The sequence below is a fragment of the Papaver somniferum genome, chromosome 1 (genome assembly GCF_003573695.1).
Source record: "Papaver somniferum cultivar HN1 chromosome 1, ASM357369v1, whole genome shotgun sequence".
NCBI lineage: Eukaryota > Viridiplantae > Streptophyta > Magnoliopsida > Ranunculales > Papaveraceae > Papaver > Papaver somniferum.
In genome coordinates, this window is record NC_039358.1 from 35,008,935 (window position 1) to 35,079,946 (window position 71,012).

The following is a 71,012-nucleotide window of genomic DNA, read 5'->3' on the forward strand; positions in this document are numbered from 1 at the left end:
CTTAATCCTACTATTTCCAATAATACCTAACGTACCCTCGATTTGATTAGTGATAATTATGATGAATAAGTAAACTAATTATGATTAGCCAATGCATAAGACTAACCTAATGATTAATTTCTTGAGAATCAAAACTTTTTTTTTCTTTTCTTTTTGATTTAGAAGAAGAAGAAGGATGATTTTGATGAACTTTTTTGGAAACTTTGAAGAAAAACTGTTGAAATCAATCCTGAATCTAGTCTAGAAAACCTTGTAATCAACCCCGATTAGAAATTTTGATTGATTCAAATCCGTTAGAAATTGGAAAAAATCTGAGTTTTTTATAGGTATACGACTAGGATAATATTGTCGTCCCATCCGTAATACATAATAACGGCATGTAAAAGATATTTTACACACCGTTAATAGGATTTACGGTTTGATATTTAAGAACTCCTGGCCGTAATCAATATTTACATGGGTTAAGATGAACTCCTGATCGAATACTTATCCATAGTCACCTCAATCATGGATGCAAACCCAACCGTAATTCGAATACACGGTTGGGATACCCAGACGTTATTAGGCCTGAACACTCCCAACCAATGCATTTATTGCATTTTATAACTTACAAAAATATGGTTGATGACCTAAACGACTAGTTTTAAAAGAAAAATTATTTGTTAGGTCATTAAACCCTATAAAAGGAGACCATTATATCATCTCTTCCTCACCCAAATTCTAGTTATAAGCTCTAATATTCATTCTCATATATTTCCCATCTAAAAAAAGAAGAAATTACGCTATGGTGACTCCTTATCCTTATTTTGAAGATTCTGCAATTGTTAGAGCATGGATGACTGTAAGACAATATGATGAAGATATAGACATTGATGTAGATCAAACATCTCTTTCTTTTTGGAGCCGTGTTTTCATAGTTTTTGTGACACTAAACAGATATCGCAATCGAAGAACTTTGGCAATCGTTAAGGAAAGATTCGAGAAAGTCCTTGAAGAATGCGAAGCTTTCAAAAAGGAAATGAAAACCCAAAAGGAAGACAAACCTACTATGCCGAGTGTTATAAGAGTAAGTTTTTTAATAAGTAGTTTCATTAGAAATCGTTTTGAATAACACTACGATGGCTCACCCCAATATGAGATAGTTCATGGGAAAGAGTTTGACCAAAATGATAGCTATCACATCTTGGAAAATACTACCTATGATTTTGACCGATATGAATAAGCGTTTATTTCAAATGTTATGATCTATCTGTAATGAAATATGTATGCGCTTCCAATTCAATGAATGAAAAACCATTTTGATATATTGAGTTTTATGTTTAGTCAATTTCATATAAGAAAAAACGAACAGTTTGATTTTTTTTATGTATTATCGGCTAGGTTATAAGCACAAATGACCTAGCCGTTTTGACCAGAAAAACTTAAAATTCAGATTTACGGTTTGGATATCGGCCGGGTCTATAGAGTTTCCAGGGCGTACCAAGTCTTCCAGAAGCATATACGGTTTGTAATTTCCTTTCTCGGTTGGGATTTAACAGGTTACGACAGGATATTCAAGCCGTGATTCCCAGAATTACGGATGGGTTACTTAGCCGTAATTATGGATGGCTTTGTAAATTTTGTTGTCGTATTCCATGAAAATTTTCACTTTCATTCATCAATTCATAATGTTACCTACATAATTAGGCCACATTACATTCAACGGTTATACATAAATGGAAAAAAGACATAGAGTATTACACCTAAATAGTTAAGCTTGGTTGAAAATATCAATAAACTCTTTGGTGATCCAATAGCACGTCTCGTGCTCAAATTCTTTGCAGCGAATAGCTTTTATCGGGAAAGAGCAAGGCTTCACGAAAAACAAATCAAGATTAAGTTAATATATTATTCAAAACTTATTTGATGAATTTTTTTTGAGCATACTCACTCTTTCGGAAAAGGACTTTTGGGGACACTTCGTCTTCACCCGTTCCAATTTCCCCCTTAAAACTTCCATTTCTAGGTAGATTTCCTCGAACCTTTCCTTTACTTGGTTCACTGATCTTCTATTTTCATTACCATCTACGGCAACAAAGACCATAAATACACGGTTCCATTGAGAATCAACACTTTCGCCCGCATTAATGCTTTGATCTTTGTCATGCTTTCTCTCCGTGAGTGACGCTCTTTCAATTGCAATATCTTCTTCGGTAGTGTATCAAGAAGCCATTTTTCTTTTCTCTTTTTGTTCCAATAATTTGATAGTTTGAGAGTTTTTGCACAAATTCTTTGTTGGAGAAGACTCTTTTTATAGCAAAGAATGACCCAACAGCTCATTCCTCAAAAAACTCAACACAATAACTCAAGGCAGTTAACTTTTTGCGACCAAGAAGTTTGGAAAAACCAAGTCGTAAACCTGAACTTTCCAGGTCAATTATATGAAATCTCGGATTTACGGCTAGAATCCATAGAACGACTTTTCGGCTGGGTTTTATTCCTTCACAAGCCGTAATTGTGAACATTCTCAGCCGACTTTAAAACGTCCGAGCCGCAAGTTTAACTGCGATATCTCTGTTTAGATTTACAGCTTGGTCAGGGTTAAAACCCACCCAGTAAACTCAATATGGCTTGGTCTTTCCATGCTTGTTGGCCGTAAATCTGGGACTGTATTGGGTTATTCCATTGATTTTTTTGAGGAACGACTAGTTTTTGAAAAAACTAACCGTTGGGTCATTCTTTGTTAGAAAAAAAACCCTTCTCTAACAAAATATTTGTGCAAACTCTCTCTCTCTCTCTCTCTCTCTCACACACACACTCATACACAGACACAAACACAAACTTTCAACCTCTAATTGGTCCAATAAAAAGAAAAATATGGTTACTCGCTACACCACCGAAGAAGATATTGCAATCGTCAGAGCGTGACTGATGGTATCAAAGCATTTCGAAGATGCACTCATTTTCATGGATGAAACCTACGATTATTTTTGAACCGTGTGCGTATCGTTTTTGTGACGTTAGATGGAAATCATAATGGAAGATCGACGAAACTCATTAAGAAAAGATTCGAGAAGCTCTTTACACAATTGGATGCTTTCAAAGAGGAAATTAAAGCCGTAATGGAAAACAATACCAATATGCCATGTGCTCAAAGATTAAGTTTGTCAATAATTCGTCCATCAAGTATTGTTTTTCATAGCATAAACTTTTAATTGATTTGTTTTTCCGTGGGAGATGGCCGAAGCCAATTATGAGGATGTCCATCGCAAGAAGTTTGACCTTCATGGTTGCTATATTGTCCTAGAAGAAAGTACTTATGCTGATTTCGATCACTATTATTAAGACCCATAATGTAATGATCTTTTCTTTAAAGTTTATGCGATAAATATGTATTCCCTTTCGGTTTCAATGAAATGCTATGAAATATGTATGCCTTTTCTCTTTCCTTGGTCCCTAAAGTTGCACAATTATATAGGAAGAGAGAAACAATTTACTTTCACTCAGACACTCACGTATAGGAAATAATAAAAACACAGCCGTCGTTAGCGTTAACAACTAAGAAGTGCTTTCCAACCCGACCGCAATAACATTAAATGGTTAAAAAAAATGCAAGACAAAGATGCGGATGTGAATTACGGCCCGAAAACTGTTGTCACGGCTGGGATCGTAGATGTATGGTTAGGAATTCCTAACCGAGGTCCGGAAAATTTTCTAGTTTTTTTGCAGATACAGAACAACTTACAGCTAGGAATGTCCCAACCATGTAAAGTAATTCACAGTTGAGAGTTATTTGAGTCCCAATCGTACCCACTAATTTTCGGCTTGGTCGACTAGAACTCCTAGCCATAATCAACCCAGAAGCAGATTTCATAAACCTTAGATTCATCAATCTTACCTATTAAGACAATCTATGTGTTATATAAATGGTTGGTTTTTCGATTCTTAACATTTTCTGTGTTTGGACACATTCTCGTGGTCAGTTTGGACAAATTCTTGTGGTCACAATCGTTAACCGAATCTTAAATTTGTGGTTCAACACCTTTATAAACATTAGAATTATAACAAGTCGACGACGGATTCAATCCAAATCGTCCCTACCTTATCATATTAAGAATCAACCTTAATAAATATTTTTGAAAATCGATGAAGATTTGATCAAAGAAAAACATTGTTGTTTGATTTTGAGAAGAAAAAGAGGAAAACCGGCTGGCGAATTAATTTTGTTTTGAAATTTGATTCACTTTTGATTTTAGATATAATAATGATAACCATAATGATTAAAGGGGAATTTGACTTTTCATATGAATTAGATCCCCATATCAAACTTAAGATGGTTCGATCAGGACCCTAACTTTATTGCGAGCCAAAAACCAAAGAGTAATCGGCCAAAGTAATCTATAAGCCCCTAAATCCCAAAGGGATTTAAGCACCATAATAGGATTCAAAATGATTCAAAATTTGTTGGTGCTACGACTAAGTTTGCATGTAACTTTTAATCACACAAAATAAATAAACGATCAGCACAGTAAGGAATACTTTTTGTTTAAACGATAAGATTCATAAGACTAGAAGAAAAAAAACTCAGAAGCCAAACGTACCCTTCTAAAAATAAGACACCAAAATCTCCAAATAGATTCATTCCACAAAGAAAACGATGAGTTCCAAGAGGACCAATTGGGGAGGATCCATGGATCCTGTGACCCGCATGCACTATGCAAATTATTGATCCTGTGATCGCTGACTTTGGAACCACATACATACGAGTATACGACCACTGTTTTATGATTTGTCTGGCATATGAATGGATAGACCCAAAATAACTTTTTTTTTCTTTTTTTTTTTTTTTATTTCCTCTTTTTTTTACAGTAGATTGTGGTGTGAGTGGCTCGGTTACCCTAGCTACATAAGAAGCCTGCTCTGATACATCAAAACCAGGTGACAATGAGGAGAATGAAAACCCGAGTTAGTAATTAGTGGAACTTGATGTCCATTCATTCGGTACTAATGCATTTCAAAAGCTTATACAAACAAATAAAAATCTCTGCAACATCCAACTTTAGCGGCCGGATGATGAGAAACTAATTATAGCGCAGCAAATCTATTACATAATATTTACTACATATAGTATGTCATGTCATGGCATCCTGAAGTACACATAAGATAATGCTTTTGAAGAATACTTAGATCAAGGGTGGGAAATTGAATTTAGCTGTACTGGATTAGTAGTTGTTGCAAGCATTCCAATTTGAGGGAACCCTTTGCGAGGAAAAACCAGGCATGTTTCGGACATTAATATCGAGAGGCAGCATTCGGTACTCCATGTCTAGTTCCCTGAGGACTTTAATCATTTCTTCTACAACAAGAGCCCTTCTTATCCACCTCTCCCCCATGTCTTGATGGTTGATTCGGTGACACAGCCACACTGAGATTTTTAGCCTGTTCAAATCGTCCACATCTCTCACTACAATCATTGGTGAAGGGTACCAATGTTCTCTTTTGCTTTCAATAAATCTGTGAGCACCAAAGACGTACATCTTCGATAAGCTTCAAGTTTGAAGGAGAAAATACATAAAAAAAAGATGAAACTGAGATTTTTAAACATACGCTGTCAGTCGGTGTTTCATGGTAGAGATCTTTTCCACTGGAGTTGAGACGTGGACACAGAAATCGATTGCATCTCCCATATCTGGACTTCGGTATAAATTGCTGATCGGCTTGGTGGATAGAACACTGTTTGGGTATATAATCTTTTGGTTGTCATATCTCAGAAAAACGGTAGTAAGGATGTTCATCTCTTCCACAACCATCTGAAACATGTATGCATATATAGAGAGAGAGAGATAAGAAAAGGACTCAATAGATTTACTATTATATATACACTAGATTTACTATTATATATACACTAGCTAAGGGACACTATATAACCAAAAACTCCATACACTCATTCAAAAATAGAACTTTTGTGTACCTGAACATCTTCAACTTCACACCTATCACCAACATCGAAAGGGTGCATCACGAATAAGAAGATAATAGCTTCAAATACCATCTTGCAGGTGTTTCCAAACATGAATGCCACCAAAAGAAGTTGAGAACTGATAAGGACAAGGAACTTAGTGGTTGCTATCTCAAGTATGAGAAGCCCGATGATCCCTATCAGGATGCCCACGACAACATTCACCATAGTTTGGAGTGTTTTTACAGCTGTTTTTGTGTCATCCAGAGTCAAGGCAAGGGCTCTTCTCTCTCTGAAAGCATTAACCTGAAAAATAATATTTTAATAAACATTCTTTTTTTCTTTCTTTTTTTGGTGAAACATGTCGATGTAAAACATTTTTTAGATAAAGGATTAAGAGAATCTAAAAATTTAATATCATATGAAGAGGTCTTTGTACGATAGTTTTCAGCCTATTATGTGTGGTTTTAAGGAGAAAAACGTAAGTTCAAAAGAAAATTTATTAGAAAGCTCGTGTACCAAATTTATGAATAAAATGCTTTGTATGATATATATTTTTGTTTTTGTTTTGAAATTTTTTTCCTTTTTTTTTCTTCTTGAGTAATTCTTGGTGAACCGTGATTTTTTAACCACTTAATAACCATTTCACTCACATGGAGTGAGGCCTACCCTTCAAAAGAAAGCATATAGAGGCCATTTCATAATGGATTGGGTCTCATCACATGTGATTGGTTGTGTAGTCCAAAACCACATTACACAGAGATTTTTTTTTCTTCTTCTTTACTTTTTTGGTGGGAGGTTTTTAATTTAAGTCTAATTTTGTTTTTATTTTTCTTTCTTGAAGATTCTATGATGAGTTTAATTAAGCTAAAATAAAAAAGGTGAAGTTTTTGTATACACCCACCAGTTAAGTAATAGTAAATGAGGAGCAAAGAGAGAAGGAATGTTACCACCCAGTTTTTCATCGATTTCTTGCTGATTTTATCTGTTTCAATTGCTCCTTCAAATTGACTCATAGTCTTTTCGGCTTCCTCGTCCCTCATGAAGCGCATTATATCTTCAAGGTGGATAAACCTATTATAAAGAAAAGAAAAAAATTCAAAAATAAAATAAAAACAACAAACGAATTAATAAAAGATCAAGACTTAACTTATAAAAGTCCTACACAATCACCTGAATTGGAAACTCATCTACGTTGAGATCTTTACCGATCACAAATAAATAAAAAGAAACGCCAAATCTTTTATCAATAAAATAAACAAAAAGAAATGCTCTTTTGCACACTAATCGAACCATTAGCCAAAACGTACAGTATATGAAAGCATGACATTTAATATGTGACTCGTGCATGTATACTAGCCTCATATTCTACACTTATCTTTATCTTTTTTTAAAGTGTAGTGATCCACTATGCTTAGCTAAAGACTGAACTCGTAAAAGATCACTCACTTGGAACAGGGCTTAGCCACATTGTTGAATATCTTAGTTGCTGCAGACTTGGCTTCCGATTCGCTTCTGATTGTCGTTGCTGACTCGTCTTCATTACACGAGTCCTCATCTATGTGCTCATCGACTGTAGTTATTACACCATGACGAATTATATTCATCAACCTCTTCATTTTCCAAGCTGATATATTTTTCTGATTCAGTTTGTGCAGTTCATCAATGGTAATACCCTCCTCTAATTTCTTACTTGTGCAACCACTTTTAGCTTTAGGACTACTATTTTGAATTATCCTCCCACTTCCAATCACTCTGCGGCTCCCACTCTTCTTCATAATTGGGGTCGGCGGCAAAGCTGTTGCCCTAAGATCAGCTGGCATAGTACACCCTGCTTTCTGAAGATTCTCAACTTCAACCTTGACTTGTTCATCTTCTTCCCTGTTCCGCTGAATCTCAATCACCGGCGGACCGGATAATGTCTCAATCACATACTGGGTAAACAACGAATCTTGAATTCGATCAAAGTAAGTGGTTACATGAAAAGATGAAGCCAAAACCTTAACGATAAGTGTCTTCACAAGCCATAACAGTGTACCCACTAACAAAAGGATCAAACACTTGGTTACGTAAAACGGTATTCGGGTTCTATCCTTAATCACATCCTTGGCAACTTTTTTATCTAACAAGTAACTCCAAGTTATTAAAACCATGCCTAACCATAGACAGTTCTGAACTGCTTTTCTTAACCCGTAAACAAAATACAAAACCCTTTTCCTCAAAATGAAATTTCTCTCAACAAAGAAAACAACGATTCTAATTCCCCAACCAGAAAGTAATCTCCCACAAATCAAAACAAGTAGTATTACCTCCCATTTCCATAAATGAAGTGCCCATGGTGTCATCTTACTAAGTGAATGAATAGTAAGTGAACAAACAAATGCACTCAGTATTAATATTAGAACAACCCACTGAAAAATAACTAAAGGAGTAAAAAACTTTGAGGATTTCTTGTACTTATCTGGTATGTCATCATATTTTTCAGCAAAAGAATCTTCATCACTATCATCATCATTTGCTGATGATTTACGTCCTGCTATAAACCCAGATCTTAGTTGCACTGATTTTGCTGTTACTCTCCCTGATTTCATTGTATCTGCTGGTGGATCCATTAATCTTGATTTCACCGTCTTAGACCTCAAAAAACTAGTTGGGTTCCTCTTAGATGAATAATTTGAGTTCCTCTTAAAAGAATCATTTGAAATCCTCTTAAAAGAATCATTTGAAGCACGTCTTGCAAATTCATCAGTACTTCCTCCTCCTCCTCCAAATTGAGGAGACTCACTATTCTGATTTCTAATTTGCTGTGGTGGCTGTAAATTTATTGATTGCTGTTGGTAATTTTCATGATCAATAGATATTCCTTTACTACTTCTTCTTCTAACAGGCTGCTGAGGAATAGGAGAATTTGTTGAAGTACTTTTTGGTGGTAGTGGTGGTAAACTTGAGTTGTTTTTATGCTCATTAACAAGTTCATCCATCTCTAAATCCATATCTAATGAAACTTCACCAGAAGCTCTCTGTAGATTTAAGAACTGATCAATCAGTTTTAATGATGGATCATCTCTCAATCTCTCTGAGTATTGCTGCTGTTCTTTTCTCTCCATTGCAATACCAATTCCCTGTTATCTTTCTCAAGTATATGGGTTGCTGTTTCTCTAGTGGAGAAGAATGCTTGTTTTTACCTGGAGATTTTTTAATGACTGTTTTAGTGAGTCCATCAAAACAAAGATATTATGGAAAAGCAAGTTGATAATGTTTGTTTGTCCAAATGATAGATTTTGTTTATATGGAGTCATACTAACTTTTTTCTTTTATGTCGATCGAAAAACTACTGGTATCCAAATTAACACCACATAAATATAAGCCTTTTTTTTTTTTGATCAGATAAATATAAATCTTCTTGGCCCCTCTATGAAGTTTGTCGCTATTATATCTTCCTAGAATGTCATCTTTCCTAGTACTGCAGTAGGGTTTTTATTTTCTGATGATCGAAGTTTCCTTTCCTGGTATATAAGACCATAGACAAAATTAATTAGGGCAGCAAAGTGAGCACTGAGCAGAAAAGCAAGCGTTATGGCTTCTGTTTGTTGAGTTCAGACTGCGATCCGTCAACAGCAAACCACCTTTAGAAAACCCAAACATATGTTGTCATCACCAGCAACGTACGTCCATGTCAATCTCACGTCACCTCTCAGGGCTTCTTGCCCTTTCCCTAAAACCCTGTTAATCACCGGCCAGAAACATAAACTCCAATTTCTTTCACCTAAAACCCTACACGGCCCTTTCACATCTTCAGCAACAACTACATCAAAGAATAGTACGATCTGTATGGCAACATCATCATGTGAGAATACTAGTAATTCAGAAAATACTCCAAATATTAATTCCAGCTACAGAGATATGTATTCTAGTATTTGTATACATCAACCCATTCTTAAGCCGACTAAATCTACTCTCCAAATTTCCATTTTTGAAGTATCAATCAATACCCACTCTTGGTTCAATCGCGTTTCTTGTTTTATTTATTGGTTATGTAAGATACAGGAGTTCTACTAAGTTTAAGTACTCTTTAGTTATGGATTGCGCGGTTGTTATTGCATCTTTAGTTCGCCCGTTTTTGGTGAATACGAATCCTTAGGCTGGAGGAGCATTAGGATTCAAGTTTCAATTGTTGAATGTGAGTATTATGATGTTATATTGCTATGTGACATGCATGTTTATTGTTATACTTGGTTTTCTTTATGCGTTTTGTTATTCTATTCGTGCTAATGATTGGCAAATATTTACTGCATGTATACTGACAATAACCATGCAAGGCTTATTGACTATGCTTTTTTTTTTTATTATTGCAAATTCTGCTACTTCTTCTTACATTTTGATTTGCAGGTTCTTGAAATACTCGGTTTCTAGGCATGCGTACACTCATGTTTAGAATACTTGGGCCAGCGGGTTGGAGAAGAGAAAGAGGAAAAGGTCAATGGACCGAGCAAAAAAGAAAAACAAAAGGTCAATGAAGACAAAGGGGAAAAGGTTAATGAAGCTTGGGTTGCCCCTCCATTGATAAAATTGCCCACATCATGGAAGTGGTTCTTAAGACCGGAAATGAAGGTCGAGGTGAGGGAAAATCCTTAGTGCTAAAACTTCTAAGAGCATACGACATGCTTCCTAGGGATGTGAATTCCGCTAAAACATGCGACAAATATATGTTATCCTGTTGTAAAAGATGTTTGAATTCTTTCCTGAAACTATTTGAGGAAGGTGTGGCATACAAGAATGTGGATAGAGAAATAGCTCCTGTAGCTGACAACCTTCTAGGGTTGCTTGACATTCTTGCAGATAGGAGTTTGCATTGATGTGGGCTAACCAACAAGAGCTGGCAAAACTGCACATGAAATAGTTAATATCAGCATTCAAAACTGCATTTGAATGAAGGAAATTAGTTCATTACAGATTACGCTGTCAGAGCACACCAAGATAATTAAACCATAAACACGTACATTTTAATCCGGATTACTACTAATCCGATTTAACTGTAAGAAAACAGTCATAATTAACTTAATGACAAAAGGTTCGATGCTAAACCATAAACAAAGTTAACGTATCAAACATTAGCTAGTGATCCAATATAAGCAGGTTGTAAAGGTTGAAGAATATAACGACTCATCTTATAATCGCAAATCTCTTCGAAACTCTCTCTTGAGATCATAAGATACAATCTTATAAGGTACAAGTATCAACACCTTCAACTCATCTTCATTGCCATCTCCTTCCACAACTACCTTTAATATGTGGTAACTAACCAAAACACCAGCTTCTCCATACTGATTTGCCAATCCGCCTAGGTACACTCGACATACTGGTTTCCACCCGCTATAATCAATCTCCATCTCATAGACACCGAAGAAATTGGCTTGTCACGTAAAATGATATACATATGACCCATGCACTCTCCAAAATACTCTGAGCCATAGCGTTTGTTGTAGTACTTGTTGAGCAATATTGAAGTAAAATAAAGTAGTGGCTTCCGTTGTATTGTCAATCCTATTCAAAGAAAACAGCACTACAGCTGAAGGGTTTAAACCAAACTCAACATGTCCACAGAGTCTCCATGAACCCGTTTCCGAAGAATAGACTGCCGTCTGATACTTATAATGAGTTAACTTATAATGGGTTGTATGAAGAGTTCTCCAAAGAAATACAATTTCTTAGTTGAGTGATTACCATGATCAAAATTGAATTTTCCTTGGAATGGTGGCAGGGCCGGCCCTGACATTTTGCTGCCCCAAAGCATACCTAAAAATTGTTGCCCCCTTTTATAAGCTAGGTTAGCATCATATTCTGTCATCTTTTACAATTATTAGTTGAATGAACTAGAACTAGTTCATTTTTGTTCAGTGGATTTTTTCATGGTTGTTCCGTTTGTTGGAACGCTTTATGGAATTTCTAAACAGAAGTTCTATTTAGATGCAAACTACACATGTTTTGACAGCATAAACACAGAAATGAGACCAACTGACATCAGAAATGAGAAAGACATTGTTATAAGACAAGATGGTGCTGCTGGGCTAATACATATCGACCCAATATTTGCAAATGATGCCAGCTTCCAATTATTTACCCCCCACCTCCACTGCTCTTTATAGAATGATTTTTTTAGGGACCATGGTTTTTGTGGGGACCATGATCTTATTAGGCCACCTTCCCTATAGTTATAAGGAGTGTCCTAAAACATTGAAATGACTAACCTACCCTTAACCTAATTTAATTTAAAACCAACACAATAACCACCTCTCTCTATATATATATATATATATAACCACCACCTCCTTTCACCACCGCCGATTACCACTACCACCAACAACAACCACCGATTACCACCACCACCACCACCCACCACCGCCGATTACCACCACCACTAATAACCACCGATTACCACCACCACCCACCACCGCCGATTACCACCACCACCAACCACCGATTACCACCACCGTCCACCACCGCCGATTACCACCACCACCACCTCCAATTATCACCACCAACAACCACTGATTACCACCACCACCTCTGATTACCACCACCACCACTATATATATAGTTTAATTTAAAACATTAACAAAGATATTCTCACAAACCCATTACTTGTCATTCGTTTTTGGTTGAATAAATGAGAACTAATCATCAAAATGAGTTGAAAATGGAAGTTGCAGAGAGGTTTAATGGAGTTTTTTTCAGTAAAAAGTTCGGTTATCACAAATTATTTTTTTCTTAACCGAATTCAAAGTTCGGTTGATCCGCAAAAAAAATACTTTTAACCGAACTCCTTGTATTAGAACAATACAAGTCCATAAGTTCGGTTCGTTCGCAAAAATATTAAGTTTTCTTTGTAACCGAACTCTACCTATAAGCCCGGTTCGGTTGATTCGCAAAATATGTCGAAGTTTGCGAACCAACCGAACTTCTAACACTAGGTTACTTTTAACCTGAAGTTCAGTTGGGAACTTGGTTGCGTTGAAGTTTGCGAACTAACCGAACACACAAGATATACTCAAATAAATTGTCAAGTTCAAAGTTCGGTTACCTACCATTTTATCCTAGGTAACCGAACATTGCACTGTGCGACCAAAACCTCCATTAACGAGCGAGTTCGGTAACATGCGTGTTTGGAAAACGTAACCAAACTACACTTTCAGGTGTGTTCGGGTACATGTTCTTGACATATGGTAACCGAACTACACTTTCAGATGTGTTCGGTTACATGTTGTTGACATATGGTTAACCGAACTGGCCCAAATTTACATAAAAAATTTCATTTTTTTGAAAGTTTGGAGCAATTCAACCAACATTATCTAAGTTTGAAGCATACCTGGGTACCCAAATACCCTTCCTCCGGTTGTGGTTGGTAAAATCCATCGTTTTTCATGTTTTCCTTCTTCATCTTCTCTAACTTTACTCTCTCAATAATTCTACTTCTTTAAAAAAAAAACTCATCTGATTTTTTAATCTCACTAATTATCTTTAACTTAATCATCTCACTAATCATTACACTAACTATTATTAACACTGGCTAATCATCACTCAAAATTAATCAGGAGGGTAATTTAGGTATTAATATAAATATCTAGATAAAGGATGACCTAAATTTACTTCTAATGTGTTTACCCAAAATAAAATCATGGTCCCAAAAAAAAAACCATGGTCCCCAAAAAATCGTTCTCTTCGTATTATAAAACAGAAGCACAGCTCTTTTTGCACAATTCTCTTTTTTTATATACAATGCTACCTATATTACATAACTCCTATGTCTTTAACAACTAACTATAGTAGTTAGCTTTGTGCTTGCCGCATGGCTGAGTGATACATTTGGCCTAGGGAAGTGCCAGTTATGTACACAGTAATTTCAGTAGAGACCGGAGAGTTGTGATTTCTAATCCATCTTGACTAATATCAGCTGCATATGCAAAAATGCATTGAAATTTTGTGCTCTATAGTTCTCGCCCGTGGCCAACAATTGCATAGAGGGCAAACTCTAAGAGCAAACATTAGTGTTATTGTTGACTAAGGCTACAAAAGAAAGGGGGAACAGAATGTCGAGAGAGAAAAAAAGAGGCGAGGGAGAAAATTGAGAAGTGAGTGAGAACGTTTCTCATTTTTTATGTAACTAGCTACATATTTACTATTGAACCATTATAATTAGATCCTAATACTTCTATTTAGTCACCATTTAGGCCTTCCCTTGTTTTCTTTGACCCAAGGCATCTCGTAGGAATCTTCTAAAGTCAAACTTTGATGACTTTGACTCAGGGCCGGCCGTGAATGGTGGAGGTGGTGGAGGGATGGTAGTCAAAGTTTGACCCATAAGGAAAGATGAGAGTCTCCATTTGATCTAATATCAATATAATATTATGAAAGGTGTGGAAAATGAAATACAGGTCAAACTAGTGCAACTTGATAGGTCGGCCTGAGATTCAGTCAGAAGTCTTCTTCTTCTACATCCAACTACATCCAAGGGAAAAGAAACAGAAATAGAGGATTTTCCAGAGACAAGACAAACAGATGGGTGTTCAAAAATGCATAAATGGGTTGCTGTTGATTTATTTTCTATTCATGGTGATTGTGACTCCACTGATTGATGTAGGTCATATACTCACATGGTATGCTACTAACAAAATTGGCGATGCCACTTCGAGTAATAAGATACCTCATTTTGCCGTTGTTTTCATCTTGTTTGAACACCTCCTGGTGTGGCCTCTCTGTATTGCCAATTTCTATGGAATCTTCAAAGCTAAATCATGGGTGAAAAAGACTTGCTTGATCTATGGTGTCGGTGCTACTACAGCCATGGTATGTTACTGAACTTACATGTCCTTTCTTCATTAGAACACAAAATTTAACATGTGATCTGCACTGCAGTTACTTATAATGTGTTTTCTTATCCTTTTCGCAGGCTGCAATTCTTTCAGAAATTATCAGGTCTTCAGGGGCTTCGTCTGCACTATCCAGCATTTATGTACCTTTCCTGGGTTTTGCTCTAATTTCAACCCTTAATGGTCTAGTTCCGCACCATTAATGTCTTGTAAACCTCTTGTTATGAAATAAAGGAACTACAAATCCACTCGCAGTACCAATTTTCCACCATTACGATTTTAGAGAGCAGAGAAATTAAACTGATTATAGTTATCCTCTACTATTGAAGTATAGTCAATCGAGCAAATCAAGATTTAACTTGAAACAAATATTTTATTCACAGAAAAACAAAAAGATGCAGCAAAAAAGCTTTAACATCCCAGATCTTTCCTTACTCTTAGACAATTTCCTAGAATCTGAACTGTCAAAAATTGTCATCATATTCCGGAGAAGTTAATGATGTTGTTATGTTTGATTTGAATTTCTTCTTCCAAATCAAAACATCAACCCTTGGAGAAACTATAAAATAATCCCATATAGCTAACTCCTTGCAATTCACTTCTATATAAATGGTTGTATTTCCAAGCACTATTAATGCTTTTATTTTTCCAAAAGCGATTTCAAAATTAGGGGTGCACATATCCTACCCATACCCGTCAATCCTACCCTACCCGCCAGCTTTTTAACCGTATCCTACCCTATTCACTATTTGGCGGGTAGGGTGACGGGTAAAGATTTTCTTAACCGCCAATAAACAGGTAGGGTGGCGGACATAGGCCATATCCTACCCACCCTACTCGTTGTGCAGCCCTATTCAAAACCTGTATATGTCAATAATTTTTTACATTGGTGTTTGGTAAAAAAAAATCAAAGTGCTTTTTACCCAAAACACTTCCCAAATTCCTCAATTTTCAAAAGCTGAGGAGGAGGACTTTTAAAAACTAGAAAAGCACAAGCTTTGGTTCCACCAAAATTTAATGCTTTATATCTTTTTTTCCCTATTTTATTTTATAAATGACAAAAATTACCCTTAAATATATATATAATCAATTTTTTATTCTTTAAATATTATTATATTTTATTTTCAAACTATTTTATGATACCATTTCATTAATAAAAATAAAAACAAATATTAAATCTACTTAATTTTATTTCGATTTTTGGTTTGAAAATTATATATATATATATATATATATATATTAAAAAGTGGTTAAGTAAAATAATTTTTTTTAACAATCATAATAATAGCACAATTAATAAATTTAATATTTAATATATTTATTTATTTTTTATTTTTTTTATTTTTAAATCCAATAAAATTGAATACAACTATTTTCAGAAATATGTCTGTTTTTGTCATTTGTCGCACAATAATGGTTGAATCTCATATTTTACCGAACACACTTTGATTACTTTTTTAATCAGCTTTAACTTTAATTAGTATTTTACAATGACGGACCTACAGCTGGGCTAAAGGGGGCTTTGGCCCGGGTAGGCTTCCCAGTCCACAAGCCAAATTTTTTTTTTTTGCTCCACCAAAGCTTCTAGCCCGGGTCTTAAAAGGAAATTTATCTTTCCTGGGTCCGTCCCTGGTATTTTACCAAATGTCTAACTGCTTTTTCCTCACAGCAACGCACAGCAGAAAAGTGCTTTTATAAAAGCCGCAGCAATACCAAACTAAGCCTTAAAACCGGAATGGATGGCAACAACTCCCCCAACAAGATTTTCGTATTCAACCTTTTGAAACCCAGCATCTGCGACCATTCTTGCAAACATTTCCTGCACTCAACAAAAATTCAAAGGGACACAGTTGGATACGTAAGAAAATTACATTTCCCGCTATCAGTGAACAAGTTCTATATAACTAACCCATAATTTGTGCAACAGGTGTGCATTTATTTGTAGTGTCACTAACATGTCCAACATTATGTCTTAATAACTGCATATCGTTGGGAACACATGAAAAATTGAGTAGATGTTTATGGCTGCTTATATTAAATAAAAATTGTGTATTCACCTGGCGAGGAAACTTGCGGATGCTCTCTATTAAGTACTGGTAAGATTCCCGGTCACCTGCAACTAACTCTCCTACGGCCGGAATGACTGAAAACGAGTAATAGTCGTACCTGCATTGGCAGAAAAAAGTAATGACAAACAAGAAACTTAAGGCAACTAATTCAGCAGTGGGGTCAGGTTATTATTAACAGGTGCGTCTTGCGCACCAATGATCGTGAATATCTAACTGGTGAGATTATATTATCAAGAGTTTGTGCCTTTGCGGCTATTTTTGGGTGCTGAGTAACTCGGTTCAAGGTACAACAATACGGGAAAGGGGAAAGAAGAAGATGTTATCACGAAGAAATCTGATCTGGAGCTGCTTTATTTTCGCCATTAGTTGATGCATATGGTCCAAAAGAACTGACAGAATCTTTTCAAACAAGACAAATAACACAAATTAAAATGTTTCGCCAATCAAATCGACCATCTAATACTGGTAACTGACTGCCAAATATGGATACCTCAAGTGTACTCTACAGAGTCAGTAATTTTAACTGGAAACTGGAAAGGGATTTTGGAATTGAGTGGGTAGTTTTGTCATGCTGCCTTCCCTTCTTTCTTTGAGGAAAGCGGAAAGCCTTATCCTTCATAATGCTGTAATTTATAAGCACTTTACCTGTGTTTTCTTTTGTTTACTAGAAGTCTAGAATCAGATCTTTCCCCTCCCACAAGTGAAAAAAAGGGAGACCAATCCAGTATGAAGAAACATAAACGGAAATATGCCCTAAAGTTATTAAGATAAACACTTACTAACACTATATTCAAGTAAAAGCTTAGTGTAAGTGGCTTTTCCGCTATTTTTTAGCTAACGAATAGCGTTGTCAGGGGTTTTACATAGCATTTTTATGGAACACTTTCTCTCGCTTGAGTACACTATCAAAAAGGTATAATACATCTAGTTCTCATATTTTATAGCGTGTTTAATTTACAGGGTAAGTCGGACACTTACAAGTTTTTAAAGATGGGGACGTCCACGTGACTCAACTCAAGACATAGAAATCTACCTCCTGGTTTCAGTACCCTGAAAAACAGTAAAGCAACATCCACCGGTATTAGTACAATAAAGAAGATGAGCAGTACTCTTCTTAAAAAACAAAAATTGGGTTTTCACAAGATAACCAAAAAGGAAATTCAAATATTCAATGGTGATATTCGATTTATCAAAACCCAGGACCAATTTTGTGGTGTTTAAACCACCAACGCTACTGATTAATGGATGAAACCTGGTAAGAGGGAGTTTTTGTCCCCTCCTCAACCTGTGTCAGTGGAGGATTAAGTGCAACACTGACTGCATGCCATGGGAACTACAAACTCAATAACTCAGATCAGGTTGCATATGAATTAGGTCTCGCGCCTACCTGTAAGCTTCCGAAAGGGCTTTCTCTATGTGTGTAACATTTCTAATTCCAAAGGCAATTGTATAACCATCCATCGTACCATCTCCAAATTTCAAGGCTTCTGCATCACCCTCTACCCACACAAGGGAACGATTGTCTCCAAGGCCTACAGATATCACAAGACAGCTACAATTGTAAGTAAGTGAAGAACATACTGCTAGATGATGAAAAATTAGGACAACTGCAAAAATGACAAAGCAATTCGTGTTCTTCACCTCTCTCGGCAGCACGCTTTTTACCAACACTTAGCATATTAGGGTTGATGTCGCATATATTAATCTGAGTTTCGTCATCTAGGTTACCCTCGAGGGCACCTTGTGTGGTTCTACGACTGACACTATTAATGGAGTCAAAAATCCTGAAAGCAACATCCCCTGAAAAATTACAAAAATGTATAGAATGTAAGATCACACAAAACAAAGAAATGACTAGTCTAGGATAATGATTATATATTTATATTAACGACTTTTTTTCTTTTCTTGAAACATTACACATTGAGGTAAAGCTTCGAAATGAATCAACTAATTCTCATTGTATTCATCAAAAGCAAATGTTTTCTTTTATTATTTTAATGGTGCAGGAGGTACGCAGAGTTTTGTTCTTACAAATCTCCCCACCTTATCCACCAATTTATCTAGTATTTTAATACCCTTGCTCGAAGCAAAAATTGTTATAATGGTGCTCAAAGTAAGCCAACCTGTCCCACCAGCGACATCAAGATACTTCATTCCAGGAATTGGATGAAGCTTGGAGACCAACCTGACAAAGGAGATTTGAGAAATAAAAATCAAGAGATAAAAGCGGACTGTTGGTAAGATTGATACCAAAACTGTTTAGTGTACAACTCTATTGGAAAACAAAAAAAAACAAACCTGTCTTTCCACAATTTATGTAATCCACCACTCATCAAATCGTTCATGAGATCGTAGCTTGAAGCAACACTACTGAATACATTACCGACCAATTTGCTTTTTTCGTCTTCTGGTACTTGCTTAAATCCTGCAAAGATGTAATCTTAGGTACCAACCAAATCTAAAGCTTAACTAAATGTCACAACATCAGCATAATCTTCCAGACATCTTATCTAGCATGTCCATGGAAAACTACAAATAGACTAGGCTCACCAGGCCCAACGGTCTGTTTTGGCTTACTTGAAAAGATTGCTCCCAATCATAATAATCTCGAGATAGCTGAACAACTGAACTTAATTCTCAGTGGATTCAAAGTTGAAGCATATTATTATCTAATACCAGCACTACTTATTTTCCCGGTTCCCAAGTACTTTAACAAAAACTATGACAGTAGCTGAAATATCTATGAGCTGTATAAAGACTAAATGCAGGGAACTTAAATTTCTAGAGTGAAACATTATTGGAAAGCAAATGTTAATCACGCCTCACGTTTTTGAGCAACGGGCTCTTCTTTTGTATTCAGAATCTTGTTTACTAGATAATAAGCTCTGTTAACAGAGACCCATTAATCTAAAAATTCTAACTGAAACTGAACATTCAACAATGGACGACATAGGTAAGAGTTTCCGCTAGCTTCAGCTGTTCAGCAGAAGCACATGCAGAAGTTCAAACTTTCAGCAGAACCAAATAATGTACTTATCTTGGAATTTTAAAGAGAAACTTAGACTCACCAAAGCTAGTAGCATGAGAATGGAGAAGCGAAGTTCGAGTTAGCATGCACGAGAGCTTACTTCCCAAGTTTTTAGAGCATGTTCTCAATGCCATTTCTGTCAAAAACAAACACGCCTTAGAATTGTAACTTGTAAGAAAACATTATACATTGTATTGACGAATCAAGAGAACACTAGCTGTAGGCCCATGACTGCACCAAAATCACAAAAAAACAAACGCACAATCGAAAGAAAATTTTGGGAGAAAATTGACAAATTAATGCCATCAAAGTAATCATTATCAATATAGATGAACTCAAACTAAGAGCTTCCACAACGAGTAATGCTAAAGAGGCAACGGAAATGGTATTCACAACCCGTTGAAGGTTCTCAAGTGGCTCATTTAACCATTTTTCTGTCAGGTATTTATACAAACACTTAGACTGTACTACTGAAGTATTGGAAACTAAACTTCAGAATTCATTGTAAATTCGTAACCATTGGAGAAGGTTAAAAGGTACAGGTGAAGAATTCAAAACACATATCCTACATACTCAGTAATTTCAATCACAAGACAGCCAAACAAAAAATATATGAAAAAATTGCTCATTAATTGAAGTTACCTGTTTAAAGTTTTGACGGAGAGTTTGATCTTTAGAATCCCCGTATTTGTGAATCCAAATCAGCTGAAGAACTATATCCAGATCAGGTGAACTGAATTTTGAAGAACGAAATTGGGGGCAGAATTTGATGTGGAACCACCAAAATCAGCCAAACTAGATTTGGCTTTCTCAAACCAGAACCGACACGAAGGTCTTGTCTTGGGGATCTCTTATTAGACAAGAAAATAAAAAAGGGTATTTAAAAAAATGGTCATTGACTTCAGATGCACGAGCAACAGTGGGAGGGGGCAGAGTCATTTTCACAAGTTTATGTCCTGACCCATTTCAGAACTTTTTACATTTTCTCTTTTTGAATAAAATCTCTGTTTCCAGATTTCTCAAGCAAAAACAATCTCCAATAACACATTGAGAGAATTATAGTACCAAACTAATGGACAAGAACAATCTAAGTTACGCGGTCATTCCAAAGATTGATTGAAGAGGAGGTGTTGCTAGAGTATCACAAGGAGTATTCACCATTACACTTGCAAAAGATTGTGATGAATTTCTGGGGTTATAGGGTTGAAGAAGCCTCTTAAGAAGAGGTTTTTCTTACAAGGGTTTAACATTCTCTTTCAGTTACATAAAGACAACGGACAAGGAATGATGATTTGAGCCTTTAAGAGGGAGTGAGTTTATTACATAAGCCTAGCACCTTGTTTGTTTGGATCTGACTCAGGTTTCAAGAACATTCAACGCCTCTTCCAGTTTCTTCTTTAGAGCTTCAGGTGCCTCCGCGAAATGTAGAATTTCAGTTTGCTGTCCATATCCAACAACTTCCCTGTCACTTTACAGGCTTGGTCATGCTCAATGCGTTCTACCACAATAAAATACTTCATTCAGCCTGTATATCTACAACTCTAGTATTCTTGGGTTTTCACTAAAACAGTAAAAAAGAGGGGGCTGAATATACCACATGCAGATGATCAGGGTCTGCACAAGCCAAAGCCGAGGCAAGTGTATGCACTGATCCAGGTCGTTGCGCATCAACTGCAGACATCAGCATGCTAACAGCAACAGAGGGAAATGACATCATCTGACCCATGAAACCCTGAGGTACGTAGATGGTTCATTCTGTCCATCTGAAATGTAACTATAACCATGATTATTGGCATTGCGCTGCTTCAACTGCAATAAGCAAAACCTCCAGAGTCAGAAGTAATTACTTTGGCAGATAAAAACTTCAGTACATCAGAAGGCCTACAGGCTACAGTACGTTCTCATTACAGATTGAAGAAGACAATTATACCTGATCCCAGCTCTCCTCGGACTGTTCTTTGGCTGCACTTGTCGCTGGAGTGGGTATGCATATAAAGTTTGAGGAAACACCTGGCCTCATCCCAGGCAATAGTTGGGGTTGGAAGCCATAAGCTGCAGGTTGCTGAACAAGGCCAGGACCACCTTGACTAAAATACATGTGTTGAGGGTGAGGAGGTTTAGGTCCTTCAAGATGATATGCAGCAATACCTGGTACTGACCAAGAACACTGGGATCACGGTGCGAGAACATAATCCTGATAGGTGTGCCACTGACAGGTGTTCAGTGCCTCCAATGCGGTATTAGCTGCAATAACAATTAAGCACTCAAATTAGAAGCTACATACAAAATATGGAAACTAATCAACATTCAAGAGGACTCAAATTCCATATTCCACCAAAGTAAATATGATACAATGGTTAAACACGTCAGAATCAATCTTATGAAGAACAACAGAGTGGACAGAGAAAATAACTTCAGATTACTAATACTCAAGATTGACCAGTCCAAATACCGCCAGGTCACATTTTGCAATGGAATTGTCACAAGATCACATGCACATTACTATATGTTAAACCAAGGTGTCATAATATTTTATGATTTTATCCCATCAGCAAAAAAAAAAAAAATCAAGCACAATATCAGCCGAACACACACAAACCCCCTAAAGTAAAACAAGCAACAACAACTTTTAAGCATTTCCCACTGAGCATTTGGAGTTTTGCTTGCACATTTGCATTAAAATCCACATTTCATACAAACCAACCCCAAAATCAAAATCATTCTACAAGAAAGTACCCAAATGAGATCAAAACAACCAACCAAAACCCTACATATAGCATAACCATAACCACAAACTCAATTAAAAGAACATGAATCCTAACTTAACAACAAGAAACAAACAAGCATGAAAAATGAATAGAGAAGAAGAAAGTTATATGGGTGGGTGGGGGAGAGAGAGAGAGGAGGAGGTAGTTTGTAACTACTATACTTAAGGTTGTTAAAGTTGCAATAAGCATAACCAAGAGAGATTCTTCTCATCTGATCTTTACAAACACTAGCAGATACAACAGGATTAAAAATATCATATAGTTGAACTTCAAAGACTGATTGATCAAGATCTCTTACCTATATTGATGAGTTACTAAAACCTCCTCCAACAACAACTGCACGTTGTTTCCCTTCTTGTTGCTATGATGGATCGTGTTGGTGATTGGTTTGACTGAAAAGGAGGTGTTGTTACGGTACCACTAGGAGTATTTGCCATTACACTTGGCAAAAATTGTGATAATTTTCTGGGGTTATAGGGTTGGAGAAGCCTCTCAAGGGGAGGTTTTTCTTACAAGGGTTTCTGATTCTCTTTCAGTTACATAACGACAACGGAGAAGGAATGATGGTCTGAGCCTTTGAGAGGGAGTGAGTTTATTATAGCAGCTTGTTTGTTTGAATCTGACTGGGGATCCAACAAAACTCAACGGCTCTTCCACTTTCTCCTTCAGCGCTTAAGGTGCCTCCAATAAATGTAGCACTTCAGTTTGGTCCATCTCCAACAACATCCCTGTGACTTTACCTGCTTGGTCATGCTCAATGCTTCTACCAGAGGAAATAAATGTTCTCCAAGCATCTGTGTATTTTGACAAAAACACAATAAATATTTCATTCAGCCTGTATATCCACAAATCTGGTATTTAAGGATTTCCACAATTAAGTAAATAAAACTGTGTAAAAGAGTGGGCTGGTGGGCTGAATATACCACACGCTGGTGCTCAGGGTCTCCAGAAGCCAAAACCGAGGCAAGTGTCTGCACTGATCCAGGTCGTTGGGCATCAACTGGAGACGTCGGCATGCTAGCAGCATCAGACGGGAATTACATCATCTGACCCTTGAAACCCTGGAATACCAAGGACGGTTCATTCCATCCAATTGAAATGTATCTATAACCATGATTATTGGCTTTGCGCTGCACCAACTGCAATAAGCAAAACCTCCAGAGTCAAAAGTAATAACTTTGGCGGGAAAATTTTCAGCACATTAGAAGGTCTATAGGCACAACAAGTTGTCATTACAGCTTGAAGAAGACAACTATACCTGATGTTGCTGTTGCAGCATCTGCCGCGGTGGGTTCCCAGCTCTCCTCGCACCCATTCTTTGTCCAGGCTGCCCTTGTCGCTGGAGTGGGTATGGCATCATAAAGTTTGAGGCAACACCTGGCCTCATCCCAGGCAATAGTTGGGGTTGGAAGCCATAAGCTGCAGGTTGCAGAATAAGGCCAGGACAACCTTCAGTAAAATACATCTGTTGAGGGTGAGGAGGCCTAGGTCCTCCAAGATGATATGCAGCAATACCTGGGGGTAAATGTGCCATGGGAACAAGTGGTCGAGCTGGAGAAAACTATTCCTTCAAAGATAAATGGGTAACTGGTTAATACTTTTTGGAATCCAAATATATATAAAAACAAATAAACATAACCCCGACTCTTAACATTTACCACAAGCACAAGGCCTGGTTTGACAAACATGACTGGTGGGAGGATGGTAAATAGTTTTCTTCTTTAGTTCTCTTACTATGTTAAATAGTGAATGAAATGAAACGAAGAGGGTCGCAAGAAACACGAGACCAAGAACACAAAAGGTAACATCCAAGACTGATAGCATTCTAAAGTGACCAACCACGAAGTCATAAGCAGGAACAAAATATACAAAAAGCCACTAAATAAATACCATGTTTCCAATTAGCTAACTAACCTGAAATCTGGCCTTCCTGACATCTAGACGCTGAGCCATGGCAACATAGAGAGGTTCCCGGCCGATGATCTTCCCATTCATTTCATTCAGCTAGAACATTAACAATGACATACATACTCTCAGTCATGTGTAAGTGCTAACAGAACAAGTCAGCAAGATGGCATACGAAGAAAGAAAAAATCAATGTACAGCTTCTCTGAGGTAGGAAAAGCAACAAATCCAGAACCCCTGTTATGGCCTTGGGGATCAAGCATGACCTGAAACAATAAAGAAGAATAAGCACTTAAGTTACCAACCTGGTCACATATCCAAGTCCAAGATTATGTGAGTACTGTGAAAATACATACCTTGCAAGATGTTATAGTGCCGAACTCAGAGAACAACTCCTCAGATTTTCATCATTGATGGTATTATACAGATTCTTTGGATAGAGATTAGATCCTTGTAGTTTTTCCACTGCATCATTTCTTTCCTGTTCAAATTTGGTTTTCAGCTCAGCCTCTCTTTCAGATTTTCTCTGCACCCTCCCGACATACCAAACTTTGTCATCATTAAATGTGCTTCCATTAAGTTTCTCAATTGCAGCTGCTGCATCATCTGGGTTCTGAAAGTTGACAAAACCAAAACCTCTAGAATTCCCACTTGCATCCCTCATAATAACTGTATTAGTGACCTGACCATAAGTACCAAAAACTTTGCTAAGGACACCTCAGTAGTATATTCGGACAAATTTTTAACGTACGCATTAGTGAACTTTGGTGACCCACTTGCTAGATCTCTTTCTTGTCGACAAGCGAAAAGACCTACTTAAACAACATCCCATTCAGATGGTTAATCGCATCTTGTGCAGATTTAATTCTTTCAAATTGTAGAAAGCCGTACCCTTTTGACTGACCAGTATTGTTATCAGTTGCCACCTTGCAAGAGAGAACCGTATCACTATCAAAGGCAGCAAAGTATCAAACAATGCCTCATTATCTATGCCTGCACACTTTTTTGTATACTAGGAATCACGATGAAAGAACATAATCCTGATAGGTTTGCCATTGTTGGGAGCAAAGTTTATCGCCTCCAATGCAGTATTAGCTGCAAAAGAAATTAGAAAATTCAAATAAGCACCTACACAGGACATATTCAGAAACTAATCAATGTTCAAAGAAAACTCAAATTCCATGTTCCACCAAAGTAAATATGATTCACCGGTTTAACATATCAAAATCAATATTATGTAGAACTAAAAGATCAACACAGTGGACAGAAAGAATAACTTAAGATCAAAAATACTCGAGATTGGTCAGTCCAAAGATCGTCATGTCACATCTTGCAGTCTAATCATCTCAAGATCATATGCCTCACACTATCTATTATCCCACAGACAAACGATTTCATCCCATCAAAACAAAAACAATTCACCCATTGTACAGTAATAACAACATGGTCACACTTCACTGTTTAAGAAATTATCAAAATGATTTTAAGAAACTATCAAAATGAATTTAACCATCACCAGATACATATATAACCAATTCCAAAATGAGGTTAGCAAAAACACACAAAAACCCAAAGTACAACAAGTAACAACATGTCTTAGACGTTTCCAACACAAAACCCTCAAACCCATTTTCCATACAAATTGACCAAAATGAGGACTCACAAAAATTACAAATCAAAATGATTGCAACAAAAAATAAATCCCAAATGAGATCAAAAGAGAGTATGTATGTACCATTTTGATGGTTATTGAAGTTGCAATAAGCATAACACCAAGAGAGATTCTTCTCATCTGATCTTTACAAACCCTAACAGGTACAACTTGAATAAAAATATCATATAAATGATTTTCAGAGACAGATTGATCAAGATCTCCTACATGTAATGACGGGTCACTAAAACCCCCTCTTGTTGTGATGGAAGTGTTGGTATTGGCTGGTTTGATTGAAGCGGAGGTGTTGTTACAGTGCCCCTAGGAAGGTTCGCGATTACACTTTCAAGAAGTTTGTGATAAAATTCCGGGGTTTAGAGGGTTGAAGAAACCTTTATCACTAGGAGAAGGAACGAGGTGTCTGACTCGTCTCGATTGAAGTATTTTTGTCGGATATCTGACTGGCTGGATTTAAAAGTTTCTAACAATTTTAGGAACACTGTTTTAGGAATGGCATGACTCCGATGGACGAAGCTTGGACCTAAATGTTATGGCGTCAGAACTTTTTTTTGTAGACACACCAAAAAAAAAAAAAGAAAAATGATATGTATGTATTTTTAAGGAATGCGCAACTCCGAGATATCAAAACTAATTGGGGGATATAGAAAAAAGACAAAAACTGGATCCAAATATCAAATCAGGGTCACCCCTTATCTAATTATTTTTTTAATTCCTAATCTACCCCTCACTAATTAGGTTTAATGGTTAATTAGAATTAGTAAAATTTTAAGATTTTTTGTTAAATGATTAGTGTGTATTTTTATTTGAATTTGGGTGAGTGGGGTGAGAGTAGAAGGAGGGAAAAATATTTGAGAGGGATTTTTTTGGTGAAAATGGAGGATGATTGTGAAGAGAGAATTGCTGCTAAGAGGTTGAAATTTTGATTTTTTTTTTCTTTGAATCCACCATTTTTGCAGCTGAAAAAGCTCGGTGCCGGCATGGACGTGGTTTGAATACAATGCTGGAAGCATCCATACCGGCATGGTATTCATACCACGTTCATGCCGGCACAAAGCTTATCTCCCATTTTGAATTGAAGCCGGCATAGTATTCAACCAAAAAACTATGTCGGCACGCTGTCCAGGGGGTCTGCGGGGGGGTCCGGGGGGCGTAGTCCCTCCCGGATGTGTTCGCCGGCACAGTAAGTTGATTTTCGAGCTTGCCGGTACTGCTACCGGCATGGTATGATGCTTAAATTTCTATGCCGACACATGATGTAAAGTATCCAGAAACTTGTTTTTTTTCACTTGAATAGATTTCTATCGAGCATGCCGGCATCAAGTTACGGCGTTGAATGTTAGTTACCAAGCATGTCGGCACCATTTTCCGGCATGGTCTTCATCAATTCCGGCATGGTCTTCATCACTTCCAGCGATGTAAAAAAAATTATTTCCGGCATGGTCTTCATCACTTCCGGCATGGTTTTCATCTATACCGGCATGGTCTTCATCACTTCCGCCATGGTCTTCATCACTTCCGCCATGGTCTTCATCACTTCCGCCATGGTTTTCATCTATACCGGCATGGTCTTCATCACTTCCGACATGGTCTTCATCACTTCTGGCATGGTCTTTATCACTTCCGGCATGGTCTTCGTCACTCCCGAATGTTCAAAAATAAATCGTTTTCAAAGTGAGGAGCCGGCAGAGAAGGAGAAGAGAATTTGAAAGGGAGTGGGAAAAATGTAGAATTTGAAAGGGAGTGGGGAATATTTAGGTTTCAAAGCCCTAACCTTAAAAGAGATTAATAAGAGGTGAAGATGGAAATGGGGGATATGTTTTTGTTTTTTGATATTAAGTTTTTTAATTTTTATTTTGAGGGAAGGGTGTTTTTGTATTTTCGCCCCAAAAAACACTCCTTAGCAGACACCTTTGGTTGGGGGAAGTAATTCATATCCCCCAATTAGTTTTGATATTCCCCAATCACGCGTTCTTTTTAAGCTACATTTTTTTTAAACAAAAAATATCATATATTAACTAGCAAATATAGTACAAAAGATTTACAAGATCATTTTTATCAAAAACATTAGAATCTATGCTAGATTTATGAACTTTTTATCGCATGTTATCTGACATGTGATGTAGCTTTTTAATCCTTGCTTCCTTTGCAATGTAGTCCGCTGCTGAGATATTCTTCCTCTTAATATATTTCACTTTAGCTTCAGGTAGATCTTCCAAGATTGTCCTTATTTCTTACAAGGTATTTTTCGCTGGCCACGAAGAATTTGTGCTTACCTTGTTTAAGATGTTTGCAAACGCTTTGCAGTTAGTTATTATGACCACACTTGATAAAATATTTTCTTTTAACCACGAAACAGCCTTTAATAAGGATTTTGCTTCTGCGTGGAAAGCTGATGTTGCCCACTCCGAACCCGCAGATAGGTGCATGAAAGTTTCTTCATCAGCTGAATAAAGAATGAAAGCATATCCCATCGACAAATCCTCTTTCTTAAAGGAAACGTCATCCAATCTGAATTTAGGTTGGACTAAGAGTAATTAGTTGAGATTTTCTTTTGGGTTTTCATATTACTTTGAAGGGTATTTGACGGGGAAGAATGTAAGAAACTATTGATTTTCCCTATTAAATTGATTGGGTCTGGGTTTATTTTCTCAAAAACTTCTGAGCGTCTATATTTCCAAATGAACCAAAGTATGGTGGGAATTTTTACCTGAATATGGCTAGTTAGTTTCCCTAATCCACCATTTAATCCAGGAAATAAATGTGTTGGAAGTGTAACTTGAAGTTACATTATTTAGGGAGAGACCAAACCAAACAGCTCTTGCAAACGGGCACTCGCAGAAGAGATGAAGTTTCGTTTCTTGCGCTTGATTATTACATAACTGGCAAATCGGGTCGATGTCCTTATTATGAGCACCTAGTCTAGCAGATGTTGGAAGTACTTTTGGTGATAGTTTCCAGATGAAAAGTCTTATTCTTGGAATTGTTTGAATTCTCCTAATCTTATTCCACGGGAAATCTAGGCTGACGTTATTGTCTTGGTCCAGATTGTCTAGAAAGTTATAAACATTCTTTGCCGAGAAATTTAAGCTACATTTGAAAGTAGTATGGAAGCTCGTAGGGTATAAAAGCTTGCCACCTTCGCTACAGCATCATTAATCCCATTCTGATAACACCAATTTTGGTAAAAGAATGGTGCACACTGAAGCCAACACCATTAATATTTATCCTTTTATCTAAATTTGATTTTTCCATATAAATTTGCACCCACAAAATATCATAATTACAAGAAACCTAGCCATGTTCTCACTAAAACACAAATTCTAATGGGTGTCGCTTGCACCCACCTCCCTTTGTCCCTGCCAACATGGATGAATTTGATTTAGACAAGTCGTTAAGTTAGGAAGAAAAGCAATATGATGGTTTTATAATATACACGGTTCATAGTTGATGGCATGCCGGACTTTAGAAGACACTAGCTCTTCTAGTTGTAAATATAAAAGTCTGAAACGCATAATCGTTACTCATTGGAAGCAATGAGATTATATATAAAAACGGTACCCATAGTTTAAAAGGTAAATAAAAAATCGTAATAAGAAATGACAAAACACGTAACGGTTTCACAATTTTCTTTGGGTTTTAGCACGAAATCATTAAGTTCTTAGAAATGTTACCTTTTAACCATGTTTTTTACTTTTCTGAAAGGCCTTTTGGAGTTTATATAACTATGGATGTTAGTTAAGTACGAGTTAATAATCAAATCAATAAGAAGAAGAAAAAGAAATAGTTTGGCTTCGACTCATGAAGAATATCAAGAGAAAAAAAGTCTTCAAGACTCTAATAATTAAAATAGTTCATTTGCCAAAGTCTCAATTATGGTTAAGAAAAACCTCTGACAACTAAGTATATTTTGCGTAGTTTCCGTAGATTTTGAAGAAGAAAAAAAAATTAGTTTTAAATTAATAACGTGTGGCCTTGAAATCCAACCTTTCGTTGCGTAGTAGAGTTATTTCAAAGCTAAGTTTTGGTATTTCTGGGACCAAACTAGTTTTGGGGAGGTTTTCTACTTGATATTGTATGCTTGGAAGACAAGTTTTGTTGCCTATATCATGGGAGATAGATAGAGCATATCAGAGTTTACCCCTTTCAAGGAAAAACTGTGACGCCATTCTCATACTTCTTTATTTGTATATTTTCATGGTTTTCGTATATATACCTATTAATTAATAACTAATTTTCTTGTTGTTTAAGGTTTTATTTTGAAGTTCTAGACATGATAATTAATTAATGGTGTAAGTTTAAATTTTTATTCTCTTGTAAGTCGATTATGTTGATGATCCATAACCATAGTACATGATGATTCGTAATGATTGATTATTAGTTTTTTGTAAATAGCAAATTAAACATGTTTATTAACTTCTATTGTTTATTAATTAGGATTCTTAATCATCTTAATCAGTATGAAATCCTAATAACAAGTAGCAACTTGTGACTACTATTCATATAAGTTGCCAAGAAAAACATAAATAAAATATAAATTGGGTTAAATATATCACTGTTATGAGTTATATTACCTAGAATAACTTGTTTTAAAGATCTTAAAGCATCACTTGAACTAAATCTCTTGGAAATTGCCAAGGCTGTTTAGTTAAAAAGAATTTGTATAGTAGCGGTTGTAGTATTTTAGGATCTGAGGAAGCATAACACATGTCACCTGTTGGGAGTTTTATGGGGTAGCATGACAGGGAAGAAGATATTTCGGATTCGTTAATTAGGTTAAGTGAATTATTCATGTTGTCTTTATTTTATTTTTTGATCTTTCTTCTGCAATGTCAAATTTACCCTTTGGTTTAATTAAGTTATTAATATATATTTGTTATGCATCATGATTTTTGTGGAACGAAGATATCTTACTACTGCACTCGTTACGTTCTTGAGAAAGTTTAAGAAATAATTTGGTATCACAGACTTATATATAAACACAACATCATCGTAGTGTGATGAGTATTCAATATAGTACAGAGGAATTGGGAATGTTTTAGTCACTAGTTTCGCCATATAATAATCAAACTACAAAAATATGGTGAGACTATTGGTTCTAAGCTTGAAAATATTAACGTGGGTGTTATATCAATATCTTCGAATTTTATCTATTCAAAGTGTTTGAAATAATTATTTTATTCATATATATATGAAGAAACATTGATAATTCCTTAATGCGTGTGCAAGCATTCACTTTATCATTGAGACATAGCTTCTTAATGATATTTCCAAATTCCACTTGTAGTATTTTCCTTCCTTTTCTTGTTAGCATAACTTCTTGATAATATTTCCGAATTGCACTTGCAGTTTTTTTTTTGGGGGGGGGGGGGGGTGGGGGGGGGGGGGTTAGAATGAAGCCTTCTCCAGTTCTACTTTAAGAATTTTAAGTGCTTTTGTTAGCAGTTTTCCGAGTTGATAAAAACTATATTACATGCGATTTGCGAGTGATGTCATCACCAGATTCACTATATGATAATTAAACTACATAAAAACACTAGAAATTCTCGTAAGAAAGGTATACTAGAAGTGACATCATCACTAGAATCCCTATATAATAATCAAATTACAAAAAAAAGACGTGAAGTTTTCACAGGCTTGAAGATCTTAACGAGGGTTTTATATTGATATTATCATATTTTATCTCTCGAAAGTACTTGAGTTAATCCAATTTTTTAATAAATTTAGATGCAAAAACACTGTTAACTTCTCAATAAACGTGTAAGTGTTCAATTTACCATTGATACATAACTTCTTAATGGTATTTTCAAAATCCCTGCAGTTTATTTACTTGTTTGTTTACTTTTATTCTTTTTTTTTTTTTTTTCCGTTGGAAGCCTTTTTCAGTTTTATCTTATGAATTCTAAGAATCTTTGTAGAGGCAATTTTGTGTATTGACAAAAATTATAGTACTTTTTCATGTCCATTTATATATAAGTTGAATCGTGTTAATCAGTACAATTGTCATTATTCATAAGTACCAACTTTATAATAAAAATTGAAAAGCATACATATTTTTAACAAGATAATTACTAGTGTTACAAGAATTTAAAGAGTGACACATCAAAGGCGATTAAGCTTTTATTCAAGATAATTTCTTTTATTTTTTTCTCTTTTATCTCTAAGTATTTGAATTTTATTTCGATTATTTCATTCTTAAATACATACTTTTAAGGTCTTGTGTTATATTATTATAATATTTTTGGTGTGCATCCTCTAGTATGATATATAGTTCTTTAAGATATTTCTTTCTCTTTTTCTATTTTCTTTGTATTTATTTTACTATCACCCATGTATTGCAATAAATAAAATATATTATTTATTTTAACGTGCCAATTTGTTACATGTTTGCTTATTTGTACCAACCTATGTTAGTTGTTTATAGGTTATTTTGTCAGCGATAGAATTGACTCTAGCATATGTGCTCATGAACCACTTGTGTAATACTGATAAATTATGATCCTTCATCAAGTAACACATGTTCAAATGTTATAACTGGAATATGATAAACAACAAAAAAATATAAAATTAAATCTTCAAAGATTGGTCATCCAACCATCTAGAGTACATTATACGCATAAAATGTACAATCAGATGCCATCTATGAATTCACAACATGTTATGACTAGTTACCCTAATAGTTAGATTTTTTTTGTATATACCTGAAGTAAGCTTGTATGTGACGGTAATTGTTTTCAATTATCTATCAAGATTTCTTAATATTGTTTTACCTAAATACATCAAGCTACAAAGTAAATGCAATTGCTAATGTAATATTTAAAGTTGTTTTTTACCGTCACATTATTAGAAATTATAGAACTTTTGAGCAATGACTTGGGATGTTACGTGAGGTTATATAAATAGAGAGGAAGTGTATTATTATACCAGTCATCCAGGTTTACCATTTGAAAGAAATTTTTTTCCTATGGAAGTTGACTTACCCTTTCCTCTGATGGGTCTCTTAGCTCCCCTAATGCTCCATTATGGCTTTTAGACTCGGGAGCTTCAGTTCATATAACCAGTGACCCTTTTCTTATTTACTGTTGCTGGACATCTGCTTCAAATTCTCTAGTATGTGCGGATGGTAGAACATGTACGTAGTTTTTCTATGTCTGGTGATGCTTACCTTTATTCTTAAAACCATATGTTTCACCTCTAAGATGTTAAGATCGTCGATGAAGCAATTGATAATGTAATTTCAGTATCGAATTTCACAATGGATAATGAATGTATCGTGGTTTAAATTTATATCAAAAAATTTGTTGTTCCAACCATTTAGGGAACATTTGGTTCTAGAAGGGTGTGATCAAGACACACATGGTTCGTATTGTCACACATCCGACAACCTTTCAGATTTTTTCAAGAGACATATTGAAAATCTGAATAAAACAAATTAAAATCTCATAGTTCATAACACTACCAAAAATAAAATAACAAGGGACAGAAAAACACAAAATTAACGAGAAAACTAGCTCAAAACTGTTAATCTTCATCAAATGAGTTTAACATGATTGAGTACATGGAGCACGAGCTTCTAGCAGAACGCACAAGATCATCATAGTTTGGTTTGGCGGTAAATAACTTTGAAAAATGCGTCTTTCACGTGATAAACATTACTATGATTGTATAAAATTATTTTCATGAACACTTCAAATATGAATCGGAAAAAATATCATTACGAAAAAAGAATTTAATAAGATACAAAAACAATTGGGTGAAAAACCAATACCAATATCTTATCCACAATGAGGACAACGATGTTTCTGAAGATGAAGAAAAAGTTGACGAAGATGGCTTCAACATTGATTGTATTGTTTTACTTTAATTAATTGTTAGTTTAAGTTAATTTCAATTAAGTTTCGTGGCTATACTTAAATGAATATTTAGTTTGAATTCAGTGATACTTAAATTACGCATTTAGTTATGCTTGAATGTAATAGTTATGCAAAACTTAAATGTGAGAGTCATGAGTTTCATTAAATGTTTATTCAAGTTACATAAACTAATTAAAATAGTTAAAATAAAAAAAAATATTTAATTTGATAAAGATCAAAGTAAACTTTAATTGGTCGTTCGTCGAGCGGTACGTCTGGCTCCTTTTTCGATCGACCAAAGATGCCCATTCAAATATTGTCTAAGCTGCTGATGAAAGCCTTGGTTTCGAACTCTTCCAATGGAAATTCTATATTCTCTCGTTGGACGGCGATGAAACGCTTCAAAATCGAGGTTCAAAACTTCGTATGGATACAACATTGCTTAAAAATTTGAAGCATGGACCCACTCTTAAATTATAATGTCACCATCGATGGTAAAAACTATGCTCAGGGGTTAATCTGGCAGACGTTATCTGCATTCAGAGCGCTCAGGGTATGTATTCGGCGGATATGATGTACTTTATGACGCTACAAATGACTTTGTGGAAGAATATTGAACGCACATTTGGAATGTTGGAAAAGAAGTCTGCCATTGTTTGTGTGCCATGTTGTTTTTATGATATTAAAAAAATAATAATAAAATTATGCTCAATTGCATAATTTTGCGTAATATGGTCATCGAGGAAAGCCGACATGAAACCCCCATGACTAGTTGATTTATCAAAACATTGATGTCACCCAGGACTAGTTAATTTATCAAACATTGATGTCCTTTTGTGAACCTAGGCGTCCAAAATAACATCCTAATACAATAATCATAAGCAGCCAAAGCTTCCAACATTATAGTTGGCTTTGGATAATGACCTTCATACTGACCGATTCATTTAGCAGGGTATTAGTGCCACACCCAATGAATGCAATCAAGACTACCTAACATTCCTGGTAGACGTTTTTCCTGTGTTTCCTTAAGAATTCTATCAACATCAATCTTAGTAGGTTTTTGTATCCAATTTGACCATAATGGTTGATTAATGACACACAAAACATTGCGAGATATTTGATTGCAGTTGTTTTCCCCGTACGAATATACTCATGAGTGGCACTCGCTTGTATCCCGTAACGTAATATTCCTAGGGTTGCAAGTATCTTTTATTCATGACTAAATCCTATTATATGTCGTGCATCATATAATTAAATAGAGCTTGTACCTAACAAATCTCAACAATAATCCTTTGAAGCAAGTTGGGCCCCATGCGGAATCGACGCTGGAAGTCTTCATCAAAGCACACATATCCACGAATAAAATCATCATGCATCAACTTCTCGTAGTAAAGATGTCGGTATCACCACATCCATCTCATTGTGAAAATTTCATTAAGCTCTAAACCCTTGGTGTTGTTCATGAATATACAATGTAGTGCTTCCACACCTTGTAGCCTCAGCCGAGTCTTCGTTCAATTGTTTAAGAATTTCCATGTATTTTTCTTTAAAAATATTCCTCGTATAAATACGAATCGATTTCTATTCCCATTTCCTCTTCAAAAAAATTAATATTAGGATTCATGGTGGGGGAAAAAATTAAGTGAATTTGAGAGAAAGTTGATTTGTAAAATAGATTGGGTGAAAGTGTGATGAAGAGAAGGGGATGATATGAAGTTTTATATTGAAATAGAAAGTAGTTGTTAGCAATTTAGTCGATGACGATACAACATACACCGCACGGTTTACCTCTATTGAAGAAAAACCCTATTATGTCGCTCATCGACTCAACATAAGCCGCGCAACCATACCCGTGGAGCGACATATATTATGACGTTGAGTCCATTTTTTGTGGCAAACTCGATTTGCCCATCCACCTGATTGAACAATTTTCCTCATTTGAACATTACCATCAGATTTGTATTTAAGATACCGAAAAAATAAGCTAAAGTTACCTCTAGAATTTCCGGCTTAAAATTATTTGGCTTCGTATCTGCTTCAGTAATATGAACAAGAGTTATTTATAAAAATTTGGGTCCAAGATATTACTAAGTAATTATTGTATACCCCATTCGTGCCAAAATACTTGTTCATCATGGATTTATTCATATCTCGTTCCTTACAGTATTGGCCGAGCCAGCCCACAGCAAAGGTAGGAAGTTGCCTATCTTGATGGGTTGGTTCCTAAGCCTTTTTGTTTTTTTGGATTATGGGCTCCAAGCCTATTTTTCCATTTCAGTCTATCATAAAACCTTTGAGAGAGTGTGTTTTTTTTTGCCTATTCTTGGCTAGGTTTCTAGATCTGCCCCTACCCCACGGTACGAAAATGATCCTCATAATTCCCTTATCATGGTGGTTCCTCATTCCTTACAATATGAGAAAAATGAATGGTGTGACCTGTGCGGAGTCAGGGGCCGACCCATCTAAATGCACAGTCAGCGAAAAAAACAAACATTATGCAAGTCATGGAATCTTGTTTTCCAATAAAGTACGAGTCTACCCGCTTAGACAACTAATCTAGGAAATATGTGATGTCCAGGGTAATCAGAGACTAACAAAGTGCTTTCTGCTGACCGGGTGTCTGGATCCAAATTGGCATGAGAGTGTACGTATATCGAGAAAACCAAGTTAACTTGAAATAAATATTTTATTCACAATAAAAAAAAAATGCAGCAATAGAGCTTCATCGTCTCAGATTCCGTAGCTTAGGCTATCATATGATACAATACATTGTTCTTTCCTTCCTCCTGGACAACTTCCCGTATAAACCAAAATCCTGATATTATGCTAATGCCATGACGAACTCTACAGTTAATATTTAATGAAACACTCAACCAGGTCTACAGGTATTTCAACTCATAAAGACAAGATGGCAAAGGAACTATCTTAAATTATTATACTGCCACACAGCCTAAATCAAGATGCAGGAGATGCTGCACTTAACTTCTTCTTTGGCGGTGGGTTTCCTCCTGAAATCATCACATAGGAATAGAAACATAGCATTGCCGCGCTGCCATTTTGGTAGACAACAAGATTTAAGTGAACACAAGTCCAGAGTGAAAATCCTGAGAAGACAAAGTAATGAAACAAAATCTAGTTGTACCTCATGATGGCAGAGAACCCTGCTGGGAAGATTTTCTTTGTCTGTAAACAAAATACCAATTATTATTAATGCAAAGCTATATAGTTTTACAAGGATTCAAAAACTAGTAGGGAAAGTTAATGTACCAAAGAATAGTTATGAAAATGTTTCCAGAGAAGTGCTGCGGAAAGTGCTGCAAGATCAAGAAAGCCAATCAATATGTTTAGCCCAAGAAGTATGATACCGAATCAACGATTTTGGTTCAACACTATCCACACTCCAAAGATACAACAAAAAATGGCCAGAAAGGCATCCTATATAGTACCGGAAGGTCAAAAAAGCGAAGACAAGTAACATTGTGCTTTTGTTCTACTAATCTCACCTTGTGGCTCATCCAAAATATGTAAACATAATATTTTGCCAGCATCATGAACATATCTACGTATATGAATAAGCACAAAAACAAAATACCTGCTTGACCCAATATTAATGGAAAGCTGGATTTCCCATGTCTCCAGACCTTTAAGCTAAAGGTGCTCAAAGCTAGCAAAGCACCTCCGTAAAGAATCCCTGTGGCTAGAGTCAAGGGATTTCTTGAAAATAGAAACCCCACAAATCCTCCACTTAAAACAAGGCCACCTGCAACCAGACACAGTTCACCATTACAATAGAGAACTGAAGATCAACACCAAAATCTCAACCATGTATAGTATACAGCAATATAACAGTAAATATGCTATTTTTCAAGATAGAAGGCTGATTATCATCTTCACATAACAGAATTTAAATACCTCAACAATCAACTCAATTACCTTTGAACATAAGAAGAAAAAAATTGTTCCAGACTTCTCAGATTAACATCTGACAATAGGCAATCACAGCTGTATGGTTTAGAAAATGGTAAAATGCATGTATTGAGAATCTAAGACGTAGGAGCATAATGAGCGCACAGGTGCAATTTACAACTGACTAGACTGTGAGAGCTGCTTCAGTCTCTTATTAGACAGTACGCATCATATGAGCTTAAGAATGACTAGTTCAAATGCAAGATGATGGTAAGCATGGCGATTAGTCGACCAAAATGAGCAAAACATATCTGACAGTATAGTCGCGTTTCACTTTCATAAAATGTAAAGATGTTTAAACATGAATAGCAATGATCTCCATACATATTGGAGAATCATTCAGGACATATATGATGCGCCTATTACATACCATCGTGTTTAAGAATATCACATGCTTATACTACCCATAAATTATATTTTTGAAATTTCAAATTTGGCAGAAATACACTTACCGAAAGGGATTCCAAAGCAGAAATCATGAATTTTTGCTGCCTTTATGGGCTCCTTGATTTCCTGCTCTTGTAACTCCACATCCTTTCCTAACTGTCCATCTACTGGCTCTTCATTAGTAGGATGTGATCTAACTGACCCCTCTGCCTGCAACTTTGAATCACCAGCCGGAGAAGTCATTGTGGTTTTCATATCAAAACTAGAAGGTTCTACACTTCCCCGTTCAAGTTGCATAACAACTGAAGACTGAAAAAACAAAAAGTCTTCTTTACAAACCAAAATGCTATAAGAGTACACATTCAGTTGAAAGAAAAATGAAACTTAAATGTTCAAAAGAATTGCTGACAAACATTGGTTCATGGAAGTAAAAATGAACACTGCCAATAATTGATAACAAACAGTACTCACACACTGTAATTTGACAACAACGATGTATTTTGCTTTACCTTATTAGTGCACTTAGGAAACAAATCCTAATTCCAAAGACCCCCATTTATAATCAGAAGAGCATAAATGTTCAATTGTGATCAGCTAAGTCGCTAGGTTTGCACAATATCCAAAATTCAGTATCTAAAGTAACCAGAACTGGTCAAACATATGAAATTCATTGGACATGGATAATCCTAATTAGAGAAAATGATAGATAGGTCATACAATCATGGGATTGGGTAGGTTTTCACATCAATCTTAAAACCCTAACAATTAAAAAAAATAAAAATTTCTCCTTAAAGTATTAATCTCCCCTGTCAATTTGAACTTACCTTAGATGGACGAACAGGTAAGGTGACCATGAATCGATTACGTTGATGAAGATTGAGTTTCCGATTCATTGAAGAAAAACATGATATCTGAGACAGATTTGTGGTGGTTGCCATCTTTGGGTAGAAAGAAGATCTTCAACAACTCCTAGAATTTGAGTCAGTCTTCTCTTCTCTCTAATAAGTTTTTGTAAGACTAAAAAAACTTGTAATTAGCGGAAGTAGAAGGTGAATGTCTGTCTGGATGGACAGTCTAAGATCATTTCGCTGAACTACCCAAAAGAAAAAAAAGTCGTTCAGGCTGGCATTAGAAAAAAAAAAAAAAACATAAAAAAGGTCCTACCGGGAGTCGAACCCAGGTCGCAGGATTCTAAGTCCTGAGTGCTAACCACTGCACCAGAGAACCAAGTAGTTGACATAGGTGTCACTTTTAATATGATATAAGGAAAGTGGTTTGATGATGTAACATCCTCTCCTGACCTTAAACATGCTTATATCAGGAGATTCAGGACTGAATTCAGCTAATGTGACACAAGTTGTTATACAATTTCTGAAAGTCAAGACTCCAGGTTCATCCATATCCTGTGTATTGTAAAACAATTTATCTTCAATGGGGTAACTCTAGTCATATATGCACAAATTACTAAGATAAAATGCTCTACAGAGTTCACTGAAAATGGTTGAAACATATAAAACCAACATTTTCAAACGAATATCCCACTGCGCTTTACATTCTCTGTCTTGCCTTTCAATAGCACTGATGGACAGAAACGGATAATGTAAGATCCTCAATAGAAGTCGGGGTGTAAATCTTCTTCCACCTTCTGATCATTAAATTGCATCTCCAAGAGATTTTCTCTCCAATTCTGGAAAGGATTTTCAGTTGACTTTTCATCCCTGCCATTAAACAAGTAGTCATTGTCTTCCTCTTCCTCGGTTAAGTATTCAGCCCATTTTGATGCTCCTTTGGCTGTTTCTGCCTGAAATGTTATCTCTGGCTTATTCTTTTGGAAAACTTCATTGCAAGTGACTTTGTTGCTACGCAGATTGGTTGTTTCCGTCTGAAATGTCATCTTTGGCTTGCTAACATTCTTTTCGAAAATATCCTTATAAGTGACTTCATTGCTGCATAGCCTCGTTGAACCTGAATTTTGACAAATGAACTATGAGATGTTGTTCGCTAAGGTCTGAACTGAAATTAAAGTGTCGAGGACCTTAGTATGGGTAATAAGGGAGAAATGAATTAATAACATAACAATGAAAAAGGTAGAAGATCAATGTCTCGACGACTTGCCAATTTGATCTCACAGAACAATCCACAAAATTGGGTTTAGTGGGAATACCCTTAAAATTGGATTAATCAGTCATAACTGCTGAACTAATAAGATTCAGGCAAAGCAGCTGAGTAAGAAAAAGAAATCTGTTGTAACTGGTTCACCTTTGGTTCTGATAGTTTCCGATGATGAAACAGGATTGGAAGACTTGACTGCTCCAGATCTTCTCAATCCAAGTGAGTGGTTCTTAAGTTTAGGCCTCTTAAAGATCTCTTTCGGCAACTCTGTCACAAACTCAGGCTCTAACTCACATCCTACATAAGTAAAGGAAACATTATCAAGAACACGAAAATTTATATCCGAAATAGGGTTTACACTTTTTCAAAGAAGTCAAATTATCTGAAAATCCATGAAAGAGAGGAAAACTATTTGAAGCAAGTGTTTGTATTTCTTATAGGCTACAGCATTTCGTGCAACTGAGATACTGCATAGCTATACCTTCCTTAAGGTGCTACTTCTGTTGGCGCTTTAAATTTTGAAACAAAAAATAGCCTTTCTGGAGCAAGATTAACATAATTTAAGAGTACTGAGAGATGTATTTACATCAATTAGGGTACTCCCACAACATAGAGGAAGAGCTACAAAAGAAGACCAATTTAGCATTCGTTCTGCTATTGGTTTCATTTCTCGCTAATCCGCAAGTTTTTCATTTGACCATTTCAGAACACTAGTTCTGCAGCTTTTGCCTTTCTCAGGCTACACCTATGCCAAAAAACTCATACAAAGTGCATACAACTAGAGTTTTACGAGTAGTGATAGAAAGCAAACTTAACGCAAAACCAATAGGAGAAGATGCCTTTGTTCTGAAAAAATTCACAAGAACAGAAACTACCACCTCCCAGTCCCCATTTTGTTGAACAAGCAAATAGTAAGAGTCTCAGCACTTTCTTTGATTGATGTTTCTAATTTAGTTGACTCTAAAAGCGGGCAATTCTTCTTCTCTCATCCATTCAAAACCATCACAAACTGTGATGGAAACAACTAGTTACCACATGTACATTCATCACGAGATGGTCATAAGATAACATACAAGGTTGGAAAAGCAAGAGGTATGGAACGAAGGACTGCCAAATTTCAATATTCTATCACTTCTTACTAAACCTCGGCACACCAACATTAAAGTTAACTACTAACTAGCTTCTTTCATATCCCATTGGCATCCACTGTGATAATTATCTATAATATCTCAGGTAGAAGCTACTGGAAGGATCTTGGTTAACGAAACTACATTTACACTAAAAAACTCATGCAAAGCATACAGTTAGAGTTTTACGACTAGTGATAGAACTCAAACTCAATGCAAAACCAATAGCAAAGATGCCTCTGTTCTGAAAACGTTCAAAAGAATGAAAACCAGTAAGAGTGCACATTCTTGGTTAGTGTTTCAAATTTATTTGACCCTAAAAGCACACGATTCTCCTTCTCATATCCAATTACAAGTTGTGATAGAAACAACAACTAGTTACCATAAATGCATTCAAGATGAAATGGTGATAAGATGAGGTTGAAAGAGCAAGAGATATGAAAGGTCAGATTTCGACTTCTCTAAACCTCGGTTACTCGATACACCAACATTGATGTTAACTAGTTACTCACTTCAGTTCCCATTTAGCTCTAACATCTCGGGTAAAAACTATGTTAACAACTAGTTACCAGCATCGGTAATTATCTCTAACATTTCGGGTAGAAGCTATTGGAAGGCTCTTAGTCAACTCAAAACAAACACCATGCGCTCAAATGGTTAGGCTTCTACTGGAAAGGAGTAAACTAGTTCACACCTAAATCCCATCTTCACTAGAGTGCTAGACCACTTACAGTGTACATAACATGGTTCTGCAATGCAGTTTTTAAAGTAATTACGCAGCATAACAAATTCTTTTATAGCCAAAATGAAATCGTAAAGCTTGCATTTCAGATGTTCTAACTAAGATTAAAGGTTCAAAATGCAAATTTACACACAAATCCATAAACATTAACATAAATATAAGGTTAAAAATCGAACACCCAAAGTTCAATGTTACTGACCTTTTTCTTGACCATCTTCACTATTTTCAATTTCAGGCTCCAAATACTCACTCCAGTCATTCCTCCTCTTTCCCAAACATCCATTACCATTACCCTGAGAACTCTCATAATTACCAATAGCCGCTTCAATTAGGGTTTGTTTATTGTTCTGATCATTAAATTGCCTAGACATATTGAAATCCTGAACAAATAATCTAACATCTTTAGCAACAAATGCTTCATAAAAAACCTTCCGAACTGATTGTTTCTCATTGCAAACAACACAATTCCATTTGTTACTACTCTTCTTCTTCTGCTTCACTTGCATCGTTGAACACTCGTAACATTGAAGAGCGACGAAGGAGATCGTCGACATTTTGATTCTAGATTTCCAATTTTAGGGTAACGATTTTAAGTATAATAAAAATAAAAATGAACAAAATTTTGTTGCGTTACCTTTGGGGACTAGTCATCCCTAAGATATGAACCGTTGAAATTCATCGAGATTCGCAAAGAAATCTTTTGTAATCCTCGTGAGGACATCATCCCGAATTAATACCAAGGATTTTAGCGCCAAATTGCCATTCGGGGTTTTGGGCTCTTGGGAGTTGTGACTTGTGAGCCCTACTTATGGCTATGAGTATGGAGTTGACGGCCGTGCCAAAAGTAATGCGTTGGCACGACACATGTCCGACAATTGCCTGATACGTAGTGGACGCGCAGACACGCCATATAATGACTCAATAAATTTGAACTAATGGCTAGAGAGGTGTTGTTGTCGAACATATACACAAATTTTTTGATGAAGATTACTTTGATTACTCTTTCAAATTACACCTTGAATGCACACTAATAAATTAAACATACGATGCGAACATTGCTCAACCGTGCATAAAAGTACACTGCCTACGTACATGATATTTGATCTTCATTTCTTCACTTGAACTACCTAAACCCAACACGAGAATCTCTCTTAGGAGCAACGAGATTTCCTTCTGAATCATAAACGATGACACCGGAAAATGCAGGTAATCGACATTTCCCACCCATAAGTATGTTTCGCTGCCACAATGAAACTTCACCCGATCCTTGTTCATGATGACCATCGCTTTCATAGCTTTCATCGACATCCTCCATAGGCTGAACTTGATTAGCATGTTGGATTTCGATTATGGGTTCGGAATAATGACCGATATAACAACAAAACCATCGGCGGCTCCATGACGTCCGCATGTTTTATGATGGTGAGTGCGAGCAATGATCTAATGAGCGCTATGAGTGTGGCTATGGAAGTGTGCTAGAGCTGTCGACGATGGTTTTGTTTGATGAGTTTAAATAATGGGATCATTATGATGAGCAATTGCAAGTACTTAAAAGAGTTTCCACTTATAGAGTGGTTAAACTTTTGTGCAAGGGATTTGGTAGGAGATATTTTTATGCGAACTTAGAAGGTTTGGCGCCACTGACTCTTCTTTAGAAAGGGTTGAGGTTTAGGTGATCCAAACCTTACAGTCTTCTCGATCCAAAACAAAAGTAAACAAATAAATAGTATGAGTTAAATAATTTATAACTGTACTGCTGTAAACTTTATTTTTCTTTAGCAGACAATGACATGGCCATTGGGTGTTCACTGATTTTGTTCTCGGACATGGTTACGTAGATGCATTTGATTTGGATGGGAAACTGTCAAAATGAATTGTCCTGGCATGTCATTTGGCCTTGCAGTGGTGGAACTTGTTCTTGCGAACCTCTTGTACGCGTTCGAATGGGAATTGCCTGGTGGTGCTAGCAGTGATCAACTGGACATGGCTGAAAGATATGGAATCACTACTATAAGGAAGACACCTCTACACGTGGTTCCAATACCTTTATCTTAATCATCTGTATATGCAAATAATGTACTTGATACATTTTATTTTATAATACGTAGCATTATCCAACTGCTGTTGAAGTTTTTTGCTTTTATTTCACATGTTGATTTCGGGTGCAAAGGAACTGCAGATCAGGTGCTCTTTTGGATTCTCTATTGCATTATCCAACTGCTGTTGAAGAAATCGTTGGCGTGGATATTCCTTGTAAAAACCTTACCTGTGCTGCAAAGGTGTGAACTGCTAACAAGTTATTTGATTTCCCATTTGAAAGCTGGCCTGGATAGCAACATACGTAGCAGGAAGGTCTCAAAATATGATACGGGTCATCTTTTCACGATTAGCCTTTGGATTAAGAGGTGCTTCAGTAAGAAGAACTGGGTGTTCAGGTGCAACACGAAGCTCATTGTAAAAGGTATGATGCCAAATCTTGTCCATATCATCCCAATTGCTAACAATACCATGCTCAATTGGATATTTCAAAGTTAAGATACCACGCTTGGATTGAGCCTCATCACCAACATAACCATCTTTCTGACCCATTTCTACCATCACACCGGTGTGACGTGGACGACCAACAATACTAGTGAATACAGCCCTTGGTGCATCATCTCCAGCAAATAAAAATTTTACAACAACATGTCAATAAATCTAGACACTAAAGTCAATTACAGCGTCGAATTCAGTGGAGTTGGTGGGATAGGGGATGTGGAACCAGGGTTCGCCTCTCAGATTGCTGTTTTCAATAGGAAGAAACCATCTACCAAATCTAGAACAAGGTCGATGCTCGAGACTTGGCTGCCCAACATTATGAAGTTGTCAGGGGAGTAAAAATTATGCCAACCCCGATAGAAACGAATGAAAGAAATTGGGTGGAAATTTTTATTGGAACACTAGTTCTGTTTATTATAATTATAATTTGATAAACTTAGTAACTTACAATCAACCCCGCACATTAGGACCCTGGAACTCTTAATATTTAATTTGATCTTTGAAAACCACACTTTTCTGTTTAGGGAATTAGTCAACACTGGGTCAAAGTCCTGACCACCCCAAAAGTAGCTGCTAGAACATTGCTTGTCTTGTCAATGTCAGACGATCCAACTCTTGTAGTCGAGGAATTATATGGTCGATGGTTAGGCTCATGATGCCAGCACACCAAAATTAGATTTCTGAGACGTCCATCACATCCATTTGGCATCTTTGGCCCAAGGGTCTTCGTTAGAACGCCAGCTGTCCCAATTTTTGCATGTGTAAGTAATGGAGACCCCGAGCTGCTCCCAAAGCGACTTTGATTTTCTGATTGGTAGTGAGAGTCCGGATTGGTAACAAGTTTGGTCAACTTGAGTTTTTATACATATACTGTCCGCGAGTTATAATCCTAAAGGTGTCACTATCCATCCACAAAAAACCCGCCAAAACAAAAATAACACAAAAACCCAAAACGATTTTTTTTTGATGAACATCATAAAATTTGATGAAACCTCGTAGAATTTGACGAAACCAATATTTGGTTTCATCATAAAATTTGATGAAACCAATTTTGAAATTGGGGTTTTTGTATCAATTTTTTAAAATTTGGGGTTTTGTATCAATTTAATTTAAGATGGAGTTTTAACGAATCCCAACATTTGAGAGGGGTTTTTGTATCACAAGTTTAATCACCTTGGATTTTTATGACTAGTTTTTATACATATATGTATATATTCCCTTGTTCTAAAAAAAAAAAAAAACAAAACAAAACAAAATTAGTCAAATAAAACCAAGGTGACCAAACATGTGGTACAAAAAATCCAGCCATATTATTTTTAATAAATGAAAACCATTTAATTAAAAAGTGACACAAAAACTCCAGGTCAAATAATAATGTGCAAATTTAGTTTTTATTACTTTAAAAAAAGCCAAACATACCCTTTTTACCTTGTCTTCTTCTTCTTCTTCTCTCCTTTCTTTTTTCTATTTATGCGGTCTTCATCTCCCCACCACCATTAACACCAGCAGCAACAAATATCTCTCCATGAACACCATCGCAACACCTCCTCACCACCAACAACAACACCTCCGTCACCACCAGCAGCAACACCTTCATCTCCTCCACGAAACCTTCGTCTCTTTTTCTTCTATTTCTATTCAGATCTATCACCAACAGTAGCTCCACCACCATCAAACCAACTGATGTGTCCAGATCCGCCACCAACAGAACCTCTGTCTCCTCCATTAACACCATCATCACCTCCTTCTCCTCCATTAACACCATCATCACCTTCTTCTTCTCCGTCTACAGATTTTCCATCAACAACACCGCCTCCTCTTATTTTTGTTTTTCCCACCAGTACATCAGATCCGCCACCAACACTACTTCTACCTCCTCCTTTTATCATCTAAAACCACCACCAATACCTTCAAATCGGCCACCAACAACACCTCATCTACAATCAACACCAATACCTGCAGATCCGCTCCCAACATCACCTCCGCCTCCTCGTTCAATCCTCTACAATCACCACCACCACCTTATGATGTTTTCATCACCAGCAAATGATGATACATCTTCAAAGTAGAAATCAATATTGTATTGGGAAATGACAGATTTATGATGAAACCAAAATTGGTTTCATCAAATTCTGACAGTTTTGGTTGGTGAAAACAGTAAACTAATGATGAAACCAAATTTGGTTTCATCATAAACTTGCCTATTTTCTGTCATGAAATCAAAGATTTTAATGATAAAAATTAAGTTTATGATGAAACCAAATTTTGGTTTCACCTGATTTTTGTCTAGTTTATTTGGTCTGACTTGGAAGACGGCATGTTTGGTTTCATCATTGAAGTTATGTTGGTGAAATGACAATATGTGGTTTCGATTGTATGTACAATGGTGGTTTTGATTATATGTGTGTATGAATTGGGAGAATGTGTATAGCAGGGTCTGGTACTGGTACTCCAGGTATCGATGAAGAAGTTTTGTTGGTAATGGTGGCCTTAACTGAAGTTATGGAAGTGATAAAGAATGGATTAACTGAGTAAGGGTGGTGCTAATGCAATGAGAGTTGTAGTTGAGCTTCAGGTGTTGCATAAAGGACTGGTATGGGTTACAATTAAAGAGGTGTATGTCTGCATTGTTAAAAGTGTAATGAATTGGCTGAAGTTGATGAAACCTAATTAGGCATTTTTTCATTTTGTTGAATATTAATATCTGTGAAGCCAATTTTTGATGGTGGGATACAGGTGGATTATTTTTTGTTGAAACTGGTTGTAGTTGAGGGGGTAATGGTAGTGGTGGTTGTGGTGCTGGTGGTTGTGGCAGCGATGGGGGTGGTGCAGTTGACGGTGGTGGTAGGTTTCATCTTATTGTGGATTGTTTTTTGTTGAAAGTAGTCTTAGTTAAGGAGGTAATGGTAGTGGTGGTTGTGGTGATTATGGTTGTGGTGGCGATGGGGGCGGTGCAGTTGACGGTGGTGGAAGGTTTCATCTTATTGTGTTTCATTTTTTCTTCTTCTTTCTCCTTTCTTTTATGATGAAACCAAAATTTGGTTTCATCTTATTTTGGTGAAACCAATTTTTGGTTTCATCATTTTTCTGGTGGTGGCGCGGTGGTGGTCGGTGGCGGCGGCGGCGAAGGTGGTTGGTGGCGGCGACGACGACGGGCGGTGGTGATGTTGCTGGTGGTGGGTTGTTGTTCGTGGTGATAATATAATAAAATTTAAAGGTTGGGTTGATTTTTGTTTTTGTTGGGGTGATTTAAATAATAAAAGGGTAATGTAGACAGTTTATGTTAAATGGGTTTTTGTGAACATTTTGTTTTGGTGGAGTTTTTGTGCATGGATGTGACACCTTTGGAGTTATAACTCGCGGACCGAAAAAAAAAGATAATTACAGGTACAAATCATTACCCGAATAGGATTGGTATGACATATCTAAGAGATTAATTCGGCATATTATTATCTTTACGCAGACTTCTACTCCGTTCAATTCTCCAACGAATATCCTCCCGAGTCCTCCAGGTTTAACACATTTTATCTTGTCTAGTTCATCATCGCGGATGCTCTAAACACATGAAAAAAATTTAGAAAACATGATATGAATAACCCAAGAAACCAACAACCATATGCATGCGACTTTCTAATCATAACTTTGAATCATGTTTTATTAACGGAGTAGAAGTCTGCGCAAAGATAATAAATCTCACAGTAGAAGTCTTCGTATACAGTTTTAAGAGAGTGAGCTTTATTAACTTTACGCAGACTCTACTCCGTTGAAATTTCATTGTCTAAACACATGAATTGAAAAAAAAAAAAAAAAAAGGAAACATGATATGAATAAAGAACCAACAACCATATGTATACGACCTTATAATCAAATCTTGAATCAAGCAAAATGCTTTCAATCATTTTTATTTAATGCATAACATAGAGGTCAAAGAGAAGAAGAATTGTGTTCAAGCGAGAAGAGGATATCATGGGTTGCAAGTGTGAGACACAAAGCCCGTAATGGTCTCGTAGACTCGTTGTCTACACTACAAAGCGGAAGGTCTCTTAGGACGGTCAAAAAAACGTCCCAAAAGGCCTAAAGCCGTTCCAAAAAGGTATTAGGGACGGTTCCACTACCGTCCCTAGATCCACCGTCACTATTACTACTAGGGACGGTTTTGACTTTTAGGGACGGTTCTCACTTACCGTTACTAATACTTCTAGGGACGGCTCCATGCTGTAGGGATGGTTTTAAAATCCATCCCAAATACTTTTCTAACCGTCCCTAGAGGCAAATTCCAACGGTAGCGGTGACCCAATACTAACGCCAGTAAAGCATTGCTAAAATTTGAAAAATTGGTAATGAACTTCCTCGGTTTCTTTGGCAGGATGCCTTTCCCTTTACCCTTCTGAACATTTATTCACACAGTATTTTGTCCCAAAATACATTCTCATTCATGAAATCAAGTTGTTCACAAAAATGATTCAAACATTTAGAATAACAAGTCTCATACAACAAAAAAAAAACTCCGTAAAAACAATCAAAAGGTGATGTTTTCGGACTACCATAGTTTATACAACTTGGACGTAAACCGCACCATCTACACTGGAAATGTATTTGATTGCTTCTGCTCCAGAACGACCTTTATTGCTCCACAGCATTTAATTCCTACCATCTACCATCATCGAAATTCTGCAACAAACCAAACTTAGTATAGAATGTCATCGATCGACGCACATGAAGAACGAAACCAAAATATCTAACCTAAACCAAATAGGGTATAACAGTAAATAGTATTGGGACAGGGATGGAGGAATAAATACTCAGTTTATGGGTTTGCAATTCTAGTTTGTGTTATGCCTTTGGAGGAGTTCTAACTCACCTCAATTAGAACATTGGGATAAGGCTCACATCGTTGGCACATGACACCAAAATTTCCATCGAGCTCCCAGTTGCTGCCGCATTTCTTATCACGTAACCGCGTAATCATGATCAAGCGAGTTGGATATAGGTTTGGTAGGATACCTCGAGTCCTGCAAACTTTAGCACTTATTTCCCATATTTGCGCCACCAATAACCACCGAAAATACTTTACACTCTGTTTGAACAACAATGAAGTGATCGCAAATGAACTACTAAGCAAAACATTTTCCATAGGCGAAGTTTTTACCTGAATAACAAGATTCCATATCTCAATGGATGTTGGTTCATCATTGTTATCACTTGAAATTCCAAGTGAAGTGACCAGTATTCCCCATCTCCCAGAAGTTATCCTAATGAAGGCATAATAAGGGGAAAAAAGTATAAGGGAACTCGACATACTACTAGCAGTCTCATTTTTGAATCGCATATTCCATCAACCATGTCACAGAGAATTGTTATACCTATGCTATTCTTTATTCCATTCGTTCTGAAATTGGATAACACAAGATCTTCTAGAATAAGGTGTATACAGTATCATGTTGAAAAAATAAGTAATAGAACTCACATGATTTTCGCATAAGCGGGTCATCAACGAATCCAAGAATTTTATATATAGCACATTCTCAGTTGTTGTTAGGTGATTTCTTAGAACAACTCCCAGGCGACATAGATGATTTCGCAGCATTTCCTCGCACAACTTTTGGTGCATGCCAGACAATTGGTCAATATGAGATTGACAAACTCAATCCTGGTTATGGAACAACTCCCAAGCGACTAACATGTTTTCCTTAATGGGTATCAATTAAAATAAATTCATAAGCAGCTATGGAATTAGAGCAAGCTGAATAATACTGGTTAAGCTAAGTATATGAAATGGAGAAAGAACATCGTAAATACCAGTAATGGCCAGTTGGACCAACAAATCCAAAACCAAACCCACTTGTGATAGCTGCCCTTTTCCAATTGACATTGAACTTTTCATCCTCATACTCTTGCAAAATTAATCAAATTCAAAGACAAAAAAACATAGTATATATGGTCATATTTACTACCACTACCTAAGAGTGCCTGTTAAAAAAGATATTTCCACAACTGACTCTATGTAAAACACCTCTGGATCTATATGAAATACTGCCAAAAAAAAGTGAATAATGCATGATACCTCGAGTAGTTTATTGGGACTTGAGCATGGTGGCTTTGGGCTTCTCCACAGTAGGTGAAGGTCTCTTTCTCTTCAATCTTTGACCTCTGATAGAAGTCTCCTCGAGGCTTTGCGGATAAGGATTCTTAAATTTTAACTTCAGCAATGGTTTTGGAACCTTAACATAATCTTTTTCACCTTTCTTCCAGACAATAATAAGTCACCAAATGCAAATTTTGGAACCTTAACATAATCAGTTTTATCTCTAATTTCAGAAGTAACAATTCTTACCTGAGAGACCTAATCGCCAACATCAGCAATATGCACCTGGCACAACACACCTAAAGTCAGTGAGTACATTACTAGAAATAAAATAAAATAAGTACAGACTAGATATGAAGATAGACGCAATACATTAGACAGAGATATAGTGGGGTCCCTGAGTGTAAGAAATCCATAACCATAGTGGGGTCAAACTTTAACTCATTAGAAGCAATAGAACTGTAGCTAATTAAGATTTTTCCAAAGGTTAGGTAGCAACACTAGCTATTAGTGCTAGGAGTGTAGTACTAGTAGTTATATTTTCACTTTAGTCATAGATTCATGCATGTAAAAGAAGTCCTAATTATCGTCATAGATCATAATGGTCGTAAGGTATAGGTAGAACGGGAAATAGAGTCCATGATAATATGCCAAGAACGTAGTACTCAAAGGATATCATTTTTATAGACATAGTCATACAGAATGCTAGTATTTTTTTCATGAGTACCACCCATTAAACCCTGTAAACATATCAGATGATAAAAATTTTGGTCATGACTATCTACGCTTAGCAACCTTATTATTCCGCTAATAGCAATCCCATCCATTACTTTCTTCATGTACCCATGGAGTCGTATCTCCAAATTTAGCAACAACTTGAGATTTTCAATTAAAAACATATCACATCATCAGTATATGCAATAACTTGCCTAGTTTACTATCCTCGAATACAAGCAACCCCATAAATACAAGAACATTTCTACTGAATCAGTAAGGCTTTAAAGCATCAAACCTATTATACAACTACAGGGATATAGTAATTAAAATTGACATCTAATAGATATAATGAAAGCTTGCCGCAACATTTCAGCAAATCTAAATCAAAAGACAGATAAGTACTCAGTTGATACTACCCAATGTAAATGGGATTGGAACCCCACAGTACACCTTTTGGTACAACTACCAAGCACTTAACTAACTCAATTTCAAGTGGGATTCAATCCCTGATTCATTCTCAGTATTAAAGAAAATCCTATATTCCGTAATATAAATGAGAAAGGGGCATGAAGCAACATTCCATCTAATTGGAATCACAGTGCAAGTGAAATTGGAGCCCTTAAACCTAACTATGCCAGCATTTCCTAATTCATTCTCAGTATTAAAGAAGAACTCCTAGAATCAGTAATCTAAATCGAATCAATTACAGGATACGACAAAGTATAAAACTATGAGCAGACATATCAAGCAAAATAAAATAACACACATCACTAATTTGTTGAAGAAATCGGTAACTGAGATTTGATACAAAACTTTACCTGAATTCAAAGCCAAAATCGATGGAGATGCGGAAAGTGTGCTCTTGTAATTTGCAAACCCTAAAATCAAAAAACAACAACGTGAGATTTTCAAATCAAAATTCGCAAAACCTAAAATCAAATCAATGTAAGATTGAAAGAGGAGGAAGAAATCTAACTTGAGAATCAAGTGTCTCTTCACTGGGAACGAATTTGAGATCTCACAGGGAAAATCACGAACGGAAGAGTTTTAACTTAACGAAAAATTTTCAGCAGAAGAGGAAGAAGGTGAAGAGAAACTGAAAGAAGGGCGATATAACCAAGAAAAAAAATGTTTTCTTGTGTTTTCAGGCGTAAAATAATTAAACTACAGATGATTCAATCAGAACCGTCGAAATCTATCTATTAGGGACGGTTAAAAAGAATGCGTCCCTATTAGTGGACCAATATGGACAATTTTAGGGACGGTTAAAGCGGAGTGTCCCAACAGCTAACCTTTAGGGACGTTTTTTTTAAATGTTTCCGTCCCTAGAAGCCTTCTTTTTTGTAGTGCTATATGCACCATGTGAACAAAGAAAACAGAGCATTGTTGGTACAAGAAAATTGTTCTCAGTTGAAGAAACAGAGGATGAAGAAATACAAAAGCCAGAGAAGAAGAAACCCATCAAAGAAGATGAAGATACCCAAATTCTAAAACCAAAGAAGAAACCCATTAAAGAAGATGATCAACAAGAGCTTCAAAAACCAAAGAAGAAACTCACTAAAGAAGATTATGAAGAGATTCAAATTCTTAAACCAAAGAAGAAAACCAATTCATCATCATCATTAACCAAAACCATGAAACCCATTACAAAAAACTCAAGCAACAATCTCAATTAGTCTTCCAAAAACAGTACAAATTCAATTCCACCAAATCATCAAGTTCAAGTACAAATTCCACAAAGGCATCAACAAAAAAAGACACAATGATCTAAAATACCGGGATGGCTTCATCAATTATTGGAGCTGGATACGCCATGGCTGACTGAAAATGGAGTTGAAGAAGAATCCTAGTAGTTAAGCAAGAGCTATTTTCTCTGTAAATTAATTAACCCACTCTTTTTTTTTATCAACTTATGGGTTTAATGACAAATGGTACATCAAGTGCCTATTTATATTAGTTCCAAGCACTTGATTCTGTCATTTGTTCTTCAAAAGATTGTATGATACCTCCGAGCCTAACACAACACGTTAGTTTTACCAAACTTTGGCATTAATGATTATGTGATATGAATTTTTAGCCATTCACTTCTTATTTATCAATCTACACCTGCTTTTGCGAAAGTTGAAAATCATGTGACACTAATTACGTACCATCAAGATAGAATCATAATTATTTTGAGTCTGGCTTGTTAGTTTAGGTTCTCAGTACCAACTTGTCTTTTAACCTACAGAAGTACTCTTATTCTTCCAGCGGTTTCTGTCGACCGGAGTAAGTTGCTTGGGTCCCTCTTTTTTATCCTTGTCGATGATGGAGAGAGTCACTGGTGTAGGTTTCCCCACGTGTCTCCAATCACTGAAAAGCATTCTTTCTCATATTTCACTTTCATGCTCTACACCAAATCAGGAATTTTGTCACAGGCTATACCTGTTACTTATTAAATTTGTAACGATTATGCCTGTAGTAAATAGGCCGTTATTAATAATTGTTATGGCGTTTTGTAACGTTTTTATCTGTGACAAACTCCAGATACAGTCACATTTACCAAGCGTTACAATAGTTAATAGTCACAATTGGCCTGATTTTACGATTACGACAAGTGTCTTATTTGTTACATTTATTTTAACGACTATAAATGTTACTGAATCCTTGCAACGATTGTTTCGATGAATCGTGTCTTTTTTGTCACGATAAAAGTAACATATATTAACGTTGCCATTGTTTTATAATAATACTCATAGGACACCTGTCATCTTCTTGTCACGGCTTTTGTAACGATTAAACTGTGACTCTCATTTGTAACAACAGTAAGATGATGACACGTGTTGTTCTTACTTCACAATTATTGTCACAGTTATCTCTGTGAAAATTCTTTCAGTTACAGTAAAAAAAAATGGGTCACCCAGATCATTTTCATGGACCTGAGCTTCCAGTTTACAGGCCTGTAATACAACTAAAACTAAACCTGGAACCCATGCCTACAATTTCTTATTTTTCAATCTGCAGTGCAGTTCGTGCATTCTCAAAATAAGATTCATACATTCATTACGAACACAAGTACAACAGAATCGTTCCACTCGTTATAAAATTTAACCCAAAAAATTCAAAGCTAACACTCTTAGTTATGATAAAGCAATACATCCCTTTAAAGCAATACAACCCTTTAATGACGCGTAATCTGTCCAGCATGTGCCTCACCATCAAGCCTTTAGTATGTAAACCCAAGCTGAAGAAAAAATGGTATTCAACAATCAATGACTGACAGGATGACCGATTCAATCATTCAAGAAAGTGAAAACAGATTGTTCCGTAAAATTTTATTAAGAACAGTAATTGTACGCTTTCCTAGTGTTGGCTTGAGCCTTGGGAGCAAGCAGTTTTTGGCAACTGAAATAACTTGGTACAGGTTTGGCCACTCATCATTACTGGAGATTAAGAGGAATGCTAGTTACTAACTAGCTAGCACCTAATCTAGGCTCCGCGTAATTTTCATCTAAATGCCAATTTACAACATATCAGAGTCTTTTTGTTCGGGAAAGCTTACTACTCTTCTCAAACACTCCAACAATAGAAGGTTCACATCAGATTAGTATCACACCACACTGAAGTAATCTATCAGTAAAGTAATCTTTTGCCTACATTATGAAAAAACAGAAACTGACCATCTTGTACCATCTAAAGCAATGATCAAAGTTATGATACAAGGATTCTTACTTGAGCCAAGTAGTTCACAAATTGCTCGCTGGCGGTGCAGGGCATCCATATTTCCAATGATCTACCTTATCACTGTTTAAAAGAATGCTTTCCATTAGTGAGAAATCATAACCATGCCCATGAGGCACTCATCATCCATGATATATATTTGTAAAATGCTCATCCCATTGAAATTCCAAATAAATTAGACAGTGCACATACACCATATGGCATTGCTCAGAATGATGAAGAATAAAATAAACAGGATGCTCATAATCAATTATATAAACAAATAATTATATTGGTGAAATCAAAATAAATCTACACTATTTTTTAAACTTCTTTACGAAGATGGTTGCGAAATAGCTAGGCCAAGAAAATTATTAACATACTCGATCTCTTCCTTGTTACTGTATTATGCAGCCATACACCTGACTAGTACTATCGCTATGAAGGTTATAATTAGGAACAGGTTCATCAGGAAATGGTGGAAGTTCATAACCATACTCAGACCTATCAAAGCCTCCTCCAGAATCACCACCTTGTAATCCAAAGTACAATAGAAAACTGGACTAACAAACATAATCTTGTAATGCAAAAGTATCAATGAGTAGCAGATAAAACTTATATTTTGTTAGCCTTCTCCTCTATTATCTTGATAAACGCCTCAACCAAGTCTACAGAAGGACAATTCGTCTCAGTTATCTCGCAATGCTTTTTATTATTATTTCTTTGAATAACTGCAGTGCCTACAAAAAGAAATCACTTTGTAAAGTATCCTTATTTATTTAACTCTTTCACGAGCAGAAACTCAGACTCAACACTAAGAGAACTTTGTTTCAGTTATCATATCGAAAGAACACGAGAGATTCCAACCATATATGATAATGATTTTTCAAAGAAGGTACACTTCAGTCGCTCAAAACCATAAAGCTAAGGACACAAGCTTTTGGCTAAGATTCCATACATGTTTTTCAACATCAGACAGTATAACCAACTATGATATTTTCCAAACATGGTGTTGCTATATAAACACACTCAGTCATTAATAAAATACAGATCTAAGAAATTACCTCATCTTGTGAGTACCCAACTTTCGCTTAGCCACCTTAAGAGCACGCTTGTCCTTTCCAACTTTAAGAAGCTCAGTAATTCTCTTCTCATAAGGAGGAAATTCAGCAACTTCCCTAGTCAAACTCCTAACAAAAAGAACTCTCTTGATGGTATTCTGCAACAACCCATTCAGACAAACCAAAAACAACCAATCAACATGGGGCACAAACACTGAAAAAACAACAAGCAGACATCAAATAAAAATTGTTAAAACAGAACAGTACTGGGTAGAACAATGATTTGTACCCCTTTTCTGGCGGAAGGGCGAGTAGCAAGTTTTCTAGTAGTGACAATATGATCTTTGTTTAAACCAGCAAACAACCCACTCTTGGGCACTGTGAGTGCCATTTTACCTGCACACAACATTTCCAAAACCACATAAACACACATTAATAAACGCCTCTTTGCATCTTGTCCAAGTAAGTTCTCATACACTTACACAGGAAACAAACAAAATAGAACATAGATCTTGCTTTACATGAAAAACCAATCTAACACAATGCATTTTGTTAACTTGTAACTTTCATTTCTCCCTATGGGTTTACAAGAACTCCGGCATTGTCTGCAAACACGAAAAATGACCAAATATCAGACAGAAATAAAACAATTCAAATTTACAGGCTAAGCACACAGGGAAGAAAAAAAAAGAATATCATCAGAAAAAAAAACTTAAGAGCCTAAGTAAGTTCTAATCAACAGATTCAAAGCGCAATGGCAGTTTCATGGCTTCACTGACATGCAAAACTGTAAATTCAAATATGACAAAGAGATGAAAAACATAACATAAAATAAAATAAAACCACATCTCACTTGTGGGTACTAGTTAAAACTTAAATCAATAAAAAAATCTGAACCCTAGACATATAAAAATTAGATCCAAACAAAAACAATAAAAAGGAAAAATCAGTAATCAAAAATCTGGAAATGAAGACTATGAAAACAATTTTATTTTTTTTCTCGATCTGGAAATGAAGACTATAAACCCCTAAACATTAAGAACATAAGAAAAAACCTAATTTATAAAGATTATCAATAATTGGATTAATTTCTTAAAGAAAATTCGGGCTTCAGGATATGCAACGTTCAGATCATAGATAAACTCTCACTGAAATCGTCTATTTATCATCATTAACCCATTGAATCTGATTTATATGTACTGATGTGATCGATTTAAAAAAAAAAATTAACGCAAGAAACTAATATAAGTATGAACTTATCATACTATGGAAGATCAACTAGGATATCTTAAGCAGTCAAAATGCTTGATTCAATAACGCTTTAGACATCTAATGAGTGAGGGAGAAAGAAAGAGGGTAGAGCGGCGGTATGAGATGAGTTTAGGTTTTAGATTTTGATTTCTCTCTCTTCTTTAGAATATATGGAAACCCTTAGAGCAACCACAGTCATGACCAAATTTGGGGACTATACCTAAATTTGGTCTCCAAATCATCCGTAATGGAACGGACTAAAGTCATATTTAGTCCAGATAATTAGGGTTTGGGACCAAATGTGGTCGCCGACCCAGACTAAAATCGGTTATAGTGGGACGGGGTTATTGTGAGCGTATGAATACAGACGCAAGTATAATGGGCGCTTCACATCGGGCGTATGTATAAAGAACGTATGATATTGGGGCGGATGTATAAAGAGCGTATGAATGAGGCGTATTTATAAACACCGCCAGGCCAGACGGAGATTAAACATACGTCCCATAGCAGGCGTAATTAGAATGTACGTCCCAATGGGGCGCAGTTATTAAAAACGCCAGGTCTGGGCACATGTATTACGTGCGTCTGTGTGACGCGCATGTATTATGACCGTCTGTGTGAGACGTAATTATCCCATCTTTTTTTACTGATACATAGCCTTTGCAATCGTAATGGAGGGGACAAAATACCAAACACTAAATCAAAACTGAGGATGGTGGTGTGCATTGTATCATTTTTATGATCTTGGGTTTGATGCCAAACACTAAATCTTTTTATTGATACATGCCAAACACTAAATCTTTTTACTGATACATATGATACATGCCAAACACTAAATCTTTTTACTGATACATATGATACATACCAAACACTAAATGCATACCAAACATAAGAGCAAACGCCCTTAATATCTCCGCCTCATTTTAGGCGTTAGTTATACTAACGTCCCAACCATACGCTATTTAAGAATCCGTCCCATTACAGACGTTAATTATATCAACGCCCAACCATACGCTACTTATATGTCCGCTCCATTATGGAGCGTGCTTTGTATCTCCGTCCCTTTCCAGACGGACATATTACTAGAGCCTCAATCGAGCGTTCATATTAACTGCGCTCACACCCAGACGCTCGTATAAAATGCGTCTCACTTCAAACGTTAATATTAACTGCGCCCAAATTCAAACGCATGTAATACTTGCGCCGGACTATATTTTAGTCGGTCACGACTGTGGTTGCTCTCTCTCAAAGCTAAATTAATTTAGCTTTTGGTATGGGATTTGGTATTTAGTCCCCTCCATGATTGTGGTTGCTCTTAATTTGCATCTCGAGGATCTATATATAGGAGATCAGGGGTATTTTCTTACCACGTGTCAAAAGGAAAACCAATGAATGGTTCTCCCCATGTGACACCCTTGTGTAATGGTCCATAGTCTCGAGAACAAAATTTTAATAGATATACATTTTTTTTTCTCACGTGTATATCACCTTTGTTAAAATAATATGGAACATAAGATTTAAAATTAAATATGAAAAGTGATATCGACTTTGGGTTGGTAGTAGTATTTGAGGACCCCAACTAACCATTGTACTAACCCATCAAAAAAAAATTGGGTTTGCCATCAGGATGCTTAGACGCATACGAGGAACATGCAGTTCATTGTAAGGTAGATCCTGGTTTTAAATATAGACATGATCACGTGAGAGATATCTTATATGATATATTATGGAGGGCTGGAATTTCAGCAAAGAAAGAGGCGACGGTCAACTTTTTGACGGATCCTCTTGAAGGGAGATCAACACTCAGGCCAGCAGATGTTCTTATTTTTGGATGGGCCAACGGAAAACATGTGTATGTTGACCTTACTGGGGTCTCTCCATTAGTAGACATCGGACAAAGCTCTTTCACAGTTGGACAGGCAGCTTCGAAAGCTGTCTCGGGTAAGATAGCGAAGCATGAAAAGGCGTGTATTGATAATGGACATGCTTTTATTCCCTTTGCCTTTGACACTTTTGGGTATTTAGCACCAGAGGCGGTTGGAATTCTAGCGAGAGTTCAAAGAGTCATGCACAGTAATGTCATGACTCCTGATTCGAGAGAGTTTGTGTTAAAGAGAATAGGGTTTGCTATTCAAAAAGGGCTTGCGGCGCAGCTTGTTGCTCGCTTGCCTACTATGTAACAATTTTAATTATTAATTAAATATACAGCCATAAATCCGAAAAATATTTCCTTCGTCCCACTATTAATTGATCTAGTAGTACAATTTAGAAATGATTTATCTCTAAAATTATACCACAGATGTTCGTAAATTTTATACCATTGAAAAGCATTTTAAAACACCTATGTAACGAATATAAACATGAGCATCAAATGATATAAAATCAACTATTAGTGGTACAAAATCTAAAAATAAATAACTCAATCAATAATGGGGCGGAGGGAGTATAAAAAAACTATAACGTGGAAGAATGAGAAAAGAAACTCAAAGAATCGGAAACTAATCTTCGCCTAAACACAAATCCGAAGAACTTTTAAGAGCAAAAATGAATCTGAAGAACGATAAACGAATCTATGAAGATTGGAAATTGACCTTTGCCTATATACAAATCCGAAGTATGTATAAAAATGAAAATCAATTTGAATAATTAGAAAGAACTTGACCTTCGTTATATTTCGTTTCAAATCTTTGTATATTGACTTTCGATGAACAGAGGATGTATAATATCATAATTTATGAATTTAGGTTAACATATTAATATAGATAAACCCTAGGTTCTCATTCCGAAGAACTGATGTTGTGAAATATCAGAATTTACAAACTCAGTTTACTAGATTATTAGAAAATTGACCCGAGGTTCTCATTTCGGTGAACTGAAGTTGTGAAATATCAAATTTTACAAACTCATTTTTCCAGAATACTAGAGATTGACTTGAGGTAATTCTTATTTCGGTGACCTGATGTTGAGAAATATCAAAATTTACAAACTCAGTTTGCCAGATTACTAGAGATTGACCCAAGGTTCTCATTCCTGTGAACTGAAGTTGTGAAATATCATAATTTACAAACTCAGTTTGCCAAATTACTAGAGATTGACCTGTGGTCCTCATTACAGTGACTGAAGTTGTGAAATATCAGCATTTACAAACTCAGTTTTCCAGATTACTAGAGAGAGACCCGAGGTTCTCATTCCGGTGAACTGAAGTTGTGAAATATCAGAATTTACAAACTCAGTTTGCCAGATTACTCGAGATAGAGTCGTGGTTCTCATTCCGGTGAACTGAAGTTGTGAAATATCATAATTTACAAACTCAGTTTGCCAGATTGGTAGGTTCGGAAACCTACAATAAAATACTGCAAGTGCACAGTGTCTCACTAGTAGAACAATGGAAAGTACAGGTCGTTCCCACGAGGAGTGTGAAAATACTACTTCTAACTAATACCAAGACCAAATAATCAAATAGATAATGTTTAATGAGTTTTCAGAAATTTGAAACTATAAATAATTTTAGCGAAAAAACATAATGATAGAAGGTTGTTAGGATTTTTGGTTTCCACCAATTAATTATGCAAACTATACTAATCTTTAAAAATCTATTCCATGCATTTTCAAATATTGTTTCTCCGCTCTACTTTTCTTTGCTTGATGAGTAGTGATTCTAAAGCATTACATATTTATCCTTGCATACCACGTCTAGGGATTTAACCGAAGCACGAAATATCAATTCAAAAGCATAAATAATCAAGAAAATCACATGAACAATAAAATACCAAGCTATATGAAGAAAAACTACTAGTCATTTAAATCATTATTGAGCATACAAATGTAGAGTTTACACAATTAAATTGGTTTCTACCCGAACCCTAATATAACTCTAGCTAGCCATGGCTTTCTCAAAAACCATAAACATATTAAAATCAAACTTTAGCTAAAGATAAACGAAGAATCGAAAACAAAACTCCAAAATCCCTCTCATGTTTCTCTTCCATCTCTGTGGTCGGGCGCCCCTAGTATATTTTGAAACAACACATAAATATAGCTCACAAATGAATTCACGTTTTTCTTCTTCGTCGCCACATCACCTCCCAATAGAAGTCTGCCACATGTCATGAAAATATAAATTCACCAAATGATGTTGTGCCGCGTGTCATAATATGAGAGACATTGTGAAGTATCACCGAATCTCCACTTTCCATAGTATATGAATTTCATTTAGAAAGTATGATATTTTCTTGCATGTGCTGGGTCCCACTTTAACTGTATTTGAAAAATGATGTCAGTTGGCTTCAAATATTCCTTCAGATTCTTTATATAAATATAGCAAGAGAACTTATATAAGGACAAGATATATTAATCTTTCCTTTTTTCTTCATTTGCACGTGGTCATATCATTTTTTTTAGTTTTTTTTAGACCCGCTACACAGGTGGTCATGACCCTAAAAACCATAACGATAATAATATTTTTTTAAGACCCGCTACACAACTGATCATTTTTTTAGACCCGCTACACAGCTGGTCATAATTTTTTTTTTAAAAAAATCCTAACCAAAGTGCCACTCCCCCACACTTAAATATTACATTGTCCTCAATGTAATTGAGTCATCCAGCGTAGAAATCAAGGTGGAAAATTATAAATTGCAAAAAAAAAAAAAAAAAAAAAAGATAGAGAAAAGGGAACAAATCTGATGGGTTGACTCCCACGAAGCGAAATGTACTGTTTCCCTGCTTTCAATAGCACATAATCTCAAACAAAATGAGGTTGATACCCCAAAGTAAGCTTCCAGTCATATATATAGAGTCTGAAAAGTTGGGGATCAACCCAACCAATCCGGTCAGCTGAAAATATGCACCTGCAAAAACTATAATCATCCAAAGATATATGTGAATCCATTCCCCATAAATAACAATCCTTAGTAATCAATCCATGCATTGTCAGGATATGTAAATCATTCACACAAAGAGGTATAAATTTTTCAATAGCTTATAGTTGAGGTGCACGCCCTAAATCAGGTTCTAAATCAGCGGAAATAACTTTTATGGCTTATATTGGTTCCAGTTGAGAAAAATAGGGCACACGAACATATGTTGGCTCAAATGGAGCAATAATATCATGACTCATAGACCCGTTATCATCTAAAACGGTTTCATTATGAATATCATCAAGACAAAAAAATTCTGAACTTAATGGCTTAAAGGTCATGGTCGAAACTTTCTCGACTGATGTAACTAGTCGAGACTCGAACAAAACTAGAGGTTTTAGTTTGGATTTCCATTTATTAGTGTCTAACAACGGTGTGGAGTCTAATAAGGCATTGACTTCACAAATAACACTATCGTCATCAAAATCATACCCAAAATGAGCTAAGCAAACCTCTAATGGATCTCCCAAGTGGCTCTTGCCAATATCTTGCGAGTGCATACTTTCTTTTCGCCCGCACTTCAGACTAAAGTACCTAAAAAAAATCAAACAAACTGCGTAAAAAGAACTAAAAGAACAATAAAAATAAATTATTTACAAAAATTAAAAATAAGCTATATACAATGATATCAACTAGCGAGTATTTTGCTACCACTCCCCGGCAGCGGCGCCAAAAACTTGGTAGGTTCGGAAACCTACAATAAAATACTGCAAGTGCACAGTGTCTCACTAGTAGAACAATGGGAAGTACATGTCGTTCCCACGAGGAGTGTGAACATACTACTTCTAACTAATACCAAGACCAAATAATCAAATAGATAATGTTTAATGAGTTTTCAGAAATTTGAAACAAAATGAAACAATAAATAATTTTAACGAAAAAACAGAATGATAGGAGGTTGTTAGGATTTTCGGTTACCACCAATTAATTATGCAAACTATACTAATCTTTAAAAATTTATTCCATGCATTTTCAAATATTGTTTCTCCGCTCTAGTTTTCTTCGCTTCATGAGTAGTGATTCTAAAGCATTACCTATCTATCCTTGCATACCACGTCTAGGGATTTAACCGAAGCACGAAATATCAATTCAAAAGCATAAATAATCAAGAAAATCACATGAACAATAAAATACCAAGTTATATGAAGAAAAACTACTAGTCATTTAAATCATTATTGAGCATATAAATGTAGAGTTTACACAATTAAATTGGTTTCTACCCAAACCCTAACATAACTCTAGCTAGCCATGGCTTTCTCAAAAACCATAAACATGTTAAAATCAAACTTTATCTAAAGATAAACGAAGAATCGAAAACAAAACTCCAAAATCCATCTCCTGTTTCTCTTCCAGCTCTGTGGTCGGGCGCCCCCTAGTATATTTTGAAACAACACATAAATATAGCTCACAGATGAATTCACATTTTTCTTCTTCGTCGCCACATCACCTCCCAATAGAAGTCTGCCACATGTCATGAAAATATAAATTCACCCAATGATGTTGTGCCGCATGTCATAATATGACGAGACATTGTAAAGTATCACCGAATCTCCACTTTCCATATTATATGAATTTCATTTAGAAAGCATGATATTTTCTTGCATGTGCTGGGTCCCACCTTAACTGTATTTGCAAAATGACATCAGTTGACTTCAAATATTCCTTCAGATTCTTTATATAAATATAGCAAGAGAACTTATGTAAGGAGAAGATATATTAATCTTTCCTTTTTCTCATTCCGGTGAACTGAAGTTGTGAAATATCAGAATTTACAAAATCAGTTTGCCAGATTACTAGAGATTGACCTGAGGTTCTAATTCCGATGAACTGAAGTTGTGAAATACCAGAATTTACAAACTCAGTTTGCCATATTACTCGAGATAGAGTCGTGGTTTTCATTCCGGTATACTGAAGTTGTGAAATATCAGAATTTACAAACTCAGTTTGCCATATTACTCGAGATAGAGTCGTGGTTCTTATTCCGGTGAACTGAAGTTGTGAAATATCAGAATTTACAAACTCAGTTTGCCAGATTACTAGAGATTGACTTGAGGTTCTCATTCCGGCGAACTGAAGTTGTGAAATATCATAATTTACAAACTCAGTTTGCCAGATTACTAGTAATTGACCTGAGGTTCTCATTCCGGTGAACTGAAGTTGTGAAATATCAGAATTTACAAACTCAGTTTGCCAAATTACTCGAGATAGAGCCGTGGTTCTCATTCCGGTTAACTGAAGTTGTGAAATGTCAGAATTTACAAACTCAGTTTGCCAGATTACTATATGAAACGATAAAATTACCCTTGCCGAAATAAATGTAGCAAGTATTGTGGAGACTGTGAAAATAACCGGACCACCGCTACTTGAACAAGTGCAGCGAATTCAAGAGATCGTGAAAATGACCAAACTACCCTTATTAGAATAAATATACTATCTAAGAAATGTAAAAATGACCAAACTACCCTTATCCCAGAATCTAAGAAATGTAAAAATGACCATATTACCCTTACTATGAATTAGTGCAATAAATATCATGGAGACAGTTAAATGACCATATTCCCTTATCGGAAATAAGTAAAGTAAATATTACAGATTGTGAAAATGACCATATTACCCTTACTAGAAATAAGTCAATAAATATCATAAAGACAGTGAAAATGACCAAACTACCCTTATCAAAAATAAGTAAAGTAAATATTATAGACTGTGAAAATGACTGTTCTACCCTTACTGGAAGTAAGTGCAATAAATATCATGGAGATTGTCAAAATGACCAAACTACCCTTATTGGAAACAGGTGCAATAAATATCACACAGACGGTGAAAATGACTATACGACCCTTACTAGAAATTAATGAAATAAATATTATGGATATTGTGAAAATGACCAGACTACCCTTATCAAAAATAAGTAAAGAAAATATTACAGACTGTGAAAATGATCATTTTACCCTTACTGGAAATAAGTGCAATTAATATTATGGAGACTGTCAAAATGACCAGACTATCCTTATCAGAAATAAGCAAAGTGAATATTACAGACAATGAAAATGACCATACTCCCCTTATTGGAAATAAGTGCAATAAATATTATGAAGACTGTGAAACTGACCAGACTACCCTTATCGGATATGAGTAAGTAAATATTACAGTATGCTAAAATGACCATTTTACCCTTAGGGGAAATATGTGCAATAAATGTTATGGAGACTGTCAAAATGCCAAACTACGCTTATTGGAAATAAATGCAATAAATATCACACAGACGGTGAAAATGACCCTACTACCCATACTGGAAATTAGTGAAATAAATCTTATGGAGACCGTGAAAATGCCCAGACTACCCTTACTGGAAATAAGTAAAGTGAATATTATAGCCAGTAAAAATGACCATACTACCCTTACTGGAAATAAGTGCAATAAATATTAAGTATTATTGAGACTGTGAAAATGACCAGACCACCCTTTTCGGTTATGAATAAAGTAAATATTACATTCTGTGACTCTGTGAAAATGACCATTTTACCCTTAGGGGAAATAAGTACAATAAATGTTATGGAGACTGTGAAAATGACCAGACTACACTTATCGGAAATAAGTATAGTAATTATCACTGACAGTGAAAATGACCAAATTACCCTTATTAGACATAAGTGCAATAAATATCATGGTGACAAAGAAAATGACCAGACTACCCATATCGGAAATAAGCTAAGTAAATATTATAGACTGTGAAAGTGACCATTTTGCCCTTACCGGAAAATGACCATTTTACTGTTACGACCGTAAGGGTAAAATGGTCATTTTGACATCTCCGTAATATTTACCGCACTTATTCCCAGTAAGCGTAATATGGTCATTTTCATAATCTGTAATATTTACTTTACTTATTTACGATAAGGATAGTCTAGTCATTTTCACGGTCTCCACAATATTTATTGCACTAATTTCTGTCAAGGGTAATATGTTCATTTTCACAGTTTGTAATATTTACTTTACTTATTTCCGATAAGGGTAGACTGGTCATTTTCACAGTCTCCATAACATTTATTGCACTTATTTTCACTAAGGTAAAATGGTCATTTTCACAGACTATAATATTTACTTTACTTATTTTTCATAAGGGAAGTTCAGTCATTTTTATAGTCTCCATGATATTTGTTGCGATAATTTCTAGTAAGGGTAATATGATCATTTTCACAGTCTCAAATATTAAATTTACTTATTTTTAATAAGGGTAGTCTGGTCATTTTCACAGTATTGCACTAATTTCCACTAAAGGTAATATGATCATTTTTACAGTTTGTAATATTTACTCAACTTATTTCCGATAACGACAGTCTGGTCATTTTCACAGTCTCCATAATATTTATTGCACTAATTTCCATTAAGGGTAATATGGTTATTTTCATAGTTTGTAATATTTACTTTACTTATTTCCGATAAGGGTAGTTTGGTCATTTTCACAGTCTCCATAATATTTATTAGCCTTATTTCCAGTAAGGGTAAAATGGTCATTTCCAAAGACTATAATATTTACTTGACTTATTTTTGATAAGAGCAGTTTGGTCATTTTATAGTCTCCGTGACGTTTATTGATTTCTAGTAAGGGTAATATGGTCATTTTTACAGTCTGTAATATTTACTTTACTTATTTCCAATAAGGGTAGTCTGGTCATTTTCACAGTCTCCATAATATTTATTGCATATGTTTCCAACAAGGGTAAAGTGGTCATTTTCATAGTCTGTAATATTTACTTTACTAATTTTTTATAAGGGTAGTTTGGTAATTTTCTTTGTCTCCATGATATTTATTGCACTTATTTCCAGTAAGGGTACTATGGTCATTTTTAGTCTGTAATATTTACTTTACTTATTTTTGATAAGGTGGTTTGGTCATTTTCATAGTCTGCATGATATTTATTGCATTTATTTCCAGTAAGGGTAATATGGTCATTTTTACAATCTGTAATATGTACTTTACTAATTCTTGATAAGGGTAGTCAGGTCATTTTCATAATCTCCAGAATATTTATTACACTTATTTCCAGTAAGGGTGAAATAGTCATTTTCATAGTATGTAATATTTACTTTACTTATTTCTGATAAGGGTAGTTTGGTCATTTTCATAGTCTCCATGATATTTACTGCGCTTATTTCTAGTAAGGGTAATATGGTCATTTTAATAGTGTCCATGATATTTATTGCACTTATTTCTAGTAAGGGTAATATGGTCATTGTCATAGTAAGGGTATAGTTTTCAAAATGTGTAATATTTCCTTTACTTATTTCCAATAAGGGTAGTCTGGTCATTTTCACAGTCTCCATAATATTTTTTTCACTTATTTCCAATAAGGGTAAAATGGTCATTTTCACAGTATGTAATATTTTCTTTACTTATTTCTTATAAGGGTTGTATGGTTGTTTTCACAGTCTGTAATAATTACTTTACTTATTTCCGATAAGGGTAGTCTGGTCATTTTCACAGTTTCCTTAATATTTATTGCACTAATTGCTGATAAGGGTAGTCTGGTCATTTTCACAGTCTGCATAATATTTTGTTGCACTTTTTTCCATTAAGGGTAGTATGGTCATTTTAACAGTCTGTAATATTTACTTTACTTATTTCCGATAAGGGTAGTCTGGTCATTTTCACAATCTTCGGAATTTTTATTGCACTTATTCCGATAAGGGTAGTTTGGTAATTTTCACAGTCTTCGGAAGAAGCAGATATGTCAAAGTCAAATTTCTGTAAAGTTATGACTTGTTGACTTGGTCTTGATCCTGTTTTCTAATAAGAAAATTAAAAAGAAAAAAAAATGTATTTTGATTTATAGAAATGAAATATAATTGTTAGTTTGTACAAATATGGGAAAATTAGTGACAAGTAAAATTCAAAGTGTTATAATTTTTGGGTTGTTTTAGATGTGGTGAAATATTTTGGTGGAATCATCACTTTAAATTATAATTGTGATTGTCTGTAAAATTGTCAACAAATATTATTGTGACTAATAAAAGAATTTAATATTCCTAATTATTATCACGAATACAAAATTTAATAACAGTTATAACTGTTGCAGGACTTATCACAGGTGTATCTGTAACTGAAAAATAAACTGTGACAGGTTGCACTGTTACAAAATCCTGATTTTGGTGTAGTGTCTGCCGTGCAGTATTTAATCTCTACAGTCTTTAGAAGAAGAGGAGATTCAAGTGAGTGAACCCATAATTTTTTTCTTTTTTTTTATCTCTTACCCCCACCCACCTACACATTCTAGCAGCATCAAAAAAACATTCATCCTTGTTCATTTTCTTGTTCTTTCACAATATTCAACCTAAACCTTTGCACAGTAAAGAATCCCCGTGGCTAGAGTTAAGGGATTTCTTGAAAATAGAAACCCCACAAATCCTCCACTTAAAACAAGGCCACCTGCAACCAGACGCAGTTCATCATTATAATAGAGAACTGAAAATCATTATCAAAATCTCTACCATGTATAGTATACAGCAGTATAACAGTCGTCTAGTCAGAAATATGCTATTTATCAAGGTAGAAGGCTGAGTATCATCTTCACATAACAGGATTTAAATACCGCAACAATCAACTCAATGACCTTTGAAGATCAGAAAAAAAATTGTTCCGAACTTCTCAGATTAACATCTGACAATAGGTAAACTACAGCTGTATGGATTGGAAAATGGTAAAATGCATATATTGAGAATCTAAGGCGCAGGAGCATAGTGAGAGTGCACAGGTACAACTGACTAGACTGTGAAAGCTGCTTCAGTCTCTTATTAGATAGTATGCGTCATATGAGCTTAAGAATGAGTATCTCAAATGCAAGATGATGGTAAGCTTGCATTTCAGATGTTCTAACTAAACTTAAAGTTCAAAATGCAAATCTACACACAAATCCATAAACATTAACATAAATATAGAGTTAAAAATTGAAAACCTAAGTTCGACGTTACTGACCTTTATCTTGACCATTTTCACTAGTTTCAATTTCAGGCTCCAAATACTCACTCCAATCATTCCTTCTCTTTCCCAAGCATCCATTACCATTATTCTGAGAACTCTCATTCTCGTAATTACCAATAGCAGCTGCATTAGGGTTTGTTTATTATTTTCATCATTAAATTGCCTATTGAAATCCTGAACGAATAATCTAACATCTTTAGCAACAAATGCTTCATAAAAAACCTAACGAACTGATTGTTTTTCATTGCAAATAACACAATTCCATTTGTTACTACTCTTCTTCTTCTGCTTCACTTGCATTGTCGAGCACTCGTAACATTGAAGAGCGACGAAGGAGATCGTCGATATTTTGATTCTAGATTTCCAATTTTAGGGCAACGATTTTTAAGTATAAAAATGAACAAAAATCTCAGAAGTTTGATTTCGTTGCATCACCTTTAGGGAGTAGTAGTCAATTAGTCATCCCTAAGGTCTGAACCGTTGAAATTCATCGAGATTCGTAGTGTAAGCTTTTCTAATACATCATCCCGAGTTTATACTAAGGAATTTAGCGCCAAATCTCCATCCGAGGTTTCGGGCTCTAAGCTTGTGGACTTGCGGGCCGACACTTTCCAGATACGCGGTGGACACGGCACATCTGTGTCTCGTGCAATTAGGACACACCAAAAGTGATTCAATAAATTTGCAACTAATTTTTTTGATCGGAAGTTCATTTTTTATTTGATCTTACCGGTGCTGTCGAGTTTCGAACTCAGATCACTGGTATATATAGTGACACCGGCTAAATTTGCAACTAATCGCTACATGGGTGCTGTTGACTTGTTGTTCTTGAACATTACACAAAAATAATAATTTGATTATCTGATTACTTTCAGATTACACCCAAACACAATAATATTAACTTAAACAAACCAACATTAACCATGCATTTAAAAGTACAGTGCCTACATAGTATTTGTATCATTTGATCTTCATTTCTTCACTTGAAGTACCTAAACCCAACACGAGAATCTCTCTTAGGAGCGACGAGATTTCCTTCTGAATCATAAACGATGACACCGGAAAATGCAGGTAATCGACATTTCCCACCCATAAGTATGTTTCGCTGCCACAATGAAACTTCACCCGATCCTTGTTCATGATGACCATCGCTTTCATAGCTTTCATCGACATCCTCCATAGGCTGAACTTGATTAGCATGTTGGATTTCGATTATGGGTTCGGAATAATGACCGATATAACAACAAAACCATCGGCGGCTCCATGAAGTCCGCATGTTTTATGACGGTGAGTACGAGAAATGATCTAAGTTTGAGTGTCGTTATGGGA

General features: G+C 35.8%; 6 protein-coding genes, 1 long non-coding RNA gene, 1 other non-coding gene and 1 pseudogene across 16 annotated transcripts; 1 reads left to right on the forward strand and 8 right to left on the reverse strand.

Annotated features, from left to right (window-relative positions):
- Nucleotides 1–4,947: 4,947 nt before the first annotated feature.
- On the reverse strand, nt 4,948–9,183 carry LOC113283022 (mechanosensitive ion channel protein 5-like). Its single transcript, XM_026532159.1, has 5 exons — nt 7,388–9,183; nt 6,889–7,012; nt 5,951–6,244; nt 5,587–5,789; nt 4,948–5,493 (listed from the first exon to the last, which is right to left on the reverse strand). Exons 1-5 carry the CDS (start codon nt 9,043–9,045, stop codon nt 5,202–5,204), a joined length of 2,571 nt encoding a protein of 856 aa, XP_026387944.1. The 5' UTR covers nt 9,046–9,183; the 3' UTR covers nt 4,948–5,201.
- A 5,216-nt stretch (nt 9,184–14,399) lies between these two features.
- Nucleotides 14,400–15,066, forward strand: LOC113327583. The gene is made up of 2 exons (XM_026574760.1): nt 14,400–14,782; nt 14,886–15,066. The coding sequence occupies exons 1-2, from the start codon at nt 14,495–14,497 to the stop codon at nt 15,006–15,008; spliced, it is 411 nt and encodes a 136-aa protein (XP_026430545.1). The 5' UTR covers nt 14,400–14,494; the 3' UTR covers nt 15,009–15,066.
- A 1,168-nt stretch (nt 15,067–16,234) lies between these two features.
- LOC113283031 (2-methoxy-6-polyprenyl-1,4-benzoquinol methylase, mitochondrial-like) lies at nt 16,235–20,770 on the reverse strand. Its single transcript, XM_026532171.1, has 9 exons — nt 20,545–20,770; nt 19,943–20,038; nt 19,173–19,299; nt 18,998–19,059; nt 18,516–18,674; nt 18,262–18,406; nt 17,853–17,924; nt 16,863–16,971; nt 16,235–16,624 (listed from the first exon to the last, which is right to left on the reverse strand). Exons 2-9 carry the CDS (start codon nt 20,034–20,036, stop codon nt 16,523–16,525), a joined length of 870 nt encoding a protein of 289 aa, XP_026387956.1. The 5' UTR covers nt 20,037–20,038; nt 20,545–20,770; the 3' UTR covers nt 16,235–16,522.
- A 2,418-nt stretch (nt 20,771–23,188) lies between these two features.
- On the reverse strand, nt 23,189–28,718 carry LOC113283824 (annotated as a pseudogene).
- Nucleotides 28,719–36,755: 8,037 nt separating this feature from the next.
- On the reverse strand, nt 36,756–39,534 carry LOC113283039 (protein FATTY ACID EXPORT 1, chloroplastic-like). Of its 2 annotated transcripts, none has more exons than XM_026532192.1 (6): nt 39,275–39,534; nt 38,516–38,666; nt 37,690–37,857; nt 37,365–37,411; nt 37,240–37,280; nt 36,756–37,146 (listed from the first exon to the last, which is right to left on the reverse strand). In XM_026532192.1, exons 1-6 carry the CDS (start codon nt 39,386–39,388, stop codon nt 37,053–37,055), a joined length of 615 nt encoding a protein of 204 aa, XP_026387977.1. In that variant the 5' UTR covers nt 39,389–39,534; the 3' UTR covers nt 36,756–37,052. The 2 variants fall into 2 exon arrangements, with proteins under 2 accessions (XP_026387977.1, XP_026387969.1); XM_026532184.1 differs by having other exon boundaries at nt 38,516–38,759; nt 39,275–39,530.
- Nucleotides 39,535–39,605: 71 nt separating this feature from the next.
- TRNAL-UAG lies at nt 39,606–39,677 on the reverse strand. The gene has a single exon. It is a non-coding gene; the product is annotated as a tRNA-Leu (tRNA).
- A 150-nt stretch (nt 39,678–39,827) lies between these two features.
- On the reverse strand, nt 39,828–42,997 carry LOC113327587. The gene is made up of 3 exons (XM_026574766.1): nt 42,631–42,997; nt 40,710–40,859; nt 39,828–40,415 (listed from the first exon to the last, which is right to left on the reverse strand). The coding sequence occupies exons 1-3, from the start codon at nt 42,983–42,985 to the stop codon at nt 40,060–40,062; spliced, it is 861 nt and encodes a 286-aa protein (XP_026430551.1). The 5' UTR covers nt 42,986–42,997; the 3' UTR covers nt 39,828–40,059.
- A 6,387-nt stretch (nt 42,998–49,384) lies between these two features.
- On the reverse strand, nt 49,385–53,669 carry LOC113283048. 6 transcript variants are annotated; one of them, XR_003327304.1, is made up of 8 exons: nt 52,748–53,669; nt 52,590–52,649; nt 51,304–51,339; nt 50,769–51,210; nt 50,437–50,658; nt 50,119–50,221; nt 49,831–49,981; nt 49,385–49,640 (listed from the first exon to the last, which is right to left on the reverse strand). It is a non-coding gene; the product is annotated as an uncharacterized LOC113283048 (long non-coding RNA). The 6 variants fall into 6 exon arrangements; XR_003327307.1 differs by having other exon boundaries at nt 50,769–51,214; XR_003327306.1 differs by having other exon boundaries at nt 50,769–50,862; nt 51,034–51,339.
- Nucleotides 53,670–54,641: 972 nt separating this feature from the next.
- Nucleotides 54,642–57,901, reverse strand: LOC113327596 (60S ribosomal protein L36-1-like). Of its 3 annotated transcripts, none has more exons than XM_026574781.1 (5): nt 57,797–57,901; nt 56,821–57,136; nt 56,535–56,689; nt 55,483–55,554; nt 54,642–54,994 (listed from the first exon to the last, which is right to left on the reverse strand). In XM_026574781.1, exons 2-4 carry the CDS (start codon nt 56,962–56,964, stop codon nt 55,497–55,499), a joined length of 357 nt encoding a protein of 118 aa, XP_026430566.1. In that variant the 5' UTR covers nt 56,965–57,136; nt 57,797–57,901; the 3' UTR covers nt 54,642–54,994; nt 55,483–55,496. The 3 variants fall into 3 exon arrangements, with proteins under 3 accessions (XP_026430566.1, XP_026430569.1, XP_026430559.1); XM_026574784.1 differs by lacking the exon at nt 57,797–57,901 and having other exon boundaries at nt 56,821–56,927; nt 57,053–57,344; XM_026574774.1 differs by lacking the exon at nt 57,797–57,901 and having other exon boundaries at nt 56,821–57,344.
- Between the last annotated feature and the right edge of the window lie 13,111 nt (nt 57,902–71,012).

Bases quoted from the DNA above. Each gene is read 5' to 3' on its own strand.
- LOC113283022 (XM_026532159.1), bottom strand. From the start codon at position 9,045: ATGGAGAGAAAAGAACAGCAGCAATACTCAGAGAGATTGAGAGATGAT. The intron at 7,013-7,387 runs GTGAGTGATCTT...TCTTTATAATAG, and splicing joins GTGGCTAAGCCCTGTTCCAA to GTTTATCCACCTTGAAGATA. The intron at 5,790-5,950 runs GTACACAAAAGT...TACATGTTTCAG, and splicing joins GTGAAGTTGAAGATGTTCAG to ATGGTTGTGGAAGAGATGAA.
- LOC113327583 (XM_026574760.1), top strand. From the start codon at position 14,495: ATGGGTGTTCAAAAATGCATAAATGGGTTGCTGTTGATTTATTTTCTA. The intron at 14,783-14,885 runs GTATGTTACTGA...TCCTTTTCGCAG, and splicing joins TCGGTGCTACTACAGCCATG to GCTGCAATTCTTTCAGAAAT.
- LOC113283031 (XM_026532171.1), bottom strand. From the start codon at position 20,036: ATGGCATTGAGAACATGCTCTAAAAACTTGGGAAGTAAGCTCTCGTGC. The intron at 19,300-19,942 runs GTGAGTCTAAGT...ACATCTTTGCAG, and splicing joins TTCTCATGCTACTAGCTTTG to GATTTAAGCAAGTACCAGAA. The intron at 16,972-17,852 runs GTAAGTGTCCGA...CTGCCAATGCAG, and splicing joins GTCCCCATCTTTAAAAACTT to GTACGACTATTACTCGTTTT.
- LOC113283039 (XM_026532184.1), bottom strand. From the start codon at position 39,388: ATGGCAACCACCACAAATCTGTCTCAGATATCATGTTTTTCTTCAATG. The intron at 38,760-39,274 runs GTAAGTTCAAAT...TTGTTTTTTCAG, and splicing joins TACCTGTTCGTCCATCTAAG to TCTTCAGTTGTTATGCAACT. The intron at 37,147-37,239 runs GTACAACTAGAT...CCAAAATGGCAG, and splicing joins GGGTTCTCTGCCATCATGAG to CGCGGCAATGCTATGTTTCT.
- LOC113327587 (XM_026574766.1), bottom strand. From the start codon at position 42,985: ATGTCGACGATCTCCTTCGTCGCTCTTCAATGTTACGAGTGTTCAACG. The intron at 40,860-42,630 runs GTCAGTAACATT...TTACTTATGTAG, and splicing joins TGAAGATGGTCAAGAAAAAG to GATGTGAGTTAGAGCCTGAG. The intron at 40,416-40,709 runs GTGAACCAGTTA...GTCAAAATTCAG, and splicing joins GGAAACTATCAGAACCAAAG to GTTCAACGAGGCTATGCAGC.
- LOC113327596 (XM_026574781.1), bottom strand. From the start codon at position 56,964: ATGTGTGTTTATGTGGTTTTGGAAATGTTGTGTGCAGGTAAAATGGCA. The intron at 56,690-56,820 runs GTACAAATCATT...GGGTTGTTGCAG, and splicing joins GCCCTTCCGCCAGAAAAGGG to AATACCATCAAGAGAGTTCT. The intron at 55,555-56,534 runs GTAATTTCTTAG...TCTTTTAAACAG, and splicing joins TTGGGTACTCACAAGATGAG to TGATAAGGTAGATCATTGGA.